Source organism: Carex rostrata, chromosome 12, assembly GCF_964058835.1.
Source record: "Carex rostrata chromosome 12, lpCarRost1.2, whole genome shotgun sequence".
NCBI lineage: Eukaryota > Viridiplantae > Streptophyta > Magnoliopsida > Poales > Cyperaceae > Carex > Carex rostrata.
Window position 1 is genome coordinate 7270699 of NC_135929.1, and position 72089 is coordinate 7342787.

Consider the following 72089-nt stretch of genomic DNA (forward strand, 5'->3'; position numbering starts at 1 on the left):
GCATTGTATGCTTACGGCGGGAGACTGTTATGACCTGTGGCCGCGGGGTGTGACAAATTGATTCTCTGCGCATGCTGGAATATATGGAAAGCTAGGAACGCAAAGATTTTCAGAGATGAAAATGTGCCTCCTAACATAGTGGCTGAAAGAGTTTGGATGGAATTTTGCATTTGGTGTAAATTTTGTTGAGTTGAGCTAGCTGAGCTATTATAATTAGTAGGTCGTAGTGAATTGTTGTAATACCTTGGTCAACCTCTACCAGGTTTTTGAAAAAAAGATAACTTTGTAATTATTCATTTAATTAGATTGATACAAAATGAAAAGGAGAATAAATAAAATTGATTCATTTTTCTGGACAAATCAAAGAAATAGTTTCTTATTTTATTCTTTTTCGGATACAATATACACAGAGGAGATCGAGAGTTTCTTCCAAGAGAGAGACAAAATATGTAAATATACTACTTTTTAATTAAATGTGAAGGCGTTGCGAAGTTATGAGAGAAAATTGAATTATTAATTTTTAAGTAATAATTTGAGGAATTTTTTTTTCTAGTCTACTGTAGAGTCACTCTTTTCTCATATGGGGAGTGCTATACTAAGAGCATTTTTTTGTGATTTTGAGAGCTAAGAGAATTTTTTTTTCTTTAAATACTAATTTTGTCCTTCCACTTTTCTCTCTTACTCATTTAATGAAATAACTAATAAAGGAAATAACTCTAAAGAAAAGTTCCCTTAGATAAGAGAGAAAAGTTGATTATATTGTTTATCAAAAGTCTAAGTCCTTGATTATATTGTTTTCATATTACTCCTTATAATGTTTATGCCGAATATATGTGTATTAATGTAAAAATGAAAAGAAATTGAATTCATAAAAAAGAAAACTGTACTAACAATCAGATGCTTGGATGCTTATGCATATTCATTTTATCTATTAGACTCATTATTTTAATTTTACAGCATGATTAATAACATGTTAGTATTGTTAAGAATGTAATTGGATGCAAAAGAAAGAAATAGGATAAAATTACAGAGTGCTTAAAGGATAAGGTTCCTATTCATTTCGATGTATGAAATACCAAAGCACTCATTTCAAGTATTTTTCAAATAAAATCCTTAAAATTCCAAGCATATATTAAACAATCAGATCTATCAAATTCCTTTGAATTTTTGAGATGCAATTTTTCTCTTCCATGAAAATTTTTTGTGGTGAGATTTTTCTCATGGTAGAAAACTCTCATTTCTTCTTTCCTTTATTAGTTGTTGTGAATTTTAGGGGTAATTATTTTTTACTAATCATTACACAAATGCTTTAAATTTATAAACCTAAAAACACAAAGTAGATTAAATTGCAAGCGTACAATATATCATTGTAGTAATGAGGTTTCGATTCAAAGACTAAGGCAATTGTAACTTGTACTTAAACTAAATTAAAACTAAATAAATTGCAAGTAATTAAAAGGGGGGGGGGGATTGTTGCAAGTAACTAAATGTGGGTTCAATACCCAAAGCAGTTGGTTTGTAACAAGAAGCTAAATTAAATGCAAATAAAAGGTGTTTTGTAAATCAAGATAACGAGGTCTAAGGGCTTTTGGTCTACAATCACTTGGTCAATCTATTTACTTTTGGAGTTCTATAAATTCATGTCATGTTCTTGATGGGAATTCTAGTTCCTATAATACCTTTCATAATTCATGGTTCCATATTAATGCACCTCTTAATTAGGGCTCTCATCCACCTAATTGGGTTATTTAATAGGAAACATCTACTACTATTACTTGGTATCATATTTGGTTATATGGTTCCGGGAGTAGATTAGGAATCCACTTGTATCTACCATCCTAAGATTATTTGCGTACAATGAAATGGTTTCTTTTTCATCATACACCATAAATGCTAAAGTACCATCACTACCCTAACAAGGTTCGATTACTAAATCACAAATCATAAATGACTCACAAATATATAAAATAAAACAAAACATCAAGACAAAACAATTATCATAAAGAGAACATCCAAGTAAATAAACTAACACAAATTCATGCTACAACCTATGCCCTTAGAGAGAAAATTAGCTTCTTATGGGTGCAACAACAATAACATCCATGATAGAAAACAAGAAATCCTTTGATTCACTTGAGAGATAAGATGGATGAAAAAAGTGATTAGGGTTTCAATGGAGAGAATTGTGATATGCAAGATGGCTTTCCCAAATGGGAGATGATCCTCCACCTGCTGCCTCCCCCTCATTTATAGCTATTTTGTGACTTAGGAAAGAAGCAACCAATGATGGAAGGTGAATCCATCAAGATCTCATGAGATATGGCAATAAATATCAGCTGATAGCTTTCTAAAATGATTCCTATGACTTGGAAATTACAAATTCTAATTTATAATATTATTATAATTGTATATCTCATTGTCCTCTTTCCAGCAAGCTTTTATTTGCCTAAAACGGAATTCGTATGACCAAGATATGGCCAAAATACGAAAAGATATCAAAAGCTGGATTTCCTGAACTGTGAGCTGTGCGGCCCGGGGAGTCCGCACCTTCACCAACACGGAGCCTGTGACTGGGCTATGAACTGAACTTCAAATGGGCGTAACTCCTTGTCCGTAGCTCTGTTTTCTGTGTTCTACCATATTTCAGAAAACTTGCGAGAAAATCTATAATGTGCTCAATTTTCTGTAATTTAAATAGAGTTCGGCAGTAACTTGAATCTTGATGTAATTCTAAACTAAATTAAACTAAACTAAACTAAATGTATAGAAATTGGTCAAGTTATAAATACAAAATTATAGGTAAAAGTATACCTAATTTACGCTCATCAAATTCCCCCAAGCTTAAACCTTGCTTGTCCTCAAACAAAATCCAAACCTAGGAATTGGGCCGGTATCTAAACTCACCAAAGTTTCATTCAAATCCTAAATGTGAAAACTTAAATGATTCTTGCCCTTGGACAATGAATTGGACTTTCCTCGATCAATTATAATTCACCCACCACTTAATCATTCAAACTTCATAATCAAAGATGCTTCAATATTTGCAAAAACTAATCATTTGGATTTATCAATATTTCATTTTTTTTACCAAAATTAAGCCCTTATTTTGTGGTGATTTTTCTTTTTGCCACCCCAAACTTAGAACAAGCTTAGGTTAAAAGTCGCGAACTACGTGTGTTGATATATGCAAAGTCTAGTACTCTTTTTTTATATATTTGGGAGACGAGCTCAAAGGCGCCCAATTGACTTATTGTCAGTACTCTTATTTTCTCCATCTTTTCATTTTTCATTCTTATTATCTTTTTCCTTTTTATTCATTTGCATATACCATAAATACACATATCCAATGGTATTCATTCATACCAATTGATATCCCAATCTATCTTCTATTTAAAATCCGAAATTCCTTATTTAAAAAGACATAATTTGGTTTGTAAATACTTTTTCGATAAAATTCATTTTTTTATTTTTTCAAAGTCTCAAAACATCTCATCCTATGCAATTTTTTGATTAAACATAGGGTTATTTTCAAATTTTCATAGTAAACCAAATCAAAACAAAATAATTTCAAACAGGACTTTAATTCAAGCAATCACACAAGTTTATCGCCTAAAAAAAATGCAATTTTTGAAAAATAAATATGATCTAAATGCAGATACAATTTTCTTCTATTCCACCCCCTAAGTTTGAATGAAGCATTATCCTCAATGCCTATATTCACACAAGAAAAAGTAAATAAAAGAAAACATGAAAACTAACCAGACATGGAGTGGAGGGTGGTCAGCGAGGGCAAGTGCCTCCTTTTCGCCGATGGGTTGCATGTGGTAAAATTGCGTGAGTCTTTGGAACAACGGATGTAGAGGCATTGAGACATCCATTGAGAAATCACCAATCAAAAGAGAAGAAAGGTTGAGCAATGATGGCAAGGAGAGGAGACGGCACAGTAGCATAGTGTTGCCTGAAAGAAATTTTAGAGAGAGCTAGAGAGGTGGCACGGTACCAATGTGCGATCGAAAATGTAGAAAAAGTAAAAATAGAAGCTAGTGCGGCCATCAGTGCAGGCAGGGCAGGCCGCATAGCCCAAAAAATAGCGTGGGAGAGACAGTGGGCTAGTTCGGGCTTAGGTGCGAGCAGGGTGGGTCGCACATGAGGCCAAACGGTTTCTGTTAGCTGCAAAATCAGATGCAAAATGTTGGTGTAGGTGAGGGTGGGCCAAGGGTAGCCACACGGTGGGCTGCACCATGCATTGTTAGCTGCTTAGATCAAATAGAGGGAGGTGTGTAGTTAAGGGTGCAGTCAGGGCAGGCCGCATAGGAGGTTGCACGATTCTGGTTGCTGCACAAAAAGGCTGGAAAGAGATGTTGGTGAGGGCATAGTAAGCCGCACAGGGGCCACACAGTGTAAGTTAGATGTGAAGACCGAAGACAGAAGGGTTTGTGCGGGTAAGGATGCGGGCAGAGGTGGCTGCACGGCTGGCCGCTCAGGTCAGTTTCCTGCAAAAAAATTGAAAAATTAGAAAAATATAGAAATTTATTCGAAGTAATTTTGTGCGGCCTAGGCAGCCCGCACAGTAGGCCGTACACTGCCTCTGACTTAGTGTTGCTCTTTTTGATTTTTTTTTGTTTTTCGAATGTTTTTGATTTTTATAATTTTTGGAATGCAGTAAACTAAAATTAAAAGAGTAAATTAGTGCAAAAATAAAAGTTTTCATCTTTGGGTTGCCTCCCAAGAAGTGGTTGGTTTTAGATCCCGGCTAGACCCCATTTTCGAATTTAGATTAGGATTGAATGGAGGGGATTTCTCTGCAACTTGCTTCTTTTGGATTTGTCCTCGAACTTCTTCTTCTTTCTTTGTCTCTTGTAATTTCTTATCTCATTAATGTATCTTTCCTTCGAGTACCAAGCTGGGTTCGTCTTGTGGGATTGTAGTGCCTTGTCGGTATCAGATGTTGCCACCGACTTTCGATGTAAAGAACAATTATCCACCTGCAAAATTTCTACCAAGGGTACTTAATTTTTATTAGTAGAGGGGGTATTTAGTGCACCTGTCGTTGTTAAGATAATTGGACCTAAAAGATTGTTCGAATGAACACCTTTTTCATCTTCAACTACAACAACATCGGCGGGGATCTTAATCCTCTCATTTTGGAAAACCACATTTTTCAAAACACCAAGTGGAGATTAGATCAAACCATTTTCAAAATTACCAGACTCAGGTTGGTCAAATATTTCATTGGACAAGGGATTTTATTTGCTTCAAAATCACATATTGGCTTTTCAATCTTTAAATTGTCATTTGAGAAGGGTGATGAGAAGCTTTCGAAATCATCCGATGTAAATAAAAGGGGTAAATCATATGAAAAATATTCATTTAATGCCTCATTTTCACTCTCACCTTGGTTGGTTGGAAACTCAGAAAAAAAAAAATTGTTCAAATTTGGCATTTGAGGCATTTTTTCAATTTTTGGTTGTCTTATTTGGTTTGCAAAATTGCCAATTTGATCATTTAGATTTAGTCCAACCAAATCTTATGAAAAGGAAATTAATTCATGAGGAGGGTTATACCTTTCCCTTTTTTGAGTTGTGATATACCTTTCCTTCTTTGCAGATTCGCAATCCTTTGTGAGAGATTTACCTTCCTTCTTTTGATGTTCATCGGATACTTGCCCTTTTTGAGATTCACCTTCATTTTCTGGAGATTCTTTCTCGATTTGCTTGACCTGCCAGTTTTGTCCTTCATGCAAAATTTTGACTCCCATGGTCATGGCATGATCATGCTCCCTTGAGTTGCTTTTCGGTTTGATTGGGAGCTCATCATGTTAGTGCAAGAATGACATGGTTGCAAGGTGTTCAAATATTTTTGTGTTAATCTCTATTATGGCTTTACAACTGGCCTTTATTCCTTCGAAGGATTTGCGGTTCATCTCAGTTAGTTGCTTTTAGTTCAATATTGTCGTCATCCATCAGATCCTTTTGTTGATCAATGGTGTTGTGCATTCTCTCGTTGGCAATCATTTCCTCCCTCCAATCAATTTGAGATGGACTTTGGTTTTGATATTGATTTTGTTGGTTTTGGTATGGGTTCTGATAGTATTGGTCATAAACATTTGGATGGTCTCTCCAATTGAAATTGTAGGTGTTCGAAAAGGAATGGTTTTGGTATTTGTGGTTGTGCCATTGGTAGGTGTTTGAAAAATTATTTTGGTATTGGTTGTGCCATTCGTAGGTTTCATAGTTGTGAAATTGTGCCATTGTCCTTCTATCTCCTTGGATGAGAGCTCGCAGAAGAGAAAAGAAAAAACCGTGAGAAATAAATAAAAAAACTGAAAAGAAAAGAAAAGAAAAATTTAGAATTAATTTTGAAAAAATAAAAACTACAATTAGCTGTTAGTCCCCGGCAATGGTGCCAAAAGTTTGTTGTGAATTTTAGGAGTAATTATTTTTTACAAATTATTACACAAATATTTTAAATTTATAAACCTAAAAACACAAAGTAGATTAAATTGTAAGCGCACAATCTATCATTGTAGTAATGAGGTATCAATCCAAAGACTAAGGCAATTGTAACTTTTACTTAAGCTAAATTAAAATTAAATAAATAGCAAGTAATTAAAGGAGGGGGTTGTTGCAAGTAACTAAATGTGGGTTCAATACCGAAAGTAGTTGGTTTGTAACAAGAAACAAAATTAAATGCAAATAAAATGTGTTTTGTAAATCAAGATAACGAGATCTAAGGGCTTTTGATCAATCTATTTACTTTTGAAGTTCTCTAAATTCATGTCATATTCTTGATGGGAATTCTAGTTCCTACAATACCTTTCATAATTCATGGTTCCACGTTAATATACCTCTTAATTAGGGCTCTCATCCACCTAATTGGGTTATTTAATAGGAAACATCTACTACTCTTACTTGGTATCATATTTGGTTCTATGGTTCCGGGAGTAGATTGGGAATCCACCTGTATCTACCATCCTCAGATTATTTGTGTACAATGAAATGGTATCTTTTTCATCATACACCATAAATGCTAAAGTACTGTCACTACCCTAATAAGGTTCGATTACTAAATCACAGATGATGCATGACTCAAAAATACATAAAATAAAACCAAATATCAAGACAAAATAATCATCATAAAGAGAACATCCAAGTAAATAAACTAACACAAGTTCATGCTACAACCTAAGCCGTTAGAGAGGAAATTAGCCTCTCATGGGTGCCATAACAATAACATCAATGATAGAACACAAGAAATTCATACAAGTAAAATCAAGAAAATAACAAGATAAATAGAATACACCAATTCCCAAGTTATGCCTCAGTTCTTCCTTGCAAGCTCCTCGAGATCTGTCAAGTTCTTCAATCCTTCGCGTCTTTGATTCACTTGAGAGATGAGATGGATGGAGAAGGTAATTAGGGTTTCAATGGAGAGAATTGTGGTATGAAAGATGGCTTCCCCAAAGGGGAGATGATCCTCAACTTGCTGCCTCCCCCTCATTTATAACTATTTTTTTAACTTAGGGAAGAAGCAACCAATGATGGAAGGTGAATCAATCAATATTTCATGAGATATGACAATAAATATTAGCTGATAGCTTTTTAAAATAATTCTTGTGACTTGGACATTACAAATTCTAATTTATAATTTACTTAGAATTGTAGATCTCGTTGTCCTCTTTCCAGCAAGCTTTTATTTGCCTAAAATGGAGTTCGTATGACCAAGATATGACCAAAATACGAAAATATGTCGAAAGTTGGATTTCCTGCACTATGAGCTGTGAGGCCCGGGGAGCCCGCACCTTCACCCGAACGGAGCCTCTGACTGGGCTGTGAACTGAACTTCAAATGGGCATAACTCCTTGTCTGTAGCTCCGTTGTCAGTGTTCTACCACTTTTCGAAAAGTTTGCGAGAAAATTTATAATTTGTTCCATTTTCTGTAATTTAAATAGACTTCGATTGTAACTTGAATCTTGATTTAATTCTAAACTAAATTAAACTAAACTAAACTAAATGCATGGAAATTGATCAAGTTATCAATACAAAATCCTAGGTAAAAGTATACCTAATTTACGCTCATCATTAGTTATTTTCTGTATTTTTTTATTAATTGATCTTATTATTAATTGATGAGAGAGAAAAGTAGAAGGACAAAATCGGTATTTAGAGTAAAAAATTCTTTTAACTCTCAAAATCACAAAAAAAGCCCTCAATATAGCACTCCCCTTCTCATATAGATATGCTACTTAAAATAATAAATAAATTCTCATCTCTCAAAAATAAATGAAGTCAATGATTGGAGTAAATACAAAAGAGAGGAGATAGCACCTGGGAAGGCGCCTATTAATTTTCTGTATATATATTAATTGTACGTGCAAGATTATCATTAAAAGAAGAAACTGAAATGCATTATGCCAGTTAATGTTCAGCGTAATACACGTGTCTCTGGGTGGGGTGTTATCTATGTAGACAACTCTTGAGTTCCTCACAGTTATTGTGCAACTGGCAACAACATATATAGCAGAGAAGAATCATGTGTATGATTTGTTTAGAAGAAATGTAACTGTTCAGCATTTGAAATATGTTACTAATTAAGATTTGTTTCCTTAAAAATTCAAGGAAAATGAGCAAAACATATATACATTTTTAAATTTGATAATGAAAAGTATAAAAGGTCATATACACGATATCACCGGATAAATCTCATCTCATTAATTTTCCATCGTCCTCTTCTCCGTCTTTAAATATGATTGGAACCATATCAAGCAACATTTCAATTCAATATAAATTATTTTGAAATGAACTTTGCTGATCGAAAAGCACTACTCGCTTGTCAAAAAATCATTAGTAATGAATTAGAAAATATCCAAATTAATATCTTAATGTACTGATTTTGCCACTGAAAATCTAGTTAAAATTTCAGCATATACAACTGTATACAAAGTAAATATCAGAATAGAAGAGAAAATGTAATATGAAACGAGAAGACGAAGGTGTTGCTAATTAGTTGACGTTGAGAGAATGATACCATCAAAATTTATCGAAATTGCTTTTCTTCCGCGCCATTGCAAAGAAAGGTAGTAAGGTACTTTTTTTATTCTCATCAAATCTCTACTATTTTCGTGAGATTTCAGTTAACGCCTTTTTGCCCGTCAAATACTGTCAATTGAAATCATCTTACTTCTCTCCTTTCTTTTCGATCAGCGAATTTCTAAAAATTTCAAATTCCATTTCGGGTTTTGAGGTTCTCGGACCTTTCCAATCAGAGTGTTAATTCCCAAGCCTCTTAAGACACGCAACCAAAACTAAAACCAAAACCAAAACCAAAATCAAACTAACGCCCTGATAATTCTCCTTGCCATTGATTCCTCCATATTACATGGCGATCCCTCTCCTTGCCACCCCTAAAATTCCCTGTCAGCTTACCTCATGCAATCTTTTTCGTGTTAGATCCCTCTCCTCTCACACCTCTTCACCACTGAACCTTACTGCACCGCTCTCCGATCCACCTACTAGCCCCGAACAGCCCTTGTCAGATGTGCTTGACCTCGACAATACCGAGAAGCTCTTTTCCTCAGTGAAAACCCGCACTCTGGTCACCTCTTTACTCAACCTCTATGCCATGGCGGTTGACCCTCTGGTCAAGTTCGGGACCAAGCTGATACAGTCGCCAGTCGTGATGGAGAACCGGATCAGCAGAGCGGTCATGGTTGGAGCAGTGAGATCGACGGTTTATAAGCAATTTTGTGCAGGAGAGACGACTGAGGAGGTGAGCGAGACAGTGACGAGGATTTGGAAACGGGTTGGATTTCGGTCAATATTGGATTATGCGGTTGAGGATGCAGAGAATGGGGATGCGGCTAGACGGAACCTGGAAGGGTTCGAACGGACGGTGGATATGGCAGCCGCTCTCCCGCCTACATCGGTAAGTGCTGTTAATCAATTCTTGCCAATTTTGTCAATTAAAAAGATGGCAAGGTTGAACATGAGCCTTTCATTATTTCCGCTTTCTTTTTGTTTTCTTTACATTTTAATAGAAAAAAAAAATACTATTACATAATTTCTCAGTGTCAATATTGGACAAATCAAGAGCATTTTGATAAGTAATATATGTTCGCCAAATGTAAACTCCAACAGCAAGCTAGCCTTAGATATTTATCTAATATAATGAAATATAATAAACAAAGAGTGAGTCTATGGTACGTACTATGCATATCACGGGTTGTTACCGTGCTACGGCTCTATATTCGTGTTTTCAAATCCTAACGGTCGATCCGAACCGTTCATCTTGTTCTCCATATTAATATGTGTTTGGAGACCAAATTTTACATTTTTTGAAATTTTTTTACTATTTTTTTAGATATTTAGAAAATCACTTGATCTGAAAATTCTGAACCATCCAAAAACAGTGATTTTTAATAAATCTAAAAAAATAGTAAAAAAATTTCAAAAAATGTAAAATTTGGTCTCCAAACACATATTAATATGGAGAACAAGATAAACGGTTCGGATCGACCGTTAGGATTTAAAAACTCAAATATAGAGCCGTAGTACGGTAACAAATCATAATATGCATAGTACCATAGACTCACTCATAAACAAATATGAGTGAGTCTATGGTACTATGCATATCACGGGTTGTTACCGTGCTACGGCTCTATATTCGAGTTTTCAAATCCTAACGGTCGATCTGAACCGTTCATCTTGTTCTCCATATTAATATGTGTTTGGAGACCAAATTTTACATTTTTTGAAAATTTTTTACTATTTTTTTAGATATTTAGAAAATCACTTGATCTGAAAATTTTGGACCATCCAAAAACAGTGATTTTCAATAAATCTAAAAAAATAGTAAAAAAATTTTAAAAAATGTAAAATTTGGTCTCCAAACACATATTAATATGGAGAACAAGATGAACGGTTCGGATCGACCGTTAGGATTTGAAAACTCGAATATAGAGCCGTAGCACAGTAACAAATCGTAATATGCATAGTATCATAGACTCACTCAACAAATATTATCAAAGTTAAATACCGAGGTTCTTAGTAGATAAAAATAGAGAATGAAATACGCGACACGCTATGACGTGACATAATAAATATACTGTGATTTGCTCACATGATGTGATGTGACGTGACTAATATTTTTTTTCAAGTGACGTGATCAAAATGGTGGTGGACGGTCACGACATAATCACACGTGAAGTGACACAAATTAGTCACGTCAAATTATTTTTTACATTTTAATTAAAATTGTTGAAAATTTAGAAAAAAAGATATAAAAAATATGAAGAATTCTAAATAAGTAAATAATGTTGTTTCTTTTAGGAAAGACATTGAACATTTGGCATTACTTTAAAAATCTTAATTACAAATATTCATTAGACAAAATTAGAGAAAATAAAAACCAGTACTACATGAGTACCAGTATCACTAAACTTACACTAAAGTAAAACCTGGATATTCTATGCATACCAAAAAAGTTGGATACTCTATATTTCATACTGTGAGATGATGTGATGTGATCACATAAAGTGACGTGATGTGACTTGTTTGTATGACATGATGTGATGTGTAATTTTCACTCGAATGCGGTCACGTCACGTAAATTTTGTTTGTTCCTTTGTTTGTTTGAACTAGGTTCATTTTCAAGTGGCATACTAGAGTCTACATATATATTACATACGAAATCCGGATAGAGGTCATAATGGATTTTTAAATATGAAGTTTGTCCTTTTTACATGTCTGATTTTTACATGTACGAACCAATCTTTAACTCAAATATAAAAGTTCGACATCCAATTTTCCTTAAGAAAAGAAAAGAGAGAGAAAAAAAAAAAATCTTAGTCCTTTACACTTTTTTGAGTAGTTGAGAAGCTATTTTTTTTTGTTTTAAAGCTAAATAATTTTCCCTGATGAATAAGAACCAGAACCAGCCTAATTTGTTTTTTTTGGCAGGCCAGTATGTGTGTAAAGATTACAGCAATTTGTCCGATCAATTTACTCGAGCGAATCAGCGATCAGTTAAGATGGAATTACAAAAATCCAACATTTGAACTTCCTTGGAGAACTCATTGTTTCCCTGTTCTGTCTGATTCAAGTCCTTTATATCTCACTTCATCAAGGCCTGAGCCACTAACTGATCAAGAATTACATGATTTCGAGTTAGCTCAAGAAAGATTGAATGGCCTATCCAAACAATGTGCAAAATCAAACATAATGTTACTAATAGATGCAGAATATGCTTCGGTTCAGCCAGCGATAGATTACTTCACTTATTTGGTCGCCTTGAAATTCAATAAGGAGCAACCTGTTGTGTGCGGTACGGTTCAAGCATACTTGAGAGGTGCAAAGGATAGACTTGAGATGATGATGAAAAGTGGAGAGAATGAAGGGATTTCTATTGGAATAAAATTAGTTAGGGGTGCATACATTACAAGAGAGACAAGAATGGCCTCTTCTTTGGGGGTGCCTTCACCAATCCATGGAAGTATACTAGAGACGCATAGGTGCTACAATGAGTGCGCCTCGTTCTTACTTGAGAAAGTTAGAGATGGATCCGGTGCAGTTGTGCTGGCCACTCACAATTCTAAATCCGGTAAGAGATAAGTGTATTATCATTTTTCTTGGTAAAGATATATAGGTATCCATTCTTATATTATGCACGTAGATATCCTGATTCATCAATAGTTATGATTGAAAGATGACGTTTGAGATTTAATATTAGTCTTCCAATCAAATAATCTGTCTTATCAGAACTCCTATAATAGCACGTTGATATAAAGGGACTGAATGGTGTATCTGTCCAGAGACGATCTCAACCTTCCATCCAGTAAATCTAACCGTTATAAACTATTGTGTTGAATATGGGATTTTATACATGTTTTTTATGTATCCATGTGTGTATAAGTCTACAGTTAGTTATACATTAACTCGCCACATAGAAAGATACACAGAAATTGTATCTTTTTGCATGTGTTTTTTCCGCTCCGACTTTTTTTCTTTTCTTCTTTCCTTCCCTAAACCGACTCGCCTTTTCTCCTCTCATTTCCCTAATAACCTCATCCCCGACGCATTCAGACATATATTTTCTTTTTATTTTTTACTTCCCCACGCACACTCTTTTCTTGGCTTCCTCTTTTCCTCTCTTTGCCTCTCTATGCCTCCCGACGCGAACCCTAGCTCCCTGCCTCTCCTCTCCGCGCCCAGAAGTGTTAACCCTAGCGCTCATCTCCCGTTTCTCCTCGCTCCTCGATTCCACCTGTTAAACCCTACACTAAACCACACCTTCCCTTCCTCCCTTCCTCTCCCCGACTCTCAAATGGAAAAAAAGAAAGATAAATGAAAAAGGTGACGCGACCAATGACAGCAACGGCCAATAACACCTTCCCTTCCTCCCTCTCCCCGAGGATTTGGGTTTGTCCAGTTGTAAGTTTGACACTTTTTGTCATCCTTAATCACTTTAAATTATATTGCATACTTGCTGTACAAGTATGTGTTTTCTCTGCGAATTCATTTTTTTTTTTAATTTCGTTGATGTTTTCTTAAACTGTTGGCATCGTTGATGTTAATTTCGTATTTTATCTTTTGATGGAAGATCTGGATATGGAGGGTGATGGATTTGAGTACTCAGAAAAAGAACCTGAAGAGCAGGATGTTGACATTGTGAACCAATATTACAACTCGAAAGGTATATCTATCTATTTTCTCTGTAATTTTTAGTATTTTTTGTTCATTATTCTGTTCTAATTTGTATGACCTCGCAAAAGCTGGGGTATTTTCTAGCTTATGCTTGCAAATGCCTTGGTTAAATCAGGATATTTCCTAGAGATATAGAATTCAGAAAAATATATGCCTGATTAGTTGCGAGGCAACTATATATGTTACTGTGATAGCAGTATGCAGTATTTCTTGTATTAGCATCCCTGTAGCAAATTGAACTAATAAAGCGTTGTTGATTCATAACAAATAGGGAAAGTATCTGTTCATAGCAGTATGCAGTATGAAATGCAGGGTTCATAACATTGACTAGGGATCATTAAATTGACACTTTTGATAACAGTTATCAAATTAAAGCCAAAAAGAACTTTACAAATTGAAAATTTAGATATTTTTGCTATTAAAGTTAAGCAATAAAACCTTTTGCTTCTAACTAGAAATATTTTATTACCAACTTTTTTGCATTCTTGTTGCAGATTCTGGGATTGATTGTTTTTTAGTGACACTGTCAGTTGTCGATACTGATTGAGAAGTCAGAGTTTGAGTCGGTACTATAAAAATGCTGAGAAGAACCTTCAATTCATCTAATCTCTTGTGCGAGACATCCTCATGACCAAAACCACGCACTACCTTTTTGTGTATGGCACCGCCATGGCCATGAAGATTAAGTTGTTGTTGCTCTCAGGGGTCTCAGCTCTAACGATTCTCTTGTCAATGTAGGTACTTTCTTTGGTACCAATCAGTCCACTGTTTCTCAGGTACGCAATCAAATTGTACATTTCTTTGTGCCATTTACTTCTTCTTTTTTAATTCTTCTGTGTGGTACATGGGAAGTGAATTCTTGGGGGGTGGTAGGGAGTTCCTCCTGACGTTTACCTTTAGGTTGATACAGCACCTGAGAGAATTAGTGTCTGTTGAACAATTTTGATACGATTCAGAAACAAAAAGTAACCCCCTCCCCTGTTGCAGTGTGAATGGTCATGTGGATTAAATTGTCAGTTACTTGCATATGGGATTTTAGGTTTAGTGTTCTGGAACTGCAATATGGATCAGCAATTATCTGAAGATCTTTTTTATGGAATTAGCAATTATCTGAAGTTTTGTGAGATAGCTGGCCGTTATTTACTCCTCTAGGTATACATGAATTAATGTTTTTTTTCTCTTTTTCAGCGGTGTTCAGTACTCGACTTTTGTTGAATGCAGGAGACTAAGCTTAGAAATGTCACTATTATGCTCCCCTTTCATGTATGGGGACTACTGGACTACATCACCGGAGAGCTGACCCTGAAATTGCTCTCTTGTGGATAATTTTATTTGGTTTCCATGAATTTAGGGTTGTTTTGTTTGGTACATTTTGTTTTACCGGTACAACTGATGATTTTGGCTTGGGTGGGTTTTATAAACTTCTCTCTTGTGATTGTGTTAAATCAGAATTTAAAAGTATTAGGCGGATAGTGTTAAATTGTGAACAGGTCAGAATTTGTTCTACTGGTACAATCAAAATTTTGAAAATTGCTTGTGATTCTCTAATGATTGTGTGTTAAATCAGAATTTTTATAAACTGCTCTCTTGTGATTTTCTGATGATTTTGTTTTACTGGTACAATTGATGTGTTAAATCAGAATTTACTGGCATGGGTACTGATTGTGTTGGATTGTATAAATTGATGCGTTGGTGATTGGGTGAAGCATTGGATAACATCTAACAAACCACACACATTTGCAACACAAGGCTATGATGTGGGGCTTCAAGCCCCGGTTTCTTCCGCTTATTTTGTAAAACAGGGAACTCAGCTACTGTGCCATATATTGTTGTCCATAATACCCTTTTGGCTCATGCCGCTACCTCAAACATACACGGGAAGAAATATAAGATAATGTTTGCTTCATGCATTTTATTTTACTGCTGGCGTTCTTTATTCAGAATCAAGAATATTATCGGATACACTTACCTATGGTTATTATTTGATAAAATTAGTTGGGTCTAACATTTATTTGGGTTTTTATCCAATCACAGTGAGAATCTGTCTTTTGCTTCTACTTATTATGGATTGACGCTTGGTTGATTTTGTCCTTCCAATACTTAGATTTAGCCGTTATTGACAAGATTATTATCAAATACACTTACCTATGGTTAGTATTTGACTACAGTTTTATAGACATAAAGTTTAACCAAGATTATTCAAAGTTCTACAAGTTTAACTTGATAAAATAAGTATAGAAGAAAGTAAAAGAAAAGGGTATATAATTACGTATCACCAAAACAAGTAAAAGAAAAGGGTACATATTTTCCCCTCTAAATTTGTAATATCATATTTCCCCTTCTAGATATCAAAAACTCACCAAATTTACCCAATTTATTGCATTTTCTTTTAAAATTTTCTAAATTTATAAAGTACACATCCTTTGTTAAAAAAACAGCACATATGTGAAGTAATTAACAAAGCACCTATAATCAAACGTCTTTTTAATTTCCACGGCAACGCGTGGCCGGCACTTGACTAGTTTTGATTAAATGCGTATTCTATAGATGTAGAAGTCTAAATTTAGTTAAAAACATACTACACATACTGCCACAAGATATGTTATAATTAAAATTGAATAGAAAACAAAATTGGAAAGAGAATCAATTTATTCATTTCCTTATTTCTTCTCTCTAGCTATCTCGCATTCCTTATTTCCTTATTTAAGAATCATGATAATGATCAATTTATTTTTAAAAATATCAAATGCTGACATCTTTTAAAAATATTTTATCAACATTTGATATCTCCAAATTTAATACATACATTTAAGCTATAGTGAATCTTTTTACAATTTTACTTCTTCAATTTTGATAAGATAAAATATTCTTTTTTATTAGTATTTTTAGGTTCGTTCTTAGTTTCAGTTGTTAATTATATGGAGACCATATATTGAGGAGAGATTTTAGTAACATTAACTATAATTAGTGTCACAAAATGGTGCAACTAATTTATTAATATGAATTTACTTTTACTAAATAATTTTTGTCCTTTTAGCTTTTGCCTATGGGATGTATATATTTCTACAAGATATTTGTTTTTGTTTTTATCAAATCTCTTTACTTGCATCAAAGTTTGAAATTCAATTTGTAAATCAAACTCTTGATCTTCTTCATTTTATAATATATTTCCATTGCAATGCAAAGGTACGATATTAATTAATGCATGCAAGAATTGGTGCTCTGATAAAACATATTCTATATGCAAAGCTGCTAGGCTCAGTGCTATTGCTGACACACTGGCTGAAAATGAAATCCTTAAATAATCGAAGATGTTCTGGGAAATTTAGTTTAATCAATCAACTAAAATTAGCTAACATTCTTCCCTTGACTCGGAAAAATTGTACATATTGTATCCTTCTTTGCGTAACCTTAAATTGTTCTATAAATAACAGGAAAATTAGCAGCAGTAAAAGCTGAGGAGCTGGGAATCCGGAAAGGTGACAACAAGCTACAATTTGCTCAATTGATGGGAATGGCAGATGGGCTCTCTTTGGGGCTGAGAAATGCTGGTTTTCAAGTTAACAAATACCTCCCATTTGGTCCAGTAGACAATGTCATTCCTTATCTTGTCAGAAGGGCTGAAGAAAACAAAGGATTTCTTTCGACGTCGGTACAAGACAGACAACTTATCAGGTTTGTCAAACTTTTAATGCTGGTCAGGTGTTAACTGTTAAGATTGAAGGTTTCAGATTATAATTTAACAATTATGTGCAGTACTCCACCGGCCTTGATGTTAGAATTTACAGTACCGTGATTAATAAAAATAAATTTACAGGATTTTAACGTAGAAAGCAAAAATATGCTGAATTATATAATAATAATTAATATGTGTCCTGTTTTTAACAGGAAAGAACTCACACGGAGGCTAAAGAGGTAGCTGTACTCAAGTAATTTAAAGAATCAGAGGTGGAATTAGATAGAGGGGATCCGAAGGGGTGCTAATAAGTACTTCTTATAAATTGATATTTTTTTTTGGTTTTGTTCTTTAAAAATTTTAATTTTTAGAAAATTAATTTCTCTCATAAAATAAAATTACATAACAACCATATATTGACAGAGAAAACTCTTTAGACTTGCACCTTTCATGATTTCATCTTCTTTCTATGCTTGATTATATCATTATGTTCTTCTTTGATTTTATTTTTGTTCTTGTGCTTATGAGAGGATAGGTTTTCTCTTCTAGGATTATGGCTGTAAATCAAAGTACATGCTGATTTTTAGTTAATTTTATTTGAAACTTGAAATGTTTTTGTATTGCTTGATTGCTCTTTGAATTGTCTTGTTTAGTACTAATCCAGTCTTTGGATGATGACCTAACTCAAGTAGAGGGAAAAATTCGGATATCTAATTTAAATATTGTAACAAAATTAACAATATTATTTAATAAATATATTTTTATAAGAAAATAAAAATAACATAAAATACAAATATATATAATTTGGACATTTGATCATTAATTATGATGAACAAAATAATTTTTCTCAAATTAAAACTTGTTATGTCATTATAAAATATGTATCTTATTAACATTAATCACCAACAAAACCACATTTATAATCAAAAGATACCAATAGAAAAAATATTCTTCTCTAAATGTGATTTTAAAGAAGAACATCTATATTTAGATAATTTGATCAACCGTTGATTATTATTAGATAATGCATATGGCTTAAATAATTTTATGTTTATATACTAATAAAAATTCCACAATGAATACCTAATCAAGATATTAAACTTTTAAAAACTTTATACATTTTTGGATGTTGCATTTTATTTGATAGTAGTTGATAGTAAACTCACTTAACCTTTTCTGACCATTATTTGATCAATGTACAACAACGATAAATTTCAGTGATCATGCATGACGTCAATTCCTAAAATCATAAGAGAAAGTTGAAACCAGGTTCTTTTCTTTAATTTGTTTCAAGTTTCAACTAGGTTTTCACAACGAAATTGAAACCTGTTTTCAAAAGTGAGTAATCTCTCACCATAATTGTAACATAATTATCGTAAGTTCTAATTTGGATGTGATTAGGGGTGTAAACTGGTACAATAACGGTTGAGTGGGAATATTTTCATACCCGTACCTTTTACAAATTATTCTTACATACATAGAAAACACCGTAAGACTAATGCAAAACCCCAACTGGAAACAGAGTTGCATAATCAACTACTGACCGGAAGACAGATTTCATCTTTTGATTTTGATTTCCAGTTGTACGTCTAATTTAATTATTGGAAAATTATTTATTTCCTTATCCTTTTTTTGGTGTGTGTCTGAACTGTGAACTGTGGGAGGAAGAAGCGTGAGTGCAATCCAAGGATGACCAAAAGGATCACACGTACGGTTAATTTATTCCATATGCCAACCCAAGGAAAAAAAAACAAAAAAAAACAATACTTCATACTCATAAAAAAGCAAAAAATGAAAATAATTTCAACGGTACGTACAGTACACTAGTACTGCCAATGCCAACTAGGCCTTGGCAAAGCTGAATTTCACTTTTTCTGAAACCAACAGCAGATCGCTGGCCATTCTATCGGAGGCCAAGCCCAGTGACCATAAGGAGTAATAGGGTATTTATCTTTCCCATTCCATTTCCACATTAATGTTAACTTCACTAAAAACCACAATAATGAAACAAAGAGCAAGATCCATAACGTTAACTTCACTAAAAACGACATTCCCCAAAATACCTCCTCAATCCAGTAACTTTCTTGTGATTTCATCAATGCAAATGTTTTGCCTCCTCGCATTGCTAGTGCAACTACCGTCTTCTCATGCTTGTGCTTGATTATGTCTGTAGTATATGCTTGTTCCCAGGTGTTATCACTCTTTATTGAGGCAAGTGCATGGTTGGTGGCAACAACTGCTGATAAGTTGGTTCGGAGGGTAATGGCATGAGGTGCTGGTGCCAACCGATAATTTCCACTATCTCCAGACAAAATCTCTTCAACTGTCCTCTTTACAGAATCCACTTTGAATATTTTTTTTGTTGTTGGCTGTAAATGAAACAAAATTAAATTAACTTATTCTTTCGAAAAGCATATATATAAATTAAAGAGTAGTACATAATTAATTGTGGATATATACTTAATTAATTATGTAATAATCATCATTTATTCGTTCATATATAGATTAAAATGAATTTGTCAATCAAAATGACAATACCATCATGGTCTACTCTGTCTACTTATCTAAACAATTAGTAGTTTAGTACTATTTCATTTTGGCCAGTTGTTTACATTTTTTTTAGCAAATACAAAAATCATGTCCTGATTTATTTTCGAGTGTCATTGGAAAAACCAAGCTAAATATAACAAAAATAATAATTCATACAAAATAACAACTCGAGACCTAATTACCTGCACAGTAATGATGTATCCTTGACTAGTATGTACGAGTCCCCCGAGTCCCTGATTATTAGGTATTTTAAATTCGGCAATTACTTTCCATCTGTCTCCTTCAACACCGACCTTCAAGACAACTCCTCTATGGGCACTGCTAACAAACACCTCCCCGCTCTCCAAATCCATTGTAACCCCACCAAGACCATCATCCAACTCTGGTAAAGATACTGCAACAATTCTCCTGTATGATTCCAAATCATAAGCAGCAACAGACGAACGATTTGAGAAGCCAACAATCAGCCTTCGACGTATGTGGTCAACAGCAACAACAGTGGCCGAGACACCACTGCTATTGAAAAAAGGTTCAGAGAAGAGGCACTTGACAATGCCAGCTTCGGGGATGGCATAAACAGCTGGACCCAAGGTGGATCCGGCAACAAAGTGTTTTGCAATTGGGTCCCATGCTAGACTGGAGAATTGAATCAATGTGGAGGAATAGATGTTGATGTTGTTGTTGTGGCGTGTGGAGCATGAAGTAGGACCCAAGAGGAAGATGAGAAAAATGAGCAACAAAGGAGACATTGGGAAGTTTAATTTGGTTTAGGAGCATAGAAGGACAAGTTTATAGCTAGGTCTATTATACGAATTTAGATGAACTTAATTTGAAACATACGATTTTAGTTGCACTTAATTTGGAACTTGGAAATAAAGAATACTGATGCTAATCATGCTGATCATGCTGAATCTCTTACTTCATTAGATTTATTTATTTTTATCAAATGCTATTCATGCTGCATATCTCTTACTCTTAGATGCATCTAAATTTAGATTTGTATTTTAGTTTGTTAAAAGGACGGAGGGAATTAAAGAACTCAAGAATTGGTGGATGGTGAATTGCTGATTATATTTGGAAATGGTAACAATTAGATTCGAAATAAAAGTATAAAACCATTGGAAATTATCATGTTAAATTTGAAAGAAAAAAAATAGTTGGAAAGGCGAATATTATTTGTTCTCCAAACATAGCAACATACCTGAAATTACTTCATACTCAAAACTTAAAAGTCGTGCGAAAAGAGCACCATTAATTAGAGAGAAAGAAGTGGGTCCCATGAATTTTTAAGCCATAGAAATTTGATATTCATTTGATGCCACTCATAAATAAGGACCAATTGAACAAAAGCTTCCATCTCTTGTAACTTTTAAGTCATAAGTTTCCATTAATCTCTGTGAAAACCTGAGGCAAAAATTGTAGACAAAATTGAAGCCAATAAATTACAAAGAATAAAGGATCAATTAATGATATCTACTAATGGTAATGAACCTCGCTACATGCCGTATTATTAACATTTATACTTTTTCTCTCTCTTTATTTTCTATAATTATTTATAAAATAAATTCATAGCACAGACAAAGATATTAATTATAGCAACACACCTATGGAAATAAAACGAGACATTTCTCTTTAACAGACGAACGATTTGAGAAGCCGACAATCAGCCTTCGACGTACATGATCAACAGAGACAGCAGTGGCCGAGACACCACTGCTATTGAAAAAAGGTTCAGAGAAGAGGCACTTGACAATGCCAGCTTCGGGGATGGCATAAACAGCTGGACCCAAGGCGGATCCTGCAACAAAGTGTTGTGCAATTGGGCCCCATGCTAGACTGGAGAATTGAATCAATGTGGAGGAATTGATGTTGATGTTGTTGTTGTGGCGTGCGAAGCATGAAATAGGACCTAAGAAGGACATGATATGTACAATTTTTTGTTTTTAAGAAAAATTGAAAGTCGAACCTTTATCATTGAGTTAAATATTGGTTCATACCCGTCCAGTTATATTTTAAAATAAATACTTCATATTTAAAAATCCATTATGACATTTATCCTGATTTAAAAAAAAAGACCTCTATCCGGATTTCAGACATGTAAAAGAAGCTGAATTAGTCCTTAATTTCATCATGTTTTTTAACAGATGGTAATATGTAGACTTTAATTAGTATGCCACTTGAAAATGAACCTAGTTCAAACAAACAAAGAAAAAAAAAATTTAATTAAAATATTATTTTTTAACCAATTCAGTTTTGTCATAAGTTTTCATGTGATTATTACAGTTTCGATTCACTCATGTTCTCGCATTAATTATTATGAGCAACATTATAGAAGAATTAAGGAACTCATGTGGGAATCAAAATTATCATTTTGTTTGTATTTGATTGATATGTTCAGGATCGAGAAACCAAAATCCGCATGTCAAATAAATTAATACATTAGAAAAAAAATATATGTGATGAACTAATTTAACAAGGTTTGAAAAGGGAATAATTTGGTTCTTTTTTAGAAGTTTAAAATAAATTAATATGCAAAGGAAAGTTTAAGAACTAATTTAGAATAATAGATTGGGTACAAATTTTGATTGGGCAGTTTTTTATTCATATCTTATGTTCTGCATAAATTAAATTGTCTTGATAACTAATGAACTTAATTAATTACTTAAAATGAATATATATATATATATATATATACTCTATTCATATAGAGTAAACAAAATTGATACTCTATAAATGTACTCTTTATAATCACAATGCACATGTCGCATGTTATTAATTTATTTAAAGGAGGGGACACTTTGGACCAGAATTTAAACCGAAAGATTAAAGAAGCTTGATTTTTTAATAAGTATAAACCTGGCTATTCAAATGTTAACTAAAATTTTTAATCCTTGGAACGTGAGGGTTCAATATCAACTAAAATTGTTTATCATGGTACTACATGACAATGAAATGAAATAAAATAGAAATGTTATTCATTTGCAGAAACAACAATTTCATGATATAATATTGGTAAAATTTACTCAACTAAAATCTTTCATTCTTAAGATGTGAGTCTCAACATCAAAAGAAAAAGTTGGATCATGCATTTACAAGGCAATGAAATAAATTTGTTGTTGTTGTACTTTCGCATAAACAACAAATTAATGATATATAGTAGGTAAAATTTACTCAATTATATATATTTACTATTTCTTTAGAATTTTTGAAAATCGTTGTTTTTCAGAAAATTCCAAACCATTAATATATCTACATTTAAACAATAAGAGATTGGAGAAAACTAAATGCAATCAAATTAGCTCAAAACAATCAGTATCAAGTGTATAACTAAAGGCAATGTAATGTTACCAAGCGGTATCAAATCAAAACAGTCTACATACAACTAAAGACAATTTAATTTTACTAAGCGGTATCAAACTGATGCAATAGAACTATAATACTTCATATAAGTTATAAAAACATACCCAGGAGAGAGCATTAGGATGACTGATATAATGTTGCCTGCAATTAATGGTGAAAAGATTAGATCTGTCATTAGAGATCGATCGAGAGGATATCAAGGAAAGGAAAAGGGAGACAAACAGTAGATCATATCAGAAAATAATACGGCCGATTGAAATCATCGTATCCTATTTGAAGAAGGAGAGCTAGCGAGAGAAGTTGATCTCCTAGGAGGAAAGAGAAGAGCTCACTCGCTAGGGCTGGAAGTAGGCTCTGCTAACCAAATTCCATTATAAGGATTCATGATATTTCTGCATGAATCTTCTATAACAAGGGTCGGAAAAATTATAATAACAAGAGTCCGTATTGATTACTGAACCGATCGACTACAATATTTTTAGCCGGATAAAAAATAATACGGTAACTATTTAGATATGGGGGAGGTTTGTTTTGAAATTCTTGTGAGATTAATTAAAACTCACGACTCAGATCTCATTATACAATTATATCAATCTGAGTTCTAGTAACAATACAGGCTTAATTACAAAGGTTTAAAATTTGAAACAATATACTTTAACAAATTTCGGGAGATCATAATATTAATGCAACAATCTCAGGTTAGTAATCAAAGCGAGAATGTTTGCTAAAATCAATTCATGTCAAAGCAACTTCCGAATAAAAATAAATATCAAATTAATAGGAATGCACAATAACCTGCGTAACAAATTAATTAATACGAATACACAATACAATATTTAATTTCATAAGTTTTATGTCATTTTACAAATTCTCAAATAATTTTATTTTGAATGAAATTAAAGAATTAGTAAATATATAGAAAGATTTAAAACCATATTGGTAATTTTATTGATGGAATATTGTCCATTTTCAAATGATGCTCATAATGAGAATGTTAAAAATTTCATGTTCTTTGAGAATATGTATCCGTAATTATAATTTATTTTACTTTGACGGGTGTTGGTCAATTATCAGAAGCAGAACGCAGGACTTCTCTCGGGATAGAAGGGGAGGGAGCAGGAAATGACAAATAAAAGGAACAAACTTCAGAAATTTTGAAACATTTCCTGATCCGCCCCTATCAATTATCTTTTTATTTATTTTTTTTTATTTTATTTATGAAACTGGTACTGGCTCGTAGTGTTTTGCAAATGGTCTGGCCCGGTCCGATCCGGTCCAAAATCTTCCGGTCCATGGGTCCTCACGGTTCGGATTAGACGGTTCAAACTAGGAGAGGATGACTTGATCCCATGCTAATTAAGGACCATGGTCTGATCCACCGGTCTAACCGCTTTTTATTTTATTTTGAACTTTAAAATTTGAATTTATCAATCTTAAAAAAAATCAGCAGTTTTGATCACAGTCCAGTCCGGTTTTCCTTTGGTTTACAATGGTATAGACTACGGGTTAGCACGGTTTTACATAGGTTAGCACGGTTTTGCACAGTTTAGTAACGGTTCGGTCCGGATTTAGTCCGGTTATGGTCTGATCTGGTCCACGGGTTTAGAACTGCTTGGGTTAGTCTAGATCTAGTAGAAAAAATACACCAAAAATCGTACTAAGACTCTTTATCCTTGGTCCGGACCGGTCCGGGTTTTGACCATATAGTCCGAATCGGTTCCACAGTTGGTCTGATACGGTCTTGGATCAGTCGGGTTTTTTTCAAAACACTAGTGGCTCGCCCTGTCAATTATCACTATTGTCAAAGATATTGTTTTTGTCAATTATCCTATGTTACAATTTAAGCCTTGTAACCTTTAATCAATAAACAATTAGATTAGAGACAGTTAGTGTGCATTTCTTAAATCTATCATATTTAATTAAAATCTCACAAGATTTGCCATCAATTGGTATAACAATTAAGGTCGTTATTTTGTTATAGAAATAAACACTCATAAATTTACTTTTAAAAAAAGAAAAACACTCATAAATTTTAGTCAGTACTTAATTAAACGACAAAATAGTTTTCGTGATGGAATCATTAAGCTAGTAGTGTACGAAGGAATAATTAATTAACAACTATTGATTCAATTTGATAATTTTGATAACACTTTCTAAAATAGCTAGATGTCATTGAATTGATATAACAAATAAAAAATAATAATTATAAGCATGTTGTTAATTTTATAAATATGATGCAAATTTCATGTTTTTTTTTATGTATGATGGAAGTTGCATTAAATTAATTTCATGTTTTTTTTTATATTAATGATTCACTAAGCTAGTAGTGTAGTGTTTAATTTATGTTTGTTTTTAATTTATTTAATTTGTTGGATCAGTAAGCTGGTACAGGTACAGCTTGCTTATAACACAAATAGTATATACATGTAGAATTGTAGATGCAGGATGAATATATAAGCAACGAGTCGTATAGGATCAGATGATGTGCAAAGTGTCATGATTTTGGACCTTAAATCAATTAATGCATATATGTCAGTATTAATAGATCAGCTGGTTATTCCGCTTCCAACCGTTCAATTTTTTTTTCATATACAAATTTCAATGAAGAACAATAGTTGGGATTAGAGCTGTAAATGAGCCGAGTTTGAGCGAGTTACCTCCAACTTGAACTCGATCGGCTCGTTTAATAAACGAGCGAGCCAACTCGAGTTGAGATGATAATAACGAGTTGTAGAGCCAACTCGAACTCAGCTCGTTATCAACTCGAGTTGGCTCACAACTCATTTATAACTCGTTTAACCAGTGATAGTATTACAGCACAAATTCAAACTCAACTCGTTATCAACTCGAGTTGGCTCACAACTCGTTTATAACTCGTTTAATCAGTAATAGTATTACAACACAAGTTCAAACATATTTTACACGAATCTCAAAGCACAAATAACAGTCTAGAGATTCGAGTTTGATAATTTTGGAATTTATTATGACCAATACTATGTAACTTTATACAACTCGAGTTATAAATGAGCGAGTTGGGGCCAACTCGAACTCAGCTCATTTATTAAACGAGTTGGTAAACTCGAGTTGTAACTTGTAAATGAGCCGAGTTAAACGAGCTGTTACGAACGAGTTACGAGTTCGAGCTTTTTGTCCAACCCTAGTTGGGATCAGAATAAAACTAATATAATAATCACAGGCCATTGTATTCAATACATGATTAGCTAATCCTGTACGGACAGAGACAGCACTACAAAATTGAGATAAAGGGTGCTGGATGAATATAAACATGATGTAAATGTCAGTACAGGACATACAACTTATCAGGTTTGTCGATTTTTTTTTTTTTTTTTGGAAGCCCTTAGGCAGTTGAACTTTTATTATATTGCTGGTCAGGTGTTAAGATTGAAGGTTTTGGTTATAGTTTAACAATTATGTGCAGTTAGAATTTACAGCACCGTGGTTAATAAAAATAAACTAAAATTAAATTTGTAGGATTTTAACGCAGAAAGCCAAAAAATGTTGAATTATAATAATATGTGCTGTTTTTTTTTAACAGGAAAGAACTCACACAGCGGCTAAAAGGCTGCTGTACCAAGTTATTCAAAGAACAGGGGGCGGAAGTAGGTAGCGGGAAAAGGGTGCGGTGCTAAGTGCTAACTTCTAAGCACCCCTTCAAATTGATTTTTTTTTTTATTTTGTCTTTTAAAATTTTAATTTTTATAATAAATATTAGTCATCTTATAAAATAAAATTACAAAACAATAAAACAAGGAATATTTTCGAAGTTACACCTTTCACCTTCCTTATTTACTTAATTATCATTACCTTTTTTTTGTTTTATTTTATTCCTGTTCTTATGCTTATTAGAGGCTATATATGTTTTTTTTCCTAGGGTTATGGCTAGGGCTGTATAAAAAGCTCGCGACTCGTGAGTTACTCAAACTCAGCTCGGTAACGAACTCGCTAACAACTCGTTCGTTTAAAATTCGAGTTATTCTGACTCGAGTTGAGTAACTCGTGAGTTAAACGAGTTGAGTTTGAGTTGGACTGAACTCGCTCGTTACAACTCGTGACTCGTTTGATTGATGATTTTCTTCGTAATTTTTGACCCATTTTATTTTCCCAACTAGATGTGACTGACTCAAGTTGACCCAATTCATTTCATTTAATCATTTTGTTGTGAATTGTTTGTTAATTCAATATTTACTTCTCATATTATTACATAACAACAATCATAAGTTCAAATGTTCAACATTTCAACACCTTAAATGAGTTGACTCACGAGTCACGAGCCAACTCGAGTTACTCGCGAGTTGAATTCGAGTCAGCGAGCCAGCTCGGCTCAATAATCTCAACTCGACTCACTATCTTCCGAGTTGAATTCGAGTTGTCCATAACTCGAGCTAACTCGGCTCGTTAGCAGCCCTAGTTATGGCTCAAAACCCAAGTACTTGCTGATGGTTTAGTTAATTTTACTTAACTTGAAATGTTTTTGTTTAGTTTAATGATGGTTTAGTTAATTTTCCTAGGAATACTCTCCCATTGTTGTAGTTTGGTACTAATTCAGTCCTTATATGATGACCACACTTAGGAGAATTTGAATACCTAATTAAAATATTGCAACAAAATTAACAATATTATTTAAGAAAATATTTTCTATATGAAAATAAAAATAACAAAAATACGAAATTAATTTGGACATTTAAAAAAAATATGATATCAATATATTAGGCAAGTAGCTAGTATATAGACAAATGCGCTTTCCAATATGTTGGTAATTTATTTAAAAGAAAGGAAGATTTAGACAAGGATTTAAACCACAAGATTAAGGAAGCTTTGAGTTTCTCACAAGTATTTAGCAGACTATTTTTTTTAATTATCTTTCAAATGTTAACTAAAATATTTCATCTTGACACGTGAGTATTCAACATCAATTAAATGAGTTGTTCATCGTATCTACATCACAATGAAATAGAAACAAAATTGTACCCTCGCATAAATAACAATTTCATGATATAGAGAGTTGGTATAATTTACTCAATTATATATTCTCTTGTTTTATGCAATAAGCAAATTGAAGAATTAATTAACTCCGTCCCTCCCAACAAAATAATATTGAATAAATGAATCTAATATAAACATGTGTATTTATTATAATACAACACTATAAAAATAAAAATAAATTAATAAATACATATTTAGTAAATGAGGAGGGTTAAAATGCACCCTTCCTTTTGTGCTCTTAACATGCAGCCTCTTATCATATTTTCATTTTTAAAGTTCAAATAGTCGTTTCGAACCTTCCAACATGTTCTTTCTATTAAAATGTGCTTGGAGACCAAATTTTACATTTTTTATAAATTTTTTACTATTTTTTCAAAAATTCTGAAAAAATGGTAAAAATTTTCCAAAAAAATGTAAAATTTGATCTCCAAGCACATTTAATACGAAGAACACATTCGAAGGTTTGAATCGACTATTTGAACTTTGAAAACGAAGATATAAGGAGAGGATACACGTTAGGAGCACAAAAAGATAGTACATTTTAACTCTCATTTTAGTAAATAGTTCATTTTTTAATTTCAAATTATTGATATCTTAATTTAAAACTATAGGATAATGGAGAAAATCAATTAAAACAATTTTTATATTGAATTTTTAATATGGTTTTCATGTATGAGTCAATCATACCAACTCTGGTACGATATTTATGATCAAAACTAGAATATTATCAAGATGGACGAGAGGTGACTCATATACGATCCATATAACACAACTCAAAAGAATTGCCACATAGGGAAGCCCAGTAAATTCTTCATTTACAGCCTGTGTGATAATTATTGTTCAAAACATCGGCCGTTAAAAAAATTAATACAATTATGTTTGACCTTACTGAAAATAAAAGTGTATAAAATTTTATTATATATAACATTCTTTTATCCGACTACACTTAAATACTGAAATAAATTTTTGTGCACACTGATTCAAAGACGCTCTAAATATTTCATATTCAGTTTGCTTATAATGGAATCGACGTACTGCATCCACATCTATCTCAAAACTTCTTAAACTAACAACCATATCCTTCAAGAATTATCTAAATTATATCGTACACTTATTTATTAAGAATTAGCTTTATTCTACTATATCTTTATTCGTTAATGTTATTGATTAAGTAACAGACAAATAACAAGTAAAACTGAATTAATAGTCTTTATTTTTTTTTCAAAGCAAGCAAATTCAAAAAATGCAGCACAGACAACTGAAAAAATGCGAACGTCATTATCTGTTTCTATTGATTTAGTAATAGCAAGAACGTCATTATCTGTTTCTATTGATTTTCTCTAACACAGACAACTGAAAAAAAAATGTGATAAGAAATTTAGGCCATCCTTATATATCAAATTTTAATGCCTTCAAGATTCGTACTACCACTTCTTTTATGCTCTCCGCTGACGAAAGAATGCGACTTTTTTCACACGACTTTTTATTTTGAGTACAGAAGTCAAAGATCATTTCATATATGTATTGAGAACAGTTTGTCTTTTCAATCTTCTTTCTAAATTTAACATCATTAGTTTCCATGGTTTTATTTCGAATCTAATTAATACTATTTCAAAAAAATAATTAGGGATTCCCCTTGAAGGATTCCACCCATTCTGGTGTGAATATCTATGAGTCTCTATCCTATCAGATATCGTACCATATCTCATTCTAGTATTTAAAGGTATATATACATTATCTTATCCAATACCTTATCATATTCGTCGACAAACACAGTAATGAAAAAAAAAATAACACTATAATTACATAGAATCGCCTTCCTGCAGATCCCGGCATTTTTATTTTTACTCAATTTTTAAAATATTTTAATAAAAATAATCATGATTTTGAAAAAAATTTAAAAATACCCAAAGTGCGGAAAAATTCCGCACTCCGGAATAAAAATCTAGAACTGCAGAAAAATTCTGCACTCACGAATAAAAATTAAGAACCGTGGAATTTTTTCAAGATCGTGCTGGATTTAATCCAAAGGTCCAAACAATTCAAAATTTCAATATGGTCTCATTTAATTGGTTTAAATTTCGTTTCCTTCATAAATTCAAATCGAAAGTTTGTAAATTTTTGTAATTATATTCGTACATATAATTCGTATATTTATTTCTCAATTTAAGATTCGAATAATTCGATTTCTTTTATATAATTATATATATTCAATTAATTCTCTAAAAATCCTAAATGAACAAGGAGGGGGTCCATCAACGCCATCGGTTTGTTATCCAGAACAGACAGTAAGAAGTTCAACGTAATTACAGCGCTGCCACTCGTGATGAACGCCATCTGTGCAGAAGCACATCCGATGGTAAAGGGGCAATGGGAAAAATATTTTTTTGTAGTAGTGTGTTGTACCTTCGCATAAACAACAATTTAATGATATAGAGTAGGTAAATTTTACTCAATTATATATTATCTTCCTTCATGAAATGTATATATATATTTGCTGTCTACATGTATGCATGGTAACACTATAAAAATAAAAACAAAACAAAAATTTATATATTTGTTAGTTCATTTTTTTAATTCCAAAGCATTAATATATCTAAGTTTAAACTGTAAGAGATTGGAGTAAACTACACAAGAAGAGTTAATGGAGATTGAGAGGAGAGAGAAAGGAAGAGGAGCATAGCAAAAACAGATCAGAAACAAATGGCAATGAATGTCATAATGGTGCTGATGGAAATCATCATGCCACTTGATCGATCTGTTTGAAGAAAAAGATAGAGAGCTAGAAGATAATTGAGCAATGGCTATAGGCTCCAAATCAAGGTCGCTAAGCCTTACGTTACGAGACTAAACAATCAAATTACTATTTAGGGCTGAGAGAAAGGACTTCAAGAAACACCAGGCTAACAATTAAAATTTACGTTATATGCATACATGATGCCTTATAACAGACTCCCTCTGACTTGTAATTTTTGTGTGCTAATTAAATAGCTCCAGATAATTCATTAAGCCTTTAAGAGAAAACAAAATTATGCATCAATACATTTACTAAAGTTTAAAATGATGCATGACATTTATTAAAATTTACTTCAAGAATTCTATTAAAATGTGATTTGTAAAAAGAAAAATAAATATTTGCTAAATTATACTTAATGAAAGTAGTTTTTGCAAAAGAACTATATCCAATAATTGCATAATCAAAATAACTATCCAATAATTGCATAATCAAAATAACTATCCAATAATTGCATAATCAAAACATAAATCCTAAACCATAACCTCTAAAAATTAAAACAAAAAAATGAATTAACCTAAATTACACTATTTGTCTACAATTACGCTAAATTATACAAAATTATACAAAGTTATATTCCATAACACTAAATTGCATTAAATTAATCAATTGTCTACGTCAGTGTTGTAAATAATATATGGCATGCACTCATCAGATGAACATAGTACCGCCAAACAATTCATAAAAAATAATCGAGAATAATCGGCCATAATCGTAAATAATCAGCCAATTAGTTAAAAAAATTCATAACGATTTGAACACTACTAATGACTCATTCCTCATTCGTCAATTAATCAGTCTAAACAGCTGTTTTTTACAACACCGGTCTACGTTTACATTGGAATCTTTTTAGTTACCATCTTATTGTTTTAAATTTTAATCTTATCAGCGGTTCTGATCAAAATTCCAATTGTACAGTTGAATTTGCGCAGAACCAAGCAGTTCTTCAAAAAGAAAAAGGTCCAATCTACGTGGATTTTTTTTCTTACTTTTTTTGGAAAATGGGTTCCATGCAGACTAGTTCTGTGTGGATCTATTATTTATTTTTTTGAAAAATAGGTTCCACCCAATATGGACTTACGTACGTGGATGTATTTTTTAAATAGTTAATTCACAGATCATAGTAAAGAATTATAAAAATAAATAGAAAAAAATCTCCAAATATTAATACTTAATTATATTGATTATTGTTAAATTAAATATCTTAATTAATAATTAACCGTTTATTTTGAAATAAAAGAATAATATATAACTACTGAGGCTAAAACTGAAGTTTGAGGTCCAAACGAATTTTTTTTTTTTTTTTTTTGCAACTATGGTCTCGTGGGCTGTCCGTGGTTTTAGCCCTGCATGACCTCGGATGTCTCCATCGCTTCACAAGCTTTTAAAATTGGGGTCAAATGCTCAAATCAGATTATGGTAATTTAAAATGTGAAAACAATGCATCGATATTTCATTGTAAAAATATCGATGATGCACCCATATTTTGTACCGTCGTTAATACCGATAGTGATGCATCTATGTTTCATTGCAAAATATGAATGCGATACTGATATTTAATAAAAAATTGACCATTTAATAAAAAATAATAAACCTCCACACAGGATCGAACTCCATTTTAAACAGACGAAGTAAAACAAAATAATGTAAAAACAAAAAATTACAATAACTGAACCCTAAAACAAAAGTACATAATAAAAAAATATTGTTTAATAAAATGAGTTCCACACAGATTCAATCTGTGCACATTGAAAATGCGTAGATGCATGCCGGATCTTTCTGCGTATATCGGATCTGCGTGCAATGTACAATTGGAATTACAAAACAACAAAACAAGGAATATTTTCTAAGCTAGTTAAACGTTTCATCTTCCTTATTTACTATATATCATTTCGTTTCTTATGTTATTTTATTCTTGTTCTTATGCTTATTAGAGGCTATGAATTTTTTCCTAGGGTAATGGCTGTAAAACCTAAGTACTTAAGTGCTGGTGTTTTAGTTAATTTTAGTTGAATCTTGAAATATTTTTGTTTCGTTTGATTGTTCTTTGCATTCTATCTTGTATGTTTGTTGTCTGGTACTAATTCAGTCATTATATGATGACCACACTAATTAAAATATTGTAACAAAATTAACAATATTATTTAATATAATATTTTTATATGAAAATAAAAAAAATACGAAATTAATTTGGACATTGCGATCATGGATCATACACATGATGATTGTTATTGTTTTGATAATTAATTGAACTTAATTACTTAAATGAATATGCTCTATGCATATATAGTAAATCAAAATGGATACTCACTCTTTCTATATGCAACAAAAAATAATATGATATGAATATTTTATACAACTAGCAAGTATATACACAAATGCGCTTTCAAATATGTTGGTAATTTATGACAAGGATTTAAACCACAAGATTAAAGGGAGCCTGAGTTTCTCCCAAGTATTTAGTGGACTAATCTTTTATTTCTCTTCCAAATATTAACTAAAATTTATCATCTCTGACACGTGACGATTCAACATCAATTGAATGAGTTGTTTATAATATCTACATGACAATGAAATAGAAAACAAATTGTTGTACCTTCGCATAAACAACAATTTCATGATATAGAGAGATAGTATATATAATTTACTCAATATATAAGCAAATTGAATAATCTGAGTTGCGTTACCCCCTCCCCCTCCCCCTCCCCCTCCCCCTCCCCCTCCCCCCCCCCAACAAAAGAATATTGAATAAATGAATCTAACATTAACATGTGCATTTATCATCCAACAACACTAGCTATAAAAATAAAAACACTAGTGGAAAATATGGAATCAGGATCGGTTATATACGCATATCAGTATCGGAATACAACCGATCCTGATACTACAATAATCTGGATCGGTTAAATAACCGATCCAAATAGAAACTATCAGGATCGGTTGTTTAAACAACCGATCCTGATACTATTTTTTTTTTTGTTGGTTCTGCAAAATTGCAATATTATTCTTTTAGGATTTATGGTACCCAAAGAATTGAAACCGGATTGATTTGATAAAACAGAATACCATCTCATGTAATTTCAATCCAAAACTAAACTAGCCGAATTGATTTAAATGAAACCGAATTGATTTAAATGAAACCGAATTGATTTGAAACCGAATTGAATTGATTTGATAATTTGAAATTACTTAAATTAGCAAAACTAATCTAGCAAATTTACCTAAACTGAGAGGCGAGCGGACTGAGAGGAGAGGACCGAGAACCAAGCACCGAGCACCGAGCGAGTGAGTGGATTTATTGCGCCGAGCACACTTGCGTTGAGCACCGAGCACTCTTTTTATTGAGCCGATCGGACTGAGAGGAGACGGCAAGATGGAGGGAGAGGAGGAGACTTGCGGCTAGAGGAGACAAGGAGTTGAGAGAGTTGTAATTTTGAATAATGGAGAGACGCAAGGAGAGAAGGGATGAGCGCGGAAAAATAAAAACCTAAAATGGACTATCTGGATCGGTTTTTTGAAACAACCGATCCTGATACTATTTTTTTTTTCAAAGTTGGTTCTGCAAAAAAAAAAAAAAAAAAAAAAAGGTATCAGGAACGGTTGTTTATAAACAACCGTTCCTGATATTTTTTTTTTTTTTCAAAGTTGGTTCTGCAAAAAAAAAAAAAAAGTATCAGGAACGGTTGTTTATAAACAACCGATCCTGATACTATTATTATTATTTTTTTTTTTGCAGAACCATCTTTGAAAAAAAAAGTATCAGGATCGGTTCTTATATAGGAACCGATCTAGATACTATCTGGATCGGTTCTTAACTAGGAACCGATCCAATTAGTTCATGTGCTGTGTTTTCATTAGCTTTTAGTATCGGTTTTATTGATAAAACCGATCCAGATAGGTATTAGTATCGGTTAGTTCATACAGCCGATCCAAATAGGCCGATCCTGATTTCAGTTTTTCCACTAGTGAAATAAATTAAGAAATACATATTTGGTAAATAGTTCATTTTATAATTTCAAAATATTGATACCTCAAATTAAAACTATAGGATATTGGAGAAACCAATTCAAACAAATTTTGGAAGCCCAATAAATATCGGCACATTATTGATTAAAATTAAAAAATATTGATAAAATAAAGTTTGATAGATACCTATATGGGACACCTTGCAAATATAACTGCGATCACCAGATATACTTGAAGCATGATGTCAGCGATACTTACGATCAAAACAAATATGTTTATAATCCAATATAACCCACATAACGCAATTCAAAAGAATTGCCACATAAGGAATTCCATTAAATTCTTCATTCACAGTCTGTGTGGTGATTATCATTCAAAACATCCGCTTGTTAAAAATTAATAAAATTAGGTTTGACCTTAATAGAAAAAAAAGTGCATAAAATTTCATTTTATTTATCATTCTTTTACCCGACTCCACTTAAATGCTGAAATAAATTTTCGTTCACACTAATTCAAACACACTATATATTTCGTACTCAGTTTGCTTATAATGGACTGCATTCACATCTATCTCAAAATTTCATAAACTAACACCCATACCTTTCAAGAATTATTTAAATTATATCCGACACTTATCTATTAAGAATGAGCATTACTCTACTCTATTTTTAGATTTTGTTATTCTTATACTATTTTTATATTCTGTCTTTTTTAATAATCAATTTATAAAAAAATATATAATTATAATATGAGAAAAGGTGACAAAATTGCACATGGTCAAAACAGATCTACAATTAAACACGAATAGTTTGATAGAATAAATTTTTTTTTTATTTTCTTGTGAAATTAAGTTAGTGGTTTCAAATACCTACTAACAATTTCATTAATAAAAAAAGAACTTACAACGAGTTAAATGACCTTCTTTTTTAAATCTAAATTCATTTATTATCATGAAATCTCGTAAAATACTCTAATCACCTAATCCTACATATCTACTCTTAAACCCCCTATTACCTCTTTCTTCATCACTTTCCACGACCGGATCCACTTTTGTCCAGCCACCGCGCTCCAACTGCTGGATTTGTTCACCGCCGTGCTCCGATCGAGATGAAGATAGTAAAGGCTCTACGCTTTGAATTTCGATGATACTGCTCCGGTCGTGGAAAGAGAGTAAAGGCTCGGCTCCCGCCCCTCTCTCTCATTCTTCTCTCCGTTCAAAGCGAGATGAAATGAAGAGGTGTAAAAGAGTGAGGAGCGGCGACAACAATGGCGAAGGCTAGGCCACTAATTAATCCGAACGAGGTGAGTTTCCTGAAGTAATGAAAAGAAGAGTCAATGGAGATCGAGAGAAGAGGGAAAGGAAGAGGGAGAAGAGTAGAGCCAAAACAGTATGATCATAAACAAATTGCGTACATACCTATAAATGCAATGATGATGCTGATCGAGGTCATCGTGAGATTTGATTTGTTTTAACCTGTATTGCAGATGAGATTTCACACGCAAGAGAGAAAACATAAATAATTAGAAATAATGTCATTTGTAGAGATTAACCTTGATAATATTGAGAAAAAGTACGAAATCGGGTGGGAGCTAAAGAAGAAGCATGAAGTTTTCTCGAGTGTGGGAGAGTCGATCTGGTGCACGTACTACAGTTATTGTAACCAAATTATGTTATGAATTCAGTTGCGATATTGCAATTCGTTTTAAATTAAATATTTAATTCTTACATGTGTCCGTACGGAATCATACAAACTACTATAGCAAAACTTTTGTTTAAAATTAAATCTTATCAGATTTTTTGTCCAAACATATCATCATTATCATCATTATAATAGTACTAATAATAATAACAATAATTAATAGTAGTAGTAATAATAATAATAATAAGTGTGTTTATTTTTCATTAGATACATTTTAAATTTCGAGCAATACCTATAATTTTATCTTGCATAGAGTTGCAATAGACCTTTTTTCTTTTTATAATGTGATGTCATAAAAACCTAATGAATTATTGATATATTGTATAGTGACTAGTAAGTATAAATTTATTTTGGGCTACCAAATTAATATTAATATTTTGATTCAAAATAAAAAAGTAAAATTTATTCTAAAAGAACAATTCTCACGATCATCTGTTCAACATAGTTTCCATCAGATCAGTGCAACGAAATAAGAAAAAAAAAAGCCTAATGTAAATCATCCAACGTTGTACATTCCCTACAGGTTTTCAGTCACTCAAAGCAAGCCTTGCAAATAAAATTTTAAAGAGCACACTGATCAGAGATAAAAACAGACATGATAATGACGTCAACTGCAAAAAATTCGGCATGAAAAATGTTTATCCGGATTATTTGTCGCATCATTTCTAATAACTCAAATTATACAGTATTTCATCTATTTTCAAAGAAATATATAAAATATTTCTAATATTTCAATAGAAAAATGAATAAATTGTAACATTTTCTATTTAATTAAAAAAAGCTTAAAACCGCAAAAAAAATGCAAAACCACAATTTTTTTTGCTGTTTTGGAATTCCAAAACTGCAAAATAAATTTGCTATTTTAGGTTAAATTTCTGCCAAAAAATTTGCATCTTGAACAGATTTTGAATTCCTCCGAATGGGGTCTAAAAAAAGAGACGAAGTCGCAATAAACATTGTCATTGCTATACCAGACCCCAAAAAAAAAAAAAAACTGTATATATATCAGATACTATAATATAAACTACTGATATAACAGAAATTTGGAGTCACTGGTACAATCGCAGAGCTATCTAAAGCCGCGTACAATCGGTTGATTCAAAGTAGAACTTCTGCTCTTGAAGATCATAACCTACATGCAAATCTTGCTGGGCTAAATTTCCAAGAATTTGAAACCCTGTAGGACTTGTAACAATGTTAAGACACCTCTTGTCATCTTCCCAATTAACAAACGCTTTTTCTGGCCCTAATTTAATCTTTACTGTACCAAGAGTTAGAATGATATCTGGAAATTCAACCTTTGAATTAATCAAATCAGTCTTAAAGCAAAGATCAAAATTTGGATCCTTAACAATCTGTAGATGGATCATGTTTTTTACTTTCTCCAATATTGGTTGTACCAGCTTTCGATCAAGGTATGTTAAAGTGGTACCGGAATCTAGGACAATGTTACTGCCATGGGGTTCTAGTTCCATGTCCCCCACCATGATTCCCGAGAGTTGCACAACAAAGAAAGTCGACGGGAGTAATGGAGTCTTAATAAGAGGCGTAGACTGCACATGTGGTTCCGAAAACAAGGTATTGGAGCCAAAATTAAGCTTGCCAGAAACACCATTTGTTGTGTAAGGTGCAAAGCAATAGGAAAATTTGTAGCCGAACAAGGGACCGAGTTGAGAGACAAGCGATAAAGGTCCCCCACCAAGCCCAATCACCCCTGTTGTGTGGCTATCATCGAATGTGCCATTTGACATATCAGAGCATCCAAATGTGACTTCCGGGACTTTTACGTGCCGTCCATCTGATGTGTTGAAAGCAAAGGTTTCGTTGGCTAGCAAGCCGTAGACAAAGGACCCATCACCATACCAGAGCTTATACCTACAGCTATCAATTTGTTTGCTGCAGTTCCTTTCAGGGGAGTCAAGCAAGTGGCATGAGTCTGAGTTGCACTTGAGTTCATGAAAGGTAGATGAGTTCTTTGGATAAAAAACCCGAGCATCTTGTTTGTAAGATTTGCGGTCGTATGACCGGCAATTGGTCCAGACAACATCGCTTCCTGTATCAATAATTGCGACAATGCTTTTAGATGGTGTGCCGACTTGAATGGTCATGAGGTACTCAAAATTAGAAGATGTGAGACCGAATTGAAATGATGCTCGTGATGTTTTGGCTTTTGATAAGATAGCTCGTCGAAGAATGTTGAACCGTGTATGAGATCGATGGACGGAAGCACGAAACCGATCATGGTGGCTAAGAGAAGGGTTGAATAAGGGGGAATTTACAGAATCTCGTTGGATTATATCACTACTAAATCCAGTTAATTGATTACCCGTTGTTCTGGCTGAGGTGAAAACAGAATTAGAAAGAGAAACAATGAATATGGTAAAGATAGAAAAGGATGTAGAAACCATATTTGCATGGACTGAGATCATTGATCTGGGCTTTGGTTTGTAAATAATCATATTTTGTGCATTAAAATAGGCGAAAATGTAGCATGTATCTAGACAATATTATGATAATTCAGCATTGTGATACGCTCATTTACTGCAATTACAGCTAGCATTTCAAAAGATCTTAACCACATCCATGATTTTCGTCATATTTCGATAAGGGTACAACTATTTGTCAGTTCATTATTACAAAATTAACAATTCCTTTTTTGGCAAAAAGATTTAAAAATAACGCTTTAAAGGTCAGTAATTGGATATTGCAAAGGCGTGTAATAGATGGTGTTTTATGCTTGGATGTACGCTTTACCCCACATATGTTGAGCGCGTGAGTGCCGTGACCTGTGTATGTACAACAGGAATTTTGTAATCGGAGAACCGAAGTTATTTGGGCTTAGTTTGAAAAGTAAGAAATGAAATGTTGAGTCCACACTCACAACAGGAAAAAAAAAGTAAAAATAAATAGATCGCTTAACCCTTTTGAAAGCCCAAAATTAGGAAATCTAAAATCCAGCCCAGTAGAAATCTTTGCAGACTTTAATTATCAAAACTGCTACAAGTTTGATTAATTATTAATTACCTGATACTTTTTTATCTGCACATGCTTTTTGTAGGGGTGTAAAGGGAGCGGATTCGGAGCGGATATGAATACGGATACAGATAGTAAACAGATATTAAAATTTAAAACTAAATCCGTCCTAAACGGATATGGATACGGAACGATCTACGAATACGGATATAAAACAAATAATTGTCGAATATATAATTAAGTTATACACTTTAAGATATAAAAGAGTGCCTTGTTATCTTCTTGAAATTCCTAACTGGGGATTAATACTACGTATATGTTGTTTTCTGCCTTATTATGGCAATGAGGAAATATTAATCAAATGATCCATTTAATTCCCATCTAACAAAAAAATGGTCCAATACGTTAATGAATTTTCCAGTAATGGTTAGGTGTAATAGGGATTAAATTGTCTAATATTTATCTTAGTTCTCCGAAGACAAAAATATTGAGGATCAAGATTTTCAAATGAAAAAAGATATATAGTATTCATTGAAAAAAAATCATTTTTAAATAAAGGTATGATTATATTTTTTTTGTCGATGCACTGTAATTATTAAAACATGTGTTTAATTTGCTAAAGATAGAACGACACCTAAGATTCACCAACCCACTCCTACAAATATTATAATGACGATACGTTTGCTCTTACAGTTGCCATAGAAGAATTTTTTTGGAATTTTAAGTTCTGCGAATGCGATTGGAAACTAACCTGAATTCGTATCCTCTGAGATACCACAAACTTTGCGTGACTTTATGGAAAATCCCAACCGTTTAAATACGTTCTGCACGAATCTCAAAGCACACATAATACTGACCCCTGAATATGCACCGCACACGTCGGTCACGCAAAAGTTTAGGTATCTCAGAGGATACGCACTCAAGTAACCTTGGGATAGAGACAATTGGAGATATTATTAGAAGATGACAAAATAGCTAGGCAATTAATGAAGAATTAAAGGAATGTTTGACTGGAAAAACGCACTAAATTTCGATTTGGTTTTACAAATATCGTTGAATCATAACAATAAATTTTTCTATATAAAGGCCCATCATGCCACCCACTACTACTCCAACCCATTCCAAGCAAACCAATCTATTATCATATCTCTCATCTTTGTTTGGTTTGAGATATCTACCACATTAATTATTTTCCTTTATTACCAAAGGTACTGTTCTTGTATAGTTTTGCTATGATCATATATATTATATTTCAAACTGATAGTAACTCTGTAGTGATAATAGTGTTGGTAACATACTGTCTATGTAGAAGGGACATGTTTTCGGTTGTGGTGGAGAAAACCATTTCTTCATTAATCCATTTATACGTAGTTATTTTATTGTACATATAATGGGAAATAACTTACTTTCTGTTTCTCAATTAATTATTCGTAGTTTTTTTTAGTTATATTTTGAGTTATATAGTATTTAGGATGGCATGCACTTACTAATATGTTTATAATAACTACATCTAGATTTATATGTATTATTGCTTTCTTTTCTTCCATATTTTAATCATAGCAACAAGTAGGTAATGATTCGAATATCTAGGTGTCTTATATTTTATATTGCTCCAAGTGGCACTTGTATGGCTGGCCTCAAAAGTTGTATGGTTTCCTTATCAACTTGACCAACTTATTATTCAATCATTTTGTATCTGTTATGAAATAATTAAAATAACTATGTATGTGGACCATCATAATTTTCTGATAGTTACATCTGATTTCAAGCACTATATATGGGGCCCACATAAATCACTAGAAACATCTTTTTCAAGAAAGTTGTAATATTTTTTAAAATAAAATATCTATAGTTTTGTACTCATAAAATATGGAATTTTCATTTGGGAGTCTTAGATTGCTTTACTTCATACATCTCCCATTATTTAATATAACTAAAAACTAAAATATTCATTTTGTTGTTAATTTCTACGTGCAGGAGCAAATGGATGTTATGAACCAGATACGTGAGGCACAACGGTCCCAAGGAACAGCCACAGTGCTCGCAATCGGCACAGCAACCCCGCCTAATTTCATCGAGCAATCTCAATATGCCGACTACTATTTCCGTGTTACCAAGAGCGAGCACCTTAAAGAACTCAAGAAGGAGTTCCAGGAAATCTGTAAGAACCCTGCCAAACAAACACATACTTATAAATAATATTATCACGCAGTAAAATTAATATTATAGTTGATGAATTGAATGCCAAACAATAATATTATATTCAATTTTCATGTGTATTTTGATTAGATTTGAGAGAACCATGAGCTAAAGATATATGCCCCACTGTGAAAATGAACCAAATTTTGCATTATGAATCCAGAAATACTTCTGAGAAAGGTTCTTTATTAATTTGCATTCAATTCTTTGTAGGTGACAAGACGAAAATCCGCAAGCGTCATTTTCACTTGACGGAGGAAATGCTTGAGAACCACCCCAAGATAGCCTCAAACAAGGATAAGGAATCACTTGATGCCAGGCAAGACCTTGTGTTACATGAGGTGCCGAAGCTTGGTCTCGAAGCAGCAGAGAAGGCCATCAAAGAGTGGGGCCAGTCTAAGTCGAAGATCACCCACTTACTTTTCCACACCACAACTGGAAGAATTGACATGCCTGGTGCCGATCGCCGGCTCTTAGAGCTTCTAGGTCTTTCTCACTCAGTCAAACGGTCAATGATGTACCACCAAAACTGTTCCGGTGGTAACACAGTGCTTCGTCTTGCTAAGGATATAGCCGAGAACACACGAGGCACTCGTGTTCTTGTTATATGCTCGGAAATCTCGCTGACAGCCTTTCGTGGGCCATCCAAGGAAAACAAAGACACCCTCCTACCTCAAGCAATTCTCGGTGACGGAGCAGCAGCTGTTATCATAGGGGCCGAGCCTGATCTGTCAGTGGAGCGCCCGCTTTATGAAATCATTACAGCTCGCCAAACTATTATTCCAGGCACAGACGATACATTCGTTGGCCACATTAGGCAAGATGGCCTCACAGTGCACATGTCACCTCCTGCACCTGAGTTAATCTCAAGCGGCATCATTAATGCTCTTTCAGAGATAGTTGAACCACTCGGAATTATTACCGATTGGAATTCAGCCTTTTGGGGTGTTAATCCCGGTTTCCCGGCTATCCTAGAACAAGTGGAAGCTGACTTGGCACTAGACAAGGAGAAACTAAAGGTGACGAGGCATGTGCTTTCCGAGTATGGCAACATGATGAGTCCGACCATATTTTTCATGCTAGATGAAATGAGGAAGCCGTCAGCTGGAGCAGGAGGGGCAACCGTTGGAGTCGGAATGGAGTATGGGGTTCTTTTGGGGTTTGGTGCTGGAATCACCATGGAGACAACCGTCTTACGTGCCAATGCAAACACTTCTGTTGCATTAGAGACTGAGGAAGATGATGTATGGATCCTTTAATTATATATCTATGTGGCCAGAAGCGGAGGGAGTAAGAGCTAATGGAGATCAATTAACCTCCATTTTTTTTTAAAAAAAATTATATTTTTATACAGTTTTTTATATAATCTAGAATAAAATACTATAAATACTGTAAATTGACTCTCTATTTGCAGTATAAAAATTTTATATGTTTGATCCTCATTCACGATTGACTATCATAATCAGAAAGTCTGATTCCGCTCCTGTATGTGTGTTCTAAAATAAACTCATCTGGTATTGTTTTGACACATATGTATTCATGGAATTTATTTTTTAAAAAATAAAAAAAAATTACTTGAAAAAAATTCAAAAGTATTTCTTCATGGATCTTATCTGAAAGAAAAAATCGAGTAAAAAATATTTTTATTTTTAGATTTACAAAGTTTATCACGAATCGTCAGAAAAATGAAGAATAATGATCAAAGAAAAAAAAAGTGTGGATGAAATAAATATTTTCGTTTTTGGTTGAAGATAAAATTAGTTAAGAGTTAAAATTACTCAGACTTATAATTTAAATCTTTGCTGATAAAAATTTAAATACTTGTGAGTAGTATTGTGAAAGATTATAAATATAACTTTAAACAAAAGTTTGATATGAGAGTTGAAAATATAAGTTATACTTTAAATACGTACGAAGAGCGCTTAAAGATATTTTTAGAGCAATTATCAGGCTCTTAGATATTATGTTATATTCATGGAGATATTGACTATTTTGAAAATTTGGATAGACACACCGGAAATTTTTCACTTAATTTATTGCTAAATATCAATTCAGCTTACAGAGCATTGTATTCATTTCCTCTCTCTGGGCCCACTCAAACTGGAGCATATGAAGTATGAGTAACAAAGTGCGGCCTGCTAAGATTAGTTGGGCTTCAAGATATAATGGATTTTTTTTTTTAAATATATGGCAACTACAAATAGGCTTTTATTTATTTTTTATTTAGGAATCCATATCCTCTGAGGCAACAAAATTTCATATGTTTGGATCACAGCCTTCTAATCGGAATCCAGATCAATCCAACATGAGGGGGACACACACGATGTGTGAATATATAATTCTGATTGGACAGTCCAGAACCAAACATAAATATTCTGTTACCTTAGGTGATACGAATTGTCTATTTGGTTGCTTATAAATGGAATGGAAGAAGCTATGTACGATTATTTTCTAGAATGGAATAGAGAATAAGAACAAATGACACTGAAAGGTGGGTCCCAATTTGCTGTTGAGGAATCGAATCTCCCCACTGATGACACATATTATGAAGCACATAAAAATTTGACATTATCTGTGTGTTTAATAACCTGATTGCCTAGGAGTCTTCTTTTACTTACCACCTTTTTGGTTTGTTTAATTTGTATTTCAACGAGACATTCATAATAAATTAAATTATCAAAATAGTCTTCATTTACATAATTCGAACCTTTCTTTACTGTTGATGTTAGGTATGGCCACAGGGTTTAAATAGTGTACTATACCGGTGCTATATCGCTGTTATAGTATTTTCGGACTACAAAAGCCATAGCGCGCTATAGCAATGCAATATGATAATAGCGTCATTTTTTCGGTCATTCCATTATAACGCGATAAATGTTATTTAATTAAACCTTTGGTATGAAAACTTCTCCATACTTTTTCTATCTAGTAAAATATAAAATTTATTTAATTGAACATTTGTATAATTTTATAATCTTACAATTCTTCAAAAATAATATTACATACTATTATTGGAATGTTTCAACTTCTGGGACATATCTGAAAAGTTATCTGTAGAATAACAAAACATTTTAATCAACCTTTTACATTAGAGGAAATTAGGAAAATATTTTTTTTCCTGTAATTCTTCGAAGGTCCTTAATTAAGTAAATATTAAATAATTAAATAATTTGACCTTCAACTTTTACTACGGAAAATAACAAAGAACTCAAATTATAAAGTCCAAAACCAGAACAATTAAGAAATATAAATAAATATATCACCCAACTCAAATTTCAAAACCCAAAATCAGAAAAAAGTCTCCAGCCCAATACAAGTCTGTATAGGTCTAAATTTTAATCTGTGTTATGAAAGCTGCTAGAAGTTTAATTTGTTCATAATTTTGATCTGCACATGGTTCTTGAGTTATTATTTCACTAATGTGTAACTTTATTTATGTACATTCAAATTAAGTTTTTTTGTACAAAATATGTATAGTATTAAACTATTAATTATTTTATTGTGAACATTTTATTACATAATACATAAATAATATTTCTAATTTCTAAAAATTTGTGTGAGCCAAAAAATAATTTTTTGTTGATGATTAAATATAATCAAGGTTCTAAATAGCGTTTATCGCGTCATAGCGGGGAGCCTCCAAAAAAACCTATAGCGAAAGCTATGCCATATAGCGTTTTTTTATTTTTATAAAAATTATATTATATATTTGTACTAAATATCAACATTATTTAGTCTCATAGAACAATAAATAATACCAAATTGATTAAAAAATTATAATATTCATATTGAACCAATACAAAGTCCAAATTGCGACTCAAAATATCCATAGTAATACTAATATCATAAATTATCGATCTTTTTCTATTCAAAATATCTTCAACATCATAACATAATTTATCTTTTTTCTATTTAAATTTCAAAATAACCAAGAAATTGAAAAGAAAAAAATTCATACTTCTAGTAAAATAAACAGATGATCCTTGAAGAAATTCTTGTTAGTCCCTAAAATTTTCATAATTTAGCAATTATTTATTTGATTTATCATCAGTTAAAGAAAAAACCAAGTGCAAAATGAAAAAATTATTATAGCTGACCTGAATTTGATATAATGTAATATTCATCAAAATTAAACAATATCTTCACCATTTATTTATTTTAAAGCCCATATAAATTGAAAAAAAAAACAGCCCATGTTGCATAGCGCGCGCTATTTGCACTATACGCTATGCGCTATAGCAGACGGCTATTACCGCTATAGCGTCTGTAGCTCAAATAGCATGTGTTAATGCTATAGCTTAGCGTTTAGAGTCCAAAAACGCTATAGCGTACTATTTAGAACACTGATTCATATTGAACCAATACAAAGTCCAAATTGTGACTCAAAATATCCATAATAATACTAATATCATAAATTATCGATCTTTTTCTATTCAAAATATATTAAGCATCATGACATAATCTATCTTTTTTCTATTTAAATTTCAAAATAACTTAGACATGGCATAATTAACGATTTTAATCTATTCAAAATATTCAAACTACTATATAGTAAGTATTATTTTGTTACTTCAAGAAATATCTTAATATATTCAATCTAAGTCTTTATTTAAAGTCCATATAAATTGAAAAGAAAAAAAACAGCTCATGTTGCATAGCTCGTTGTAGCTTCCTTATTTTGATTTTGTTTGATGGATCTCTCATTAAATATTTAATAGTTTAATATAAAGCTTAGTACGTCATTTGCAAAAATAAAAATCACGGTTAAAATCCAATCTGAGCCTTTATTTAAAGCCCATATAAATTGAAAAGAAAAAAAAACAGCTCATGTTGCATAGCGGACGCTATTTGCGCTACACGCTATGCACTATAGCGGACCGTTATTACCGCTATAGCGCCTGTAGCTCAAACAGCGCATTATTATGCCATAGCTTAGCGTTTATGGTTCAAAAACGCTATAACGTGCTATTTAGAACACTGAGCCTAAAACTACCTACTTGGAGTGTGAATATTAAATTATTTTTAATATTTTAGTTATGAAATGCAAGTCCATTTTCCATCATTACTTTAATATACCATTGAGGAATGCTTGGGTTCAATGGTCCTACCATATTTTCTACATTAATTAGTTTTTAGAATTAAATCTTCACGTATATTGTCTTCTTCTTTTCTCTTGCAGAAAATTACTTTCATACTTCTAATTAATATTACCGTCGCTAATAAAAAAATCACCTTTATATCGGTATACCATATCCATGTAGTGATACTTGATAAATTCTAGGTAGCTTTAGTTTCAGTAAGCTTTAATTTGTTTAGCGGTATCAGATGGTTAGGTGTAGGGGTGTCAATGGGTACATTACGGGTCGGGTGGAGGCATTTTCATACTCATACCCATTAAAATTAACTTTATCCATACCCTATCCATACCCATTAAAAATTAACTTTACCCTACCCTACCCTTACCCGTTAATATTATAGGGTAACGAAACGGTAGCAAGTACGGATATTACTAATATAATAATTAGTTTTATTATATTTTACAAATTAAACATCAAAAACTCATTAATTTCACATATATGTAATTGTATTTTTCACATATATGTAATTGTATTTTTCACATATATGTAATTGTATTTTTAATAAAAAATAAAAATAAATATGAAATCAATTCCAACTAAATTGTTTTTCATAAAATTGAATTGAATATATATATTTAGGGGTTTGAAAATTGAATTAAATATATATATTTAGATTTTATAATTACCCTATAGGGTAATGAGTACGAAATAGTTATTATCCATATCCTTACCCATTTGGTTAACGAAAAAAATTTCTTACCCATACCCATACCCGCCTTATCGAATACGAAACGGGTCGGGTAAACGGCTAAAAAGGTGCCATTGACACCCCTAGTTAGGTGTAATACGTTAGTGAATTTTCCAGTAATGGTTAGGTGTAATAGGGATTAAACCTTTTATCACATCCCGAAAGAAAAGGTCCTTTTTAACTTTTGAATTTTCCTTAACTTTTCTGCTTTATATTATGGCAATGAGGAAATATTAATCAAATGAACCATTTAATTCCTATCTAACAGAAAAATGGTCCAAGACGTTAGCTAGTGAAGTTTCCAGTAATAGTTAGGTGTAATAGGGATTAAATTTTCTAATAGTTATCTTAGTTCTCCGAAAACAAAAATATTGAGGATGAGATTTTCAAATGAAAAAAAATATATATATATAGTATTCACATTGACAAAAAAAAAAAAACAAAACTAGGGTGTGATATACTCACCAAGAGGAGTTAGTGAGCACATCTCCAAAACTAAGGTGTGATATGCTCATGAGTGATGCATACATACAAAATTTTTAAAGTTTTGAATTCATTTAGTGCATTGTTAAGTGGTCAAAAAATAATAAAAAATTAATACATAAAACAATTAAAAAAAATAACTTATAAAATGTTCATTATTTTAATTGCTTGACTATGTGCTAATTAAATTCAAAACTTACAAATTTTTGCATGTACATGCATCACTCACGAAGTATATGGATTTTAACGATTTGTATTAGTAGTTCGAAGTCAATTCAATAAATTTTTGAAGGTGTGCTCACCAATTCCTCCTAATGAGTACATCACACTTTAGTTTTGCTCTTGAAAAAAATCATTTTTAAATAGATGTATGATTATATTTTTATGTCGATGCACTGTAATTATTACAACATGTGTTTAATTTGCTAAAGATAGAACGACACCTAAGATTCACCAACCCACTCCTATAAATATTATCATGACGTACGATACGTTTGCTCTTACAGTTGCCATAGAAGAATTTTTTTTTGGAATTTAGTTCTGTGAATGCGATTGGAAAGTAACCTGAATTCTTATCCTCTGATCAGATATCTCAAACTTTGCGTGACTTTATGGAAAATCCCAACCGTTTAAATACGTTCTGCACGAATCTCAAAGCACGCATAATACTGACCCCCACATCACCCCCAAATAGGCACTGGACACGTACGTCGGTCATGCAAAAGTTGAGATATCTCAGAGGATACGCACGCAAGTAACCTTGGGATAGAGACAATTGGAGAAATTAGAAGATGACAAAATAGGCAATAAAGAATTAAAGGAATGTTTGACTGGAAAAACCTACTAAATTTCGATTTTTCATCGTTGAATCATAACAGCAAATTGTACGAAAATTTACACAGTTGGGAACTTTTATATATATAATACTTTCAAGGAGAAAGTTTATGTCTTCATTTTTATGGCTCCATCATACCTTAATTTTTTTATTTTTTAATTATAAAATATAGATTTATATGTCAAAATAAAATTGTTAGATGTCAAAAAATTTTACTCTTTTTTTTTTTCAGATTCTTAGTAGCAGCTACTAAGCGGCCTTAATTTGCTACTAAATCAGACCAGACCAAAAAATTTGCATGATATTGACGGTAGAAAAAGGTTCCTTTATTTTGTGTCTTCTGCTTTGTTGGATGTATGAGATATATAATTACTGTTTGGAAGCAGATGATGTTTGATAAACATCTCTAGAGCAGAGTTTCGAAAACTTGTATATCATATGGATGAGATCAAATGGTTGGGAACTAGGAAGAAAGCTTGAATAACTCTATATGACGAGGGTTTAAATGCCTCCATTTTTTGTGCCTCCATCATACCTCCATTTATAAAAGCTTGAATAATTAACTCAAAATCTAAAACTTAAAGAGTCAAAATAAAACCGTTGGATATAATCTATGTTATTTTCTCTATGTGCTTATAAAAATTATCACATTTCAATTTTATTTTTATATGAATTAATAAGTTGAAAAATCAACGTTTCTAAATTATTCACATTAATACATTTTTTACAAGCTCTTGATGACAACCAAAACAAAGTTGAAATGTCATAATTTTTTACACGCGCATAGATAAAGTAATATAAATCAAATCCAACGGTTTTATTTTAACTTGTAAGTTTTAGATTTTGAGTTATTAAAGCTTTCAAAAATGGAGGCATGATGGAGGCACAAAAAATGGAAGCATTTGAACCCTCCTATATATATATACACTTACCTATGAAGTTAGTCCAAATTGAATCTGTTTGTAATTAATCTTCATCAAAATTTCGTCGAACCATATGAAGTTTGCAGTGTGTTTGCTGTAAACAATTAGAAGATCTCGTTAAAAGGAAACTTTTTAGCCCCTTTTGTGTTCAGCTGCACTAAATTCTTCTAATTTAAGAAATTATATAAGAATATGAATTTTGGGATACATTATTGTATAATGTAAATCTTAAATTGAATTGGATATTCTTTTACAATGTTCGTTTTGTCCTTCTGAGTAAATAAATTTAATATAGGTCATATTTCTTCCAAATCTTGTAATTAAGTTGTGGATTTTTTTTTTTTTTGACAAAGTTAGGGTTTTTACTTTCGTAGGGAAAATGAGTGCGTCCGAAGTTCAACCGATTTAAATTTGAGTATATATGATGGTTTTGTTTTCGTACGATCTGCTTTAAGATCTATGCATACTGGCTAGATCCGCACAAATATTAAAGTAAACACACACAGTGACACAGACATTTGCAATTGAGTATTCAGAATTAGGGTTAAAAATGCCAAAAGTATTCACATAGCATACTGTTCCGCATTTTCTTTATTTTTCTTTTTGCTTTGCTTGCATTATTTAATATTTGTGTTTTAATGCAGCTCAAATGTTTTGAGAAATTAATGCTTTGACTTATTTTGGTGGTTACCAATCTTTTGTAACTGAACCTTTCCAATCAATTACTAAAAGAAAAAAATGCAAATGTGTTGTCGTCAAAGGATTAAATAGCATTTATCGCATCATAACGGAATAGCTAAAAAACGATTTTATTGTCATATTACGCTACTATAGTGCCAATAGCACCATAGCTTTTATGGTCTAAAAATACTATAGCGCGCTATTTAGAACCCTGATTGTCGCAGATCGATATGTGAAATGGCAAGAACTGGAGGGTTAATTAGAAAATATTCTGGATATTTGGATAACATTGGAAAAAGTCTCTTCCAAATTTCTGCCTTTTTTTTTTATAAAATTGATAGCAGCTCTCTCCCAAAATTGTCAATGCATAATTTTGAATTTATTTCATCCTAAATTCAAATCTTAGGAGATTGTTCCATGTATACAATAATTGTGCCGTTGCCAAACTATTATTTCGACTTGAGAGAATTTTTGCATAGATGTATATCTTATTTTGAAGAAAAATGCTTCTCATATTTATGGTAGTGTTCAAACTTCAAAATGTAGATAATTTAAAGAGAAATCATGGAAAAAAAAACTAAATTAGCTCTAAAATTGATAGTTAAATTCCACATGACAAAACTCCATGTCAATTGTTACTTCTTACAATTAATGATGCAAGAAAACAATGGAAACCCAACATCTATTTCCTTATTGCTACGGAGCGTAGAGAGTCAGGGTCATTGGAGGGGGCGATCTGTGGCAGCTCAAGGTTTTGCTTCGGCTCGTCTTTCGGTGTGGTACGGTAGTAAATGCAGTAAAGGATCAGTTGTGCTGCACTAAGCAAAGCGCCAAGACCATTCGGTATCTGCTCACGCAAGAAGAAGAAAATATAATTAGTAACTTATTATCAATCAAGGATTAAGAGTTAAGACCAATAATTTGAATTTGAATCTCGTGTTGTGCCACTCTTTTGCAAGTTTTATTATGTTGTAATGAAAAGTTAGTTTTTGCTACTTTTTTTAAATCAGTTAACTTCTTCTCTCAGCTTTTGTTACCACTTTGGTGGGTGGTCTATTGCTGGTAAAAATAGTATGGTAGATACAAATTATCTACTCGTAAACTTAGTTTCCCATTAAACTCAATTTCATTTAACCCCATTCATGTTGTCTGAATGAGATCCATGGTGCTGCAATGAACAACCCAATTTTAAATTTTATAAGAAAAAATAAGACACTAACACAGTAATGGTAGTTTACTAATATGGAAGGTACAGAGGTTTATCATACAGTGCAGCATTTTGGTTTATGTGGAGTTCAAAAGGCAAATTGAGAAGATATGGCTAACCAGGATATAGAGATCAAAGCGAAGGAGAGAGTAAGCTGTCCAGCAAACACCATTGAGGAAGCTGACCAAGGATAGGTAGAATGGCATGTACTTTACACTTTTCGTCTGAATCACCATTCTCTGGTACAAATTGCAAAAAGAGGGAAATTGTTAGTTATTCAAACCAAAATTTAGTCGAGATTAGCCTTCTCTTGACTATAGTTTTCTTATTCAGAAAGAAAGTCATGAACAAATAAATGCTGCAACCAAGAATTCTTCTTTATATATATGTTGATAATGCACATGTATTTGTGACACAGAAAATATGCAATTTAGATTATGTTTTAATTAATTTGTTGAGTGCATATACAGTTTCAATTTGTGTATTCACAACTGGATGTGGATCATCTTTGCCTGAAGGAATGGTGCATTAGGTGTAGCAAATTAAAACTTACAAGTAAATTGAACTGGTAAACACAAAAATAACAGTGTACATTAATTCAAATTGGTAAACTGCTTGAAATTGGAAAGCGTCCCATCCAAACTGACATATTTTCATGCTAAACTTCTGAACAGATTAAAAAGAAAATATCGGTACTAATCTGTCAACTTAGGAATGTAGTGTTATTATTTTCTCAGAAAACGTACTGATATAGTAGCAATACCAACTGACACATTTTTGTTGTTATCAATTTTAAAGCAGAATAAACCATTCTGCATGCATGTACCACCAACTGCTATAAGAATCAACTATTCTTAGTTTCTTACCATTACAGAAAGCGGTGATGCATACATGGCTGTGCCAAATATGACACAGAGAATCCCCACAATCTCTGTCCTCTTGTCATGAGTATGGGCCCCACCGAGCACCCCACCCATGACAGCTCCGACGAACACCAGCTCTCCCGCTAAAATGCCAACAATTTTAAGCTGCACAAAACACAGAAAAAATATATATTAACAGTTCTAAATTGGCAGAGAACACAAAGAGCTGTACATTTTGTCATTTTCCATTACAAATTAAAACCCAAAACAATAACAAATTAAAGACAAAAGAAAGAACAAGAGCTTACACGAAGGCTGCGCGGGGCAAAAGTGAAGAAAATGGCGAGGTAGAGAGCCTCCATGAAGAAGCCCACACCATTGATGGTGAGCACGAGCACGCTGTTTGGATGAACAATGGGCAGTCCATAGACAATCCACATCATACAATTCAGCAGTGTCGCCAGATACGGAATCGGTGAGAATTGCTCTACAGCCCTTTTTTTCACAATTGTTACGTAGGTCGGTCTGTTTATTCATTCAATGGTCACAACAAATTAAACACAATTATTGTAGCAGTTATTGGCACATTTTGCATGGAATGAGAGCATGCATGTTTCAAAGTGTTCTGGGTTTTATTTGTTTAAATAATGAAGTTATATTTATATTTTATTTATTTTTCAAAGATACAACTACAAATGCTAATTCATGAAAATTTAAAACTTACAATTATTATATAATTTAAATAAACTAGCTATCAAATATTTGCAAATTGAAAATTTGTTGGTCTCTTCCATCAAGCAAGAGATCATTAACAATTTAGTTTAATTGGCATTTGTTTGATAATCAAAAGATAATTAAATTGAATCAAATTGGATTACGGTGTATCTAAATAAAATAAAATAAACAAATTTGACTTTGCCAATTTCACAAATTTTGACAATAGTTATAATGATTGTCAATATATCCCTTCAATATACAAATTAAAGGAAACCACCATAAAAAAAAAAAATTATCTTTCATTGTTTTTTTTTTTTTTGGAAAATGCAAACTTAATTAGATTCTAATTTTAGTTACTACTGATTTAATTTGTACTAGCTTTTTCCACTTCAGAAACCTCTAAAAGGATGTTTATATAAGAAAAGTTATTGGCTATTTAAAATCCAATTTTTTAATATAAAATTGAAAAAAAAAAACAATTTCACGTTTCTAGAACAGCCAGAAATTAAATTTGCAAATAGTTTATATTATATTATTTTATTCAGCAAAATTCGAAATAAGTATTTTTTTCGCAAATACTTTTGATCAATGAAAATTCGTAAGATGGCATCTTGCAACCTTACCATAAAAAAAAGGTATGCCCTATAATCTCAGTTCTTTTAAAGCAAATGTCATATTTTCGCAAATCTCAACTTATTACACAAGAAATAATATATAGCTGTTAATATAGAAGATTTTAGCTGTTTAAAATCCCAATTTTTATTTTCTTAAAAATGAAAATTGAAAAGAAAGCAAAATACCAAACATGCAACTTATGAGATAAATGTAAAATACAATGAATTAAAGAATACAAAATAGATACAAATAAAACTGATCAGAATACACAGATATGTTTTCATATGTGAGGAATAGCTTACAGTGGAGAGAGGAACAGGCCAAACGAGATAACATTCCCTAATTAAAATTGTGAGAGCATGCAAGCGGTTAAACTTTGTAAAGAGAAATATTGAAAAAGGGAGAGAAAGAGAGAGAAGAGCACTTGTACCTATTATTCCGACCACCGTGCGAATTGAATCTGTGGAAATCATTTTTGCTTGAGAGAGAAAGAGAACGATATTCAAAATTATGAGAGAATGTGAAAAGGCTGTGGAGAAAATATAACCAGAGATAGGGAGGTATATATACTCATAGGCTATTTCAAAATAGATATAGATAAACTACAAATGGATATATACTTCTATTTTAGATTTCTAGCTATTAGAAGGTACGGTCAAATTTATTATTTATTATTTATTATTAAATTAATAAGATTATTTTGAGAAGTCCATGTTTGTAATCTTAATTTAGTATTTTGAAAATAATAATTTTTGAAGATTTTATCTAATTAAAAAAATTGGTTATTTATTAAATGTATAAAAATACAACAATTTAATTTTAAGCAGAACCAAAAATAATATGGCAATGTGTAATATATAAATTATAGATAAACATGTATAATTTTTATTTTATATTTGGATAATTTTGTAAGAATATCATATAATCTACTACACAAATGAAAGTAAATGTATATGGTAGAATTGTATGTGAGCTATTAATGAGCGAGCATTTGGATAATTATTATGGACATTCTCTCTTATCTACATTTAGCGTATGTTGTGAGACTCTCATGTAGGGCCTACTGTTGTTCTAAGATAATGGATTCAATTTCCAATGTCTTTCTTAATTGGATTCGTTAATGTGCTGACAATAATTAATGCAGATTAGATCGTTATCGTCAATTTGATCCGCTGCGCAAGAAATTAGATTTAAAGGTTCAACGATTAAAATTACTTTTATGTCCGAAATAATCTGAAAATAATTAAAATTGGTAAATTAAAATTACTTTTATTTATGTGGCTCTGATGAAATTGGGTGTTCATCGGGGGCGGTTTATTTGTTTTTTAACCGAACCGAAAAATTTGGTTCAAACGGTTCGGAATATCTTTTTGAGAAATTGATGGTTTTTTCTTCATCCGGATTGTGATTTCAGTTACTTTATTAAATTATGGTTTAATTTGAAAATTTAGTAAGTCTATTTTTTATTTTTTTATTTTTCCAACGGTCTGAAAATGACGTCTGATACATTTATATAGTAACTTATCTTAAATAAAAATAAAAACTCTAAAGATCTATATCCTACTATAGTTTAAAATTAAAGGTTTAAATAGCGTTTATCGTATCATAACGGAATGACTAAAAAAATAGCGCAATGTCCAAATAGCGTCGCTGTAGCGCTCTACGATAGCGTCATAGTTTTTATGGTTCGAAAATATTATAGCGGCGATATAGCGCGCTGTTTAAAACCTTAGTTTAAATAAACAAGGGCTACATACTATATATTATATGAGGAGGGTTCCAATGCCTCATTTTTTATATCTCGTCATACCTCATATTTTATATCTTCATTTTCTTCATATTCAAAGTCTAAATTGTCGATCCGAACCGTTCAACATGATATCCATACTAAAATATGGTTAGGGATGAAATTTTATATTTTTTGAAATTTTTTTGCTATTTTTTAAGATGGGTAGAAAATCACTGTTTTTTGAACGGTTCAAAAACAGTGATTTTGTACCTATCTTAAAAAATAGCAAAAAAATTCCAAAAAAATATAAAATTTCATCTCCATGCATATTTTAGTATAAATATTTTGTTGAACGGTTCGGATCGACAATTTGGACTTTGAAAACGAAAATATAAAATATGAGGCATGATGAGGTATGAAAAAAAATGAGGCATTGGAACCCTCCTCATATTATATATACATCTTATACATTTTTAGGGCTTCTATATTTAGTATAAATAAGAAATGGCCTCACAATTTCAAAATGTGTGGACGGTTATATTTATTTATTATTCATCATATTTTGAGTTGAAGATATTTTTTTAATAACTTTTATGTCCGAAATAATCTGAAAATATTCATCATTTAAATCTATAGCCCTTTGTGGGGTAGAACTTTGATTCACAAATTCCGTTCCATTATCGGTTCTAAGAACTTTAATCCTAGTATTGTATTGATTTTCAATTAAATTTGAAAACTCTTGAAAGTAAGAAAAAACCTCGCTTTATTTCTTAATAAATATAAGTATGTTAGTCGTGAAAAATCATCTATAAATGTAACAAAATATTTAAAATCATTATAAGAGTTTCCGGGAGCGAGTCCCCAAACATCGGAATGACTAAGTTCAAATATATGATTACTCTTTGAATTTGAACTTAGCTAATTTGCATACTTCACAATTACTACAATCTAAATTAGAAAAATAAAAAATACATTTTAAGGTTCTATCGGAAGCATGCCCAATTCTTCTCCCATGTCTTGCACTTGGGTGTTGAAATTGTATTTTTGGTTATACAAAAAATATAATCCATTTTTGAAAACACCTTCACCAATCATCCTCTTGGATATTATATTATGAAAGAATACATTTTGAGATGAAAAAAATAATTTCACAATTTAATTATTTTGAAAGTTTACCCATAGATAATAAATTGGCGGTGCAATTTTTTACATGCAAGACATCTTTAATTTCTTTTGAGAAAATAATAATCGAGCCATAACCACAAATTTTCATTTTTTCAACATTGCAACATAGACAAATTCTTGACCTTTCCCTTTTTTATAGTTGTGTAATAAATCTTTATTTCTGGTCATGTGGTCAGTTGTACCGGAGTCTAAAATTTAATCTAAATTATTTTGAGAATATCCGTTATTTAAATTCCCAAATTTTGTATATTTTATTTGGTTTATTTCATTTGCTTCAATATTTGGGCTTATTGTATTTCTTCTTTTTTTTTGAGAAAAAACTAATGTCTTAGCATTAGTTTGATGTATTGAAATAGTTGCAGATTTGCAGCTAAAGTAAAATAAAAGGAAAACAGCGATAAGTAAAGAAAATAAATTTTTGTCTAATCTAATTTAATCTTGTGTTGTATTGTTGATGGGTGTGTTTCTTCTTGACCCTGAGCTGTAGGTCCATTGGTCCACGACTTCTTGCACCAGTTGTTGGACTTCTTTGTTGGTTTCTCTGAATGTCCTGTTGCATCTCTCCCTCCATAGTATGAATTGTGCTATGAGTATTATTGACCTCACTTTTTTGTTTCCACTTTCAGCCATTATTGCTGAGATGGTCTCTTGTGGGATGTTGACCTGTAGCCTTATGCCAAGTTGCTGGTATGTCTGTCTTGCTGTGATGCAAGTGGAGCATGTGATGTATTGTTTCGGTTTGGGATTTGCACATGATGCACCTGTTGGTGAGGCACCAACCTCTTCTGTTGAGGTTGTCGATTGTGAGCAGCTTGTTTTGTAACATTATCCATCCAAATACATGCATTCTCGGTGGGCATGATAAATTCCATATTCTGCAAATGTTTGTTAGTGTAAGAGTTGTTGGTGTTGTCTTGAGTTGTTGGTATGCTGACTTAACCGTGTAGTCGCCTGTTGCCATCCCTCTCCATGTTGCCTTGTCAGGTTCGCTTGAAAGGGCAAGTTGATGTAGGAAATTATGGCTCGATTATTATTTTCTCAAAAGAAATTAAAGATGTCTTGCATGTAAAAAATTGCACCGCCAATTTATTATCTATGGGTAAACTTTCAAAATAATTAAATTGTGAAATTATTTTTTTCATCTCAAAATGTATTATTTCATAATATAATATCCAAGAGGATGATTGGTGAAGGTGTCTTCAAAAATGGATTATATTTTTTGTATAACCAAAAATACAATTTCAACACCCAAGTGCAAGACATGGGAGAAGAATTGGGCATGCTTCCGATAGAACCTTAAAATGTATTTTTATTTTTCTAATTTAGATTGTAGTAATTGTGAAGTATGCAAATTAGCTAAGCATACAAGCCTCTCTTTTGTAAGTTCAAATTCAAAGAGTAATCATATATTTGAACTTAGTCATTCCGATGTTTGGGGACCAGCTCCCGGAAACTCTTATAATGATTTTAAATATTTTGTTACATTTATAGATGATTTTTCACGACTAACATACTTATATTTATTAAGAAATAAAGCGAGGTTTTTTCTTACTTTCAAGAGTTTTCAAATTTAATTGAAAATCAATACAATACTAGGATTAAAGTTCTTAGAACCGATAATGGAACGGAATTTGTGAATCAAAATTTTTCAAAATTTTTGAAACAAAAGGAAATCATACATCAAACAACTTGTGTTTATACTCCACAACAAAATAGAATTTTTGAAAGAAAAAATCGTCATTTACTTGAAATGACAAGAGCACTTATGTTTCAAACCAATGTTCCAAAATCTATTGGTCGGATGCCGTTCTCATCGCAACTTATTTGATAAATAGGTTGCCAAGTGTCGTTTTAAAAATAAAAGTCCATTAGAAATTATTTATCAAAGAAAAATAATTTTTAACCACCTAAGAATTTTTGGATGTACATGTTATGTATACCAAAATAAAAGAGATAAGCTAGACCATACTTCTATAAAAGTTATTTTTGTATGGTCTTCATCTCAAAAAAAGGGTTATAAATGCTATGATCCTATAAATAAAAAAAATTATATTTCTAGAGATGTAACATTTTTTGAAAATGAGTCTTATTTTAAAAATAAAGATGAGATTGATAATCAAATCATCACAAATAACTTTGTCATTCCCATATCTACTAATCAAATTATTGAGCAAAGAATTGTAGGAAATGACGAAGAAGAACAAGAGAAAGAAGAACAAGAAGAAGAAGATGACGACAATGAAAACGATAATACTCCTCAAAGTGGAGCCAAGGAGGAAGAAAATGAAAATGTTTAAGGCGAAAATATTGAAGAACAATCTAGGAGGAGGTCAACTCGTCGTAAACAACCATCCACAAGGTTAGAGATTTCGTAACCTATAAGGTTCAATATCCAATTGAAAATTTTATTTCATATAAAAATATTTCAAAAAACCACCATGCATTTCTTAGTTCAATTTCAAAAATTGAAGAATCAATAAATTTTGAAGAAGTCATTAACCAACCGGTATGGTAGACTTGACAAGAGACGGTCTTTGATCGGTTATGTCTTCTCTTTGGGTGGATGTGCAATTAGTTGGAAGGCTACTTTGCAATCCACCATTGCCTTATCAACCATAGAAGCCGAGTACATGGCGATTAGGAGGCAATATGACTTAAGGGCTTGCTTGAAGAAATTTCAGCACATGGTGGTCCTACTACCATCTTCTTTAATGAACAAAGTGTTATTCACTTGGCGAATAACCATGTGTATCACAAAAGAAGCAAGCACATTGATGTCAGGTATCATTTTGTTCGACAAGTTATCTCAAAGGGTATAGTAGAGATAAAGAAGATTGGCACCACCGACAATCCAGTCGATATGCTCACCAAGCCTATTCCGACCATGAAGTTCAACTATTGTTCAAATTTAATTTATGTTGGTTGTTAGTCTTGTTGTTCATTTTGTTTTTCTCTTTTAGGTGAGATTTCGATCCAAGGTGGAGATTGTTGTAAATGTCTCTTATCTCACCATTTTGTTCATTCCTATTTCTATAGGGTTATATTTGTAAGTTTCCTTTTACATATTTGTACACAAACTTTAGATGAAATAAAGTGAGAGAAAATTGCCCCAAATTGTGTCTTCTACTTGGCTGCTCATCTCTTTCAAAAACCCTAGATTTATAACAAATGTGTTTCTTCAAGGAACACTTGAGGAAGAAGTGTATATGACTCTACCACCGGGTCATATAAAAGAAAAAAAATACTAACCTCGCTTGTAGGTTAAATAAGTTAATTTATGGACTTAAACAATCGCCAAGTGCATGGTATGGAAAACTCTCTTAATATTTAATTTTTCTCGGTTTTAAAATAACTCAATCTGATACATTACTATTTTCAAAACATGAAAATAATAATACAACCATTGTTCTTGTTAATACACACCTAAAAGATTGACAATGTTAATAAACACCTAAAAGAAAATTTTGAAATAAAGAACCTTGGTAGACTTAAATATTTTTTAGGAATTGAAATAGCTTAATCTATCAATTGATTATTTATCTCACAAAAAAATATACCATTGACCTTCTAAAAGAAACAGGAAAATTAGGATCCAAACCGGCCTCAACACTAATTGATAGCAATTGTAAATTGAATTCTGAAGAAGGAGAAACGTTGAAAGATATCAACCAATTTCAAAGGCTTGTAGGTAAATTAATTTAGCTAACGGTAAAAGGGCCGGACATATCATTTGCGGTAAGTCAAATTAGCAAATTTATGCATTCACCAAGAGAACCTCATTTGGATGCAATTGATAGAATTTTAAGATACTTAAAGAAATCACCTGGAAAAGGTGTATTGATAAAAACAATAAATCTAATGATGTGTGTGACTATTCCGATGCAGATTGGGCCGGGAGCTTTGATAGAAAATCAACAACCGGCTATTGCACATTTGTAGCTGAAAATTTAGTCACATAGAAAAGCAAGAAACAAAATATTATGACACGATCAAGTGCGGAAGCGGAATATCGTGTCATGGCATCCACCGCGAGTGAACTCAGGTGGATCAAATAATTGCTTGAATAATTGAATTTCAAAATTGACAAGCCAATGAAGATGCTTTGCAATAACAATGCGGCAAGGCACATTGCTTCAAATGACGTATTTCATGAAAGAACAAAGCATATTGAAATTTATTGTCATTTCATAAGAGAAAATGTGCAAGTAAAAGAAATTGAGATCCCTTCCGTGAAGAGTCAAGATCAATTAGCCGATATCTTCACTAAGGGGCTAATTCCGAAAGTATTTGAAAAAATAACAAACAAGTTAGGATTAATCGACATTTATAATCCTAACTTGAGGGAAAGTGTTGAAGAATAGAATAAATTATTAGAAGAGCTAAATTGTAAAAAAAAATTTTTTTTTTTGAAAATCTTCGCAGAAGCTGCGAAGTCGTGAGGGGGAATCGAACTCTCGACCTTTGGGTACAACAACTCTAGGACTTTTTCCTAGCCAATTGTACTACATCTCCTTTCTCTAAATTGTAAAAATAATTAGAAGGATAAAATTGTAATTAGAACAATTAGAATTGTAACGTTGGAATACCAACGGTTAAATAGGAGAGGAGGCTATAAATACCTCCTGACTGTAGAAATAACAAGAAGAAAAAATAGAAAAAAATACAAATTTTCATCTCTCTCTGGCTCTACAAAAACTAACACTGTGTCATCAGGGAGCCTGGTCGGGATGACACTGGCAACTCAAGATTCTGCTTCGGCTCATCCTTTGGTGTTGTACGGTAATAAATGAAGTAGAGAATCAGCTGAACTGCACTGAGTAATGCACCGAGACCGTTTGGTATCTGCAGATAAAAGTAAAACATGGTAATTCATAGTCAAGTCAGACTGAGATAGTTGCCAAAATGGGTAGTGCCAGTAGTATCTTTTACTGCTACTTATCTACAAATCAAACGTTCTTATTGCTGCTCCTTAATTTGAGACCCAAAAAAATTAACAAATTTTTTTTTTATTTTTACTACATCTTTTCAGTGTATTGCTGATGCATGTATACTTCATGAAACGAATTAAAAATTACTTTAAAAAAGGACCCAATAAATCCATAAAAAGTAAAACAATGATAATAAGTGTTTTCAGATATAGTAGTCAGAATTTTAGCCTGTGCCAATTTGTGTGGTATATTGTTATCAGAATGTTAGGTATAGCAACTGAGTATATACAAAAGGAAACTCAGGAAAATATGTCTAACCAAGATGTAGAGATCAAAGCGCAGGAGAGAGTAGGCTGTCCAGCAAACACCGTTTAAAAAGCTAACCAAAGATAGATAGAATGGCATATATTTCACGCTCTTTGTCTGAATCACCATTCTCTGTCACAAGGTGCAAAAAAATAGGGAAAACTGTTAATTAAACAAATTTCTAGTCGACAGTTATTTGTTTATTTCATGTAAGCACCTTCACTGTAGGGCATATAGGATTGTCAACCACAATGAGGGATGTTAGACTTTCATAATCAATAAATTTAAAACCATGCATGTAACAAAATAGTGGTGTATATATCTAATTAATCAAACGAATCCTCATTGACCTAGGGTTCTCAACAATCAACAAAAATGAATTAACATAATTTAGCATATATAAAATAAATAGAAGCCTTACTTATGGATCTAATGTATTTTACATATATGGTTACTTAAATAATTGATAGTTGGGAGATTAAACCTAGAAAGAAATTTGGTTGTTGATTTTCTTGAAATATCAAGTAAGCTGGATATATAGTCTAATATCAAGATAATACATAACTTTACGGTACATTTGTCAACTTAGAAATATAGTCTAAATATCATCTTTGAGGAGTAATTATATATTTATACGCAGCGATTGATACCAAACAACAAAAATATATTTCTTTTATGTTGTCTTTTTTATCTTAATATATAAAGTGTTGGTAGTATCAGACATAAACATCTCTTACCATCACAGAAAGAGGTGATGCATACATGGCAGTGCCAAAAATAACACATAGAATCCCAACAATTTCGGTCCGTTTGTCGTGTGTGTGGGCGCCACCAAGCACACCGCCTAAGACGGCTCCAACAAACACCAACTCTGCCGCCAAAATGCCCAAAATTTTAAGCTGCATTTACATAGAAAATAAAATTTACGAAAAAAACATACTGTACCAATAGCAGTACAATGCATCATCTTCCAAGGTAACCAAACACAGAAACTAACAAATTAAAGGCAACAAAAAAATGAGCTTACACGAAGGTTGCGCGGGGAGAAGGTGAAGAAAATGGCGAGGTAGAGTGCCTCCATGAAGAAGCCCACACCATTGATGGTGAGCACTAGAACGCTGTTTGGATGCACGAAGGGTAATCCGTAGACAATCCACATCATGCAATTCAGTAGTGTGGCCAAGTACGGTATTGGCGAGAACTCCTCTACGTCCTTTTTCTTCACTATTTTAACATATGTGGGCCTGTTTGATCATCCAATGTCCACATATTAGACCAACAAAAAACAACATACACGAGAATCTAGTTAATCAGTTCTGGAAAACAAATATTTAATTTTAATCTCGCACAATCAAGTTGAGAATCTGATTAATTAGATGTACACAAGCTACATAGAATGAATCTAAAGACAATATATGCATGATAAGAGGAGATAACTTACACTGGAGAAAGGAACAAGCCAAAGGAGATAATATTACCTGCAATTGTAAAAAGTGCGAGCAGTTAAATTTTCTGAACTGTTAAAATGGAGATATAAAGAGAAAAGAGTATTACCTATTATTCCAACTACAGTACGAATTGAACCGGTGGAAATCATTTTTTCTTTAGAGAGAGAAAGAGAGAAGAGATGCAATATGCAGAGGATTAGAGAAAGCGATGATTATAAAACAATGTGAGAGGGAGAGGCATATAAGTACTCTTCAGCTTGCCCGAAATAGAACCAAATTGAGAAATAGAGACTACTAATTGGAGAAAAAATTTAGGTATATATCTCAGTTTAGTACTTGAACAGTTCAAATAAAAAATGTAGAGTATTTAGCCATTTGTTAAATAATGTTGTATTTTTATTATTTTTCTTTAATTGGCTTTTCAAGGATAAATAAATAAAAACAATCATAAAAAAGCATAAAAATTAACGTAAATTAAAAGTAAAAAAAATATTAAAAAAAAACCTAAAAACAGCATCTTGTTCATATTGGGGTCGTTTATAGTATTACATTAATAGAAATATGGAACAAAAATGGTTATAGTCAATATATATAATATGAGGAGGGTTCAAATGCCTCCATTTTTTGTGCCTCCATCATGTCTCCATTTTTAAAAATTTAAATAACTCATAGTTTAAAACTTAAACGTCAAAATAAAACCATTAGATGTAATCTATGTTATTTTCTCTATGTGTCCATAAAAAATTATTACATTTTGATTTTGTTTTTATATGAATCAATAAGTTGAAAAATCAACGTCTAGAAATTATCCACATTTTTATATATTTTTACAAGCTCAAGATGACAATCAAAACAAAGTTGAAATGCCATAATTTTTTATGTGGATAGATAAAATGATATAGTTCATATCCAACGTTTTATTTTAAATTTTAAGATTTAAATTTTGAGTTATTAAAGTTTTTAAAAATAGAGGCATGATGGAGGCACACAAAATGGAGGCATTTGAACCCTCCTCATATAATATATCTAAGAGAATATGCACAAACCAAGGACCCTTTTCTTTAGTATTTTATTAATAGAAATATGGAGCAAAAAATGGCTATACTCAATATATATAATAATTTATCTAAGAAAATATGCACAAACCAGGGACCCTTTTCTATAGTATTTCATTAATAGAAATATGGAGCCAAAAAAACTATATACTCAATATATATCAAATGTTTAAATAGCATTTATTTCGTCATAGTGGAATGGTAAAAAAAAACGATGCTATTGTTATATTGCGCCGCTATAGCGTGCTATAGTGCCAATAATGTCATGACTTTTATGATCCGAAAATACTATAGCGCGCTATTTCAAACCTGATATATATTATATCTAAGAGGTAATTTGAGCTTATGTATAATGTGCCACATCGAATTAGAGGTTCAAATTGAGTAGCCCCATCTTCAATAATTGAGGTTCAAACATTAGTCGCTGCATATTCTGACACGCAGGCCGGAATTTGCATCTGTTTGCAATAGCAAATTTCGACTCAATAATTGAGGTTCAAACATTAGTTGCTGCATATTCTGACACGCAGGCTGGAATTTGCACTGTTTTCAATAGCAAATTTCTACTCAATAATTGAGGTGCAAACATTAGCCGCTGCATATTCTGACACGCAAAGCCGGAATTTGCATCTGGTTCCAAAAGCAAATTTTGACTAGTATCACATTACGTTCAATAACAAAGACCATATTACCAGTAGTATCATATAATGATCTCAAGCAACAAATTACAAGACCTATTACCAGTAGTATCATATTACGTTTAATAACAAAGACCAATTATCAGACAGTATCCACGAGAGTAAGAGTGTTTTTTTCAAATTAAGCCTTAATTTTTTAAAGTATTAGTTTTGAAAAATACTAGCTTTACTCCATAATTTAATAATTTTAATCCATGTTATATTGACAAACCTTGGCTACTATTTTTGTAACTGAAAATCCCCCATTGCATATTTATAAATCCTCATATATTGCAACTGAAAATGACTCATTCCACAAAAGAATTATCATCATTCTGCATATATATTTCTGCCCATGTATAACTTGCATACAATAATATTTAAGGATAGTAGAGTTAAAATGCTCTATTGTTTTTGTGTTCTAATGTAAAATTATGCAAAATATAATTCTGAAATTAATAATGAAAAGTATTATATGAAATGTTTGTATGTGTCTTTCAATAAAATATGTAAATTTAACGAGCAAGTAGTCTATATATTTCTGAACAAATGAATAAGATAAATAAGTTAGTTTTAAATTAAGTACGAAGATACATATGTATTCAATTAAAATAAAGTTATGATGTTAGTTTGGAAGTTTAAATAAATCTAGATACGGATATTAAAAAAAAAGGGAATCTATATGTGATATGTATAGCAAGGGAACAATTGGTAAATCAAGTCGTATTTTAATGGATTTGAGCTACATTACAAAATTTAAAAATTGGAGGTTGAATGTGAAATTTGACATGTGGGACCCACGCCTCTATTTTCCCATCGTTTATTCCTTTTGTTGTCTCTTTTTGACCGATGCATGCATGGAGTCTCCTGGGACCTTCTCCCTTCTATTTTTCACCCAGACCTTCTCTTCCTTTGTTGCTTGCGCAAAAGAAAAAGAAAAAGACAGAGAAACTAAAAAAAGGGGGGTTTTTTCTCTCTTGATGGTTGATGCGATTGAATCGCTGACTGTGTATATATGATATATCTCATTGAAAGAAAACTCAGGCACATCTTGGTTAACCCATGTAGAGATGAGGTGGTGAGCAATGGCAAATGGTCTTGGTATGAACATAGGCGCCATCTCACCACTCTCTAGAGCATAGTCATTGAAAGAAAACTCATGCGGGCCCTGCTCCACCCCTTTGCATGCCTGATCCACCTTAACTGCAGTTGATTTTTTTGTGCTTTTTCGTATTCATTAAAGAGGAGGGTTCAAATGCACCCAAATTTTTGTGCACCCAAATGCACCCTATCTTTCAAAATTTTTTTCTCCGTTTTGAAAGTCCGAATAGTCAATCCGAACCGTTAGATGCGATCTATATATTAAGATGTGCTTGGATACCAAATTTTACATTTTTTTGGAATTGTTTTACTATTTATTAAGCCACTTTGAAAATCACTGATTTTACATTTTCTGGACCATTGGATCAGTGATTTTTCAAAGTGGCTTAATAAATAGTAAAAAAATTCCAAAAAATGTAAAATTTGGTCTCCAGGCACATCTTAATATATAGATCGCATCTAACGGTTCGGATTGACTATTTGGACTTTCAAAACGGAGAAAAAAGATAGGATGCATTTGGGTGCACAAAAATTTGGGTGCATTTGAACCCTCCTCTTCATTAAATGTGATTGCTTTCTCTTATGGAAACTGTCTATTTGTCTGTTTGTTGTTTTCGCTATGACAGGAGAAGAAGAAGAGGAAGGAGAAGAAGAGAAGGATATTTTAGTTATTAATTATTTGAAGTGACAAAATTACAAATTAATGAACTTTAGAATGACATTTTTACAATTTCAAATTTCAGAATAGTATTTTTACAATTTGAAGGTTTTAGAGTAATAAATAATTAATTTTCTCTTAAAAATAAAGACAAGAATGTGAAACAGGATTGGAAGGACACAAGACATTTTAACGTGTACTGTTATTAAAAATATTTTATGCAAGTTATGTTCGGAAATATTTAGTATGATGATATATTATTCTCTGTCATCCTTAATTACATATTCATTATAGTAAAGCAAAATCGATGTTAATAAATTAATTGAAATCTTGTACTTCATATGAATCATATCTGAATTCGTACCCCTTATCAACACTCCAAAAATGTTTATAGTACTAAACATGCAAGTTACTTTTTCTTTTCTGAATTTTCGGAAGGAAATTGAAGTCGAACACTTATTTGAATAAATAAAATATAATTTCAGACTTCTTAATTGATGTTTCGCACTAAAAAAAAGGTGAATATCAACCTTTTAAAATTTTGAACTCTTTTCAAAAGATTGTTCAGGTAATAAAAAATCTGTGCAAATAAATAAATAGATGGGTTTAAAGCAATGTTCTAAATAGCTCGCTATAGCAACACAATAATGGCGCTATAGCGTTTTCAGATCTTGAACGCTACGCTATGAGATAAAAATGTGTTATTTCAAATACGACCGCTATAGCAGTGATAGCAGTCTGCTATGCTACATAGGCTTTTTGTATAAAGGCTAAAAGTGATAATTAATTTTAAAGTTCATTTTTTTTTAAGATCCAAATTAATTTTGTTTTTAAATAGAAAAACAAATAGATAGTTTATTCCATAATGCCTATGTTTTTTTAATTGAAAAAAAAAAAAAAATTTATGCAATGATACTCAAGTTATTTTGAATGGAAAAAATAGATAGTTTATAATATTATTAGAGATATTTTGAATAGTAATTTGGACTTTGTATTGGTTCAATATGAATATTCTAATTCCTTAATCAATTTTGTGTCACTTATTGCTTTATGAGTTTTTAAATAATGTTGATAATTAGTAGAAATATAAAATATAATTTTTTAAATAAAAAACGTTATGTAGAATAGCTTCTACTATAGTTATGCTACTCACGATAGCTTTTTTTTTAGCCTTTCCGTTATGACGCAATAATCACTATTTAAAACCTTGATTTAAAGAGATGATAACAGAGTTCCACAATCAGATCTATGTCTCCAGGGCGTCATGATCGCTTTTCGACGTCTTTTTATTACCTAATGAAAAAAGTTATACAAGGTGTTCGAATCAATAAAAAATCATTTTTTTTTAGATCAAAAGATATTATCTTTCAAAAAATCATATGTGATACTATGTTTCAAACTGCTCATTGGCTTTGTTAAAAAATTTCTTAAACTTAATATGCATGGAATAAATCTACCATCTCAATCGTAATTTGCTTGAGAACGTTATATGATATTACTGGTAATTAATATGATCGATACTAGAAATTTGCTATTGGAAACAGAATATGCAGCGACTCAATTTGAACCTCTATTATTGGAGAAGGCAGGGATACATGTACAAATATACAATACCTTTTCTACTTAACTCCAATCCGTTTATCCAATTCATTACGTCTTTAATAAATACGATAAATACGGGTAGGATTTTTTTTTTTTTTTTTGTTTAAGCTTAACGTGCGAACGAGAATATGAAAATGCTTGCATCTTGCACATTTCGTAAACTCTTGAGTTCGGATGTAACTCAATTTTTGAATTTAGATCCGGACTTATATTTGAATCTGGCCGTCAGATTAAAGGGGCATGTGCCTTCTATTTTGAACTGAATTGACTTGAATTCGAATCGGACGGTCTGGGTCTAAACTTCAAAAATTGAGTTACTTTAGACCATCTGCACCCTAAACCCTCTAGTTCCTTGATCTGAATCCTCTCAGGTATCTGACTCAAGACAATTAAAATGGACGACCCAGATTTCCTGTCAGGATAACGAAGGGTATTCTCTTTGCTTTAAGATTCGTGTCAAATTTAAAGAAGCATATGAACCGTCTGTTTCAATTGTACTCAGTCAAGTAACCTGAGGGGATGTGAATTCCTTGCTCCAAGTAAATTAACAGGAAGTCCTAAATCATAAAACCACCAATTGAGCGCCGCGCCACTCTTCACGCCAAAGCATTATAATGGAGCTGTACGAGAAATGGAAGGAGATACTAAAAATCCAGAAATTTCGTCGGATCGCCTCCTACACCGGCTTTTACTGTTTCGCTGCTCTCATCTCATACGCCTACACCAACAACACGTATACACTTTTTTACTTCCACCCTTGTACTTATCTTTCTTTTTCATTTAAACCCTTGTTCTTTTTCCCCAATTGCAGGACTCGAGCTGGGATTTCAAGGGCTGATCAGTATTATGCTTCTTACCCAGCAGGCACTGAGCTGCTCACAGATACAGCAAAGGTCTTTGCAATGCTATATTTTGATCTGAAATTGCTCTTTGGTTTTTGGTTTTAGGAACTAAAATTTGTGTAACTTGTAAGAATTCCTAATTAAATAGGTTTTTGGATTTTTTTTTTTATTATTTTGTATTGCATAGAAGGTGTTTGTTGAAATGCCCCACACAAATTAAGCTTTAAACATAACTATCTTTTCATCCCACAATTGTTGGTGACAGCTTTACAAGGCAGCATTAGGGAATTGCTTTGAGATAGAGGAATGGGGCCCGATAGAGTATTCCGTCATGGCCAAGCATTTTGACCGCCAAGGCAAACCTCCCTATGCATACCATGCGGTAAGTGACCATATTTTCATTCACTGTTTAAATTCCGTCAACAAGAAATTTTGTGTATAGACGTATGGAACCTCAAAATGACAATTTCATCCCTGCAAAGCAAGAACTATTGGAGTTCGGATCTCCTAAAGTAACCTAATTTTTTAGTTTAAATCTAGACCGTCAGATTTGAATCAGACCGTCAGATTATAGGGGGTGCACTCCACCTCGGGCCGGGTTGGCCCGGATTCAAATTGGACGGTCCCGATCTAAACTCAAATATTGGATTACTTTAGGGGATCCTGACCCGAAATATTTTCAGCTGGTTCATAATTTAAACTGAAAAGAATGTGCCACATCCACACTGTTCAAGTAAAGGCCTGAAATCAGTTCCTAATTTAAAATTTGCCTCTTTGATGATCTGGATGAAAAATGTTAGAACTATAGTTTCTTGAAACTTGGAAATGTTTGCTTTTGTCATATATTAAGTACTTTTTTGCTTAGGTAAGCAACCAGTTAACTTCAATTAGAAACTAACTGCTTAAAATCAGTTTCTAACCAAATAGGATCTGTATGTACTTCACTGGTTTTAGTAATATATGACAAATTCCTCGTTACTGGCAAGTATTCAATTGGTACTGGTAAAAATCGAACCTTACTAGCCACATGGACTGTTGTTACAGGTTATAGGGTTGCTCCAGTATGTTATTCATTTTGTAAGCATAATTAATGGAACATGGGATCAATTGGCTAAAAAAATCTCTATCTTTTCTTTTCAGCAATATATGGCACACCTTCTTTCTCATGGGCAGATCGATGGTAGTGGGTAGTCCAGACGTCCAATTCATGCTTTTGAAGTAAATTTTAATAATAATTGAATATATTTCATTTGGCATATGGCTTATCATGTATGGTGTATAGATTTTTCTTTTAAAAGCTCTTTGTAAGATTCCGGCGGCCATATATAAGCATCCTATATAGCTTAAAACTTGTTCATTGTGTTCGTTTTCTTTTTTCTTTTTTTGCACTAGAGGAAAATATCATTTCTAATTATTGTTTTATGGGGGGGGAGGGTTTTGAGATTGGAACTGCACAAATTTTGAAGTGATCCAATGGTTCAGATGTTATGCTGGGAGTTGCTGCAAGGTGGACTGGAAATCATTTGATCAGTTTCATTGTCTGTTCTGATTCCCAACTGTTTGGGAAATTTGCTTGGTTCAAAAACAAGGAAAAGCGAGCCTAAATGTCTAATGAACTTCTTTAGTTCTCTTCTATTTATTACGTTACCTTGTGTGTTTTAATTTGCAAACTGAAAATAATTCTGAAATTTATAGTTCTGGAAATAATTTTGTCGGATAAAATGTTATGATGAAGAATGGTGATTTACTGGTTTAACAAGTTCCACACTTACTAATAAACCAGCATTTAGTGTTGCTATAACTTATTTTCTCCAGCCACTGTAAACATCAATGGTAACACCAGTATGATTGTTCAATGTAACTTACCCAAACATATGCTACATTCTACATAGATAAGACTCATACATATCTAGAATTATGTAAATTAAAGCACAACAAAATATACGAGATGATTATAAACTAGAAACGATAACTTTTTGCTCAAAAAAACATGGGGTAGCCTTGTAAGTTGTAATTATCAATTTTTTTTATCCACCAGCTATATTTTTCACCATGAAAAACCATAAAGCTTAATATGAAAAATTAAGGCAGAGACTAGAACATGATAGTCAGTTCACTAAAAAAACAACAAATTACAGTATCCAATAGATTATAACATCCAATTCAACTGAGAGAACCATCCATAAAGCGCAGTAGCATATTAAACTGAGTATATTACACAAGTAACAAAATGCTCAAAGAAAAGAGGGGTGCACTGGTCCTTTTGAAATGCCAAGGCGCACTTCCATTCCATGGTGCATATCTGCCGGCCTGATGCTCTCTGAGTTTTGTGGCACTACACAGATTACAACAGTCAGGATTAGCAAATTACGAAAAAAAATAAAATAAAAAATAACTGTACTGTATGTGGTAATATACTGGTATTTATAATTTTCACAAGACTAAATGTAAGCATCAAAATTGGTCTGTGCATCAACTCATACAG

At 32.3% G+C, this 72089-nt stretch overlaps 8 protein-coding genes and 1 long non-coding RNA gene across 11 annotated transcripts in view; 4 read left to right on the forward strand and 5 right to left on the reverse strand.

The window, feature by feature from the left end:
• The first annotated feature begins 9379 nt into the window (after nt 1-9379).
• Nucleotides 9380-17620, forward strand: LOC144563568 (proline dehydrogenase 2, mitochondrial-like). The gene is made up of 4 exons (XM_078313060.1): nt 9380-9925; nt 11959-12598; nt 17136-17376; nt 17590-17620. Exons 1-4 carry the CDS (start codon nt 9380-9382, stop codon nt 17618-17620), a joined length of 1458 nt encoding a protein of 485 aa, XP_078169186.1.
• LOC144563126 (uncharacterized) lies at nt 13084-15831 on the forward strand. The gene is made up of 4 exons (XR_013514268.1): nt 13084-13428; nt 13598-13690; nt 14196-14477; nt 14890-15831. It is a non-coding gene; the product is annotated as an uncharacterized LOC144563126 (long non-coding RNA).
• Nucleotides 17621-19214: 1594 nt separating the features above from the next.
• Nucleotides 19215-20727, reverse strand: LOC144563696 (uncharacterized). The gene is made up of 2 exons (XM_078313181.1): nt 20110-20727; nt 19215-19746 (listed from the first exon to the last, which is right to left on the reverse strand). The coding sequence occupies exons 1-2, from the start codon at nt 20674-20676 to the stop codon at nt 19243-19245; spliced, it is 1071 nt and encodes a 356-aa protein (XP_078169307.1). The 5' UTR covers nt 20677-20727; the 3' UTR covers nt 19215-19242.
• A 17042-nt stretch (nt 20728-37769) lies between these two features.
• Nucleotides 37770-39159, reverse strand: LOC144563570 (aspartic proteinase CDR1-like). Its single transcript, XM_078313061.1, has one exon. It carries the CDS (start codon nt 39157-39159, stop codon nt 37825-37827), a length of 1335 nt encoding a protein of 444 aa, XP_078169187.1. The 3' UTR covers nt 37770-37824.
• A 1617-nt stretch (nt 39160-40776) lies between these two features.
• LOC144563125 (chalcone synthase 3-like) lies at nt 40777-43205 on the forward strand. Of its 2 annotated transcripts, XM_078312521.1 has the most exons (3): nt 40777-40932; nt 41702-41885; nt 42137-43204. In XM_078312521.1, the coding sequence occupies exons 2-3, from the start codon at nt 41708-41710 to the stop codon at nt 43180-43182; spliced, it is 1224 nt and encodes a 407-aa protein (XP_078168647.1). In that variant the 5' UTR covers nt 40777-40932; nt 41702-41707; the 3' UTR covers nt 43183-43204. The 2 variants fall into 2 exon arrangements, with proteins under 2 accessions (XP_078168647.1, XP_078168648.1); XM_078312522.1 differs by lacking the exon at nt 40777-40932 and having other exon boundaries at nt 42137-43205.
• An 8035-nt stretch (nt 43206-51240) lies between these two features.
• LOC144563451 (bidirectional sugar transporter SWEET5-like) lies at nt 51241-54629 on the reverse strand. Of its 2 annotated transcripts, XM_078312925.1 has the most exons (6): nt 54504-54624; nt 54376-54412; nt 53050-53266; nt 52745-52906; nt 51998-52117; nt 51241-51518 (listed from the first exon to the last, which is right to left on the reverse strand). In XM_078312925.1, the coding sequence occupies exons 1-6, from the start codon at nt 54544-54546 to the stop codon at nt 51354-51356; spliced, it is 744 nt and encodes a 247-aa protein (XP_078169051.1). In that variant the 5' UTR covers nt 54547-54624; the 3' UTR covers nt 51241-51353. The 2 variants fall into 2 exon arrangements, with proteins under 2 accessions (XP_078169051.1, XP_078169052.1); XM_078312926.1 differs by lacking the exon at nt 51998-52117 and having other exon boundaries at nt 54504-54629.
• A 7053-nt stretch (nt 54630-61682) lies between these two features.
• LOC144563571 (bidirectional sugar transporter SWEET6b-like) lies at nt 61683-63818 on the reverse strand. Its single transcript, XM_078313062.1, has 6 exons — nt 63776-63818; nt 63663-63699; nt 63249-63465; nt 62959-63120; nt 62234-62353; nt 61683-61829 (listed from the first exon to the last, which is right to left on the reverse strand). The coding sequence occupies exons 1-6, from the start codon at nt 63816-63818 to the stop codon at nt 61683-61685; spliced, it is 726 nt and encodes a 241-aa protein (XP_078169188.1).
• Nucleotides 63819-69317: 5499 nt separating this feature from the next.
• Nucleotides 69318-71023, forward strand: LOC144562836 (uncharacterized). Its single transcript, XM_078312134.1, has 4 exons — nt 69318-69495; nt 69574-69655; nt 69870-69986; nt 70745-71023. Exons 1-4 carry the CDS (start codon nt 69377-69379, stop codon nt 70793-70795), a joined length of 369 nt encoding a protein of 122 aa, XP_078168260.1. The 5' UTR covers nt 69318-69376; the 3' UTR covers nt 70796-71023.
• A 676-nt stretch (nt 71024-71699) lies between these two features.
• The window catches only part of LOC144562834 (cyclin-B1-2-like), a 2383-nt gene continuing 1993 nt past the window's right edge, over nt 71700-72089 (reverse strand). Inside the window, exon 4 of the mRNA XM_078312133.1 lies at nt 71700-71939. Within this exon, the coding sequence (XP_078168259.1) occupies nt 71839-71939 (101 nt within the window). The 3' untranslated portion in view covers nt 71700-71838. The remainder of the gene's footprint in view (nt 71940-72089) is intronic.

Coding starts and splice junctions, on each gene's coding strand:
- LOC144563568 (XM_078313060.1), top strand. CDS start 9,380: ATGGCGATCCCTCTCCTTGCCACCCCTAAAATTCCCTGTCAGCTTACC. Junction 9,926..11,958: donor CCGCTCTCCCGCCTACATCG/GTAAGTGCTGTT, acceptor TTTTTTTGGCAG/GCCAGTATGTGTGTAAAGAT. Junction 12,599..17,135: donor CACTCACAATTCTAAATCCG/GTAAGAGATAAG, acceptor TATAAATAACAG/GAAAATTAGCAGCAGTAAAA.
- LOC144563696 (XM_078313181.1), bottom strand. CDS start 20,676: ATGTCTCCTTTGTTGCTCATTTTTCTCATCTTCCTCTTGGGTCCTACT. Junction 19,747..20,109: donor GATACATCATTACTGTGCAG/GTAATTAGGTCT, acceptor TTTCATTTACAG/CCAACAACAAAAAAAATATT.
- LOC144563570 (XM_078313061.1), bottom strand. CDS start 39,159: ATGGTTTCTACATCCTTTTCTATCTTTACCATATTCATTGTTTCTCTT.
- LOC144563125 (XM_078312521.1), top strand. CDS start 41,708: ATGGATGTTATGAACCAGATACGTGAGGCACAACGGTCCCAAGGAACA. Junction 41,886..42,136: donor GAAGGAGTTCCAGGAAATCT/GTAAGAACCCTG, acceptor AATTCTTTGTAG/GTGACAAGACGAAAATCCGC.
- LOC144563451 (XM_078312925.1), bottom strand. CDS start 54,546: ATGATTTCCACAGATTCAATTCGCACGGTGGTCGGAATAATAG. Junction 53,267..54,375: donor GGCCTGTTCCTCTCTCCACT/GTAAGCTATTCC, acceptor ATGAATAAACAG/ACCGACCTACGTAACAATTG. Junction 52,907..53,049: donor TTGCCCCGCGCAGCCTTCGT/GTAAGCTCTTGT, acceptor TGTTTTGTGCAG/CTTAAAATTGTTGGCATTTT.
- LOC144563571 (XM_078313062.1), bottom strand. CDS start 63,818: ATGATTTCCACCGGTTCAATTCGTACTGTAGTTGGAATAATAG. Junction 63,700..63,775: donor TACTGTAGTTGGAATAATAG/GTAATACTCTTT, acceptor TTACAATTGCAG/GTAATATTATCTCCTTTGGC. Junction 62,354..62,958: donor CATCACCTCTTTCTGTGATG/GTAAGAGATGTT, acceptor ACCTTGTGACAG/AGAATGGTGATTCAGACAAA.
- LOC144562836 (XM_078312134.1), top strand. CDS start 69,377: ATGGAGCTGTACGAGAAATGGAAGGAGATACTAAAAATCCAGAAATTT. Junction 69,656..69,869: donor TGCTCACAGATACAGCAAAG/GTCTTTGCAATG, acceptor TGTTGGTGACAG/CTTTACAAGGCAGCATTAGG. Junction 69,987..70,744: donor CTCCCTATGCATACCATGCG/GTAAGTGACCAT, acceptor TTTTCTTTTCAG/CAATATATGGCACACCTTCT.